The following is a 72,089-nucleotide window of genomic DNA, read 5'->3' on the forward strand; positions in this document are numbered from 1 at the left end:
CGAGCTATTCTGGTGTACTGGCTGAGAGCGTGAGGGATGCTGGGGTGTGTGTGGAGACTATTACATCCCTATTAATCTGAGTGTCCCTGTTTATAGTGTTCTGGGCGGAGGTCTAGGAAAATCCATTGTTGAAAAGTAGGTATTAGTCTATGTCATATTATATTATAACCCTGTTATTTTCTACCCCTCTCCTTTTTCCTATATTTAATGTGGTGGAAAAAGTTAAGCCTCTCTTCCCTGCTTTGGAACAATCAAAACAGGCATCTAGAAGCCCACCACTCATTCAAAGCAGGAAATAAGCCCACCACTCATTCCAAGCAGGAACTAATTTTGCTATCGTCATTACTTTTGTAAGGTCATATTCCTATTCTACCCTTCCCTCCAGAAGATAAATTCCACATAAGTTGTTCTCAAAGGTTTCAAAGACAGCAGCATTTGCAAAATACAAATGCATAAAAAAAGAATTAGAGCCAAAATAGTTTACCATATGTCTGAGTCCATTTGAGCTGCTATAACAAAAATACCATAAACTGGGTGACTTATAAACAACAAGCATTTATTTCTCACAGTTCTGGAGGCTTTGAAGTTCAAGATCATGGTGCAGGCAGATGTCAGGTGAGGACCTACTTCCCAGTTCATGGACCTCACCTTTTACCTGTGTCCTCACATAATGGAAGGAGCAAGCTAGCTCTTCTGGGGTTTCTCTTATATGGGCACTAATCCCAATCATGAGGGCTCTGGCCTCATGATCTAATCACCTCTCAAAGGCCTTACCTCCTAATACAGTCACCTTTGGGGTTAGGACTTCAACATATGGATCTTGAAGGCATAGAAATATTCAGACCATGGCACCATATTTTCTTTATTTTTACTATTCTGATCTCTATAACATACATAAACTTAATGTCATTTTATAAGCTATCTCTTGGAAATAGTATTAAAAATTAGAAAGATAACCAGCTTCCTAATTGGATCTTATGCAAAGAAGTAAGTCTCACCAGTTCCCTACCCCACTCTCATCCCCATAACCACCATTTACTTAGTGCATCTCCCAGTATAGCATCCCCAGAGTTCAGGAAGTATAATGCATGGGGTAAGGGAGAGATTCTTTGTAAGAATGAGTCAGAAATAATCTCTCAGTGTCCCAAGAGCACAGGATGGGCAAGCACCAGTAGTACAGGAGCTGGTTGGGAAAGACATTAAGAAACAAGACCTGCTTTTGCCAGATCCTCTCCCTGGGACCCAAAGTAACTACTGAGTGTCTCTGGCTATTGGTCCTAAAGATCATGTGAGGTAGAGACAGACTGAGGTACTGATATCCACACTTGAAATTCCATCACCAAGATTAAAAAGCAGAACCATAAGTGGTGAACAAATAATACCATTTTCTGCTCCTTTAGACTATGGGGTGACTATCAGTCTAATAGTAACACTGCCACACTTAGGGTATTACATCAAGTTCCACATTTTGATATATAGCTACTTTTCTAACTGATAAAATATAATCATTGGTAAGAAAATAGATAGCTGTTAAGGTAATTTTTTAAAGAAGGGCAATAGATTTAAGGAAAAATACAGTTTATTGTGAGAATAAATCAGAAACACACCTATTATCCCAACTAAAGCATGAACAAAAGTAAAAATCAGGGGAGATTTTATTGAAGACAAATATTGGAAATTTTAGAAATTTGATACATCAGATTTAATTTCCTCAATACTGGATGAAGAGACTACTTGGAATAATACTTTATTGCATAGCTTAGAATTTGTAAATTGAGTTTCTTTTTTGATGTGATTGACCCCCAAAGCTTTCAAATATAATTGGCCAATAATCAGCTTTATCATTTATACCTGTTTCCTATGCTCTATCAAAAAGCTGATAATCAATTAAAATTAAAACACAATCACAAATAAAAAGTCACATTGTGTTTGACTAGATTCCATGCTCCAAGCAGCAACTAATGGGTAATAATGATAACTCATCTTATGTGAGATTCAGTGAAAAAATAAAGGAATCATATATGCTTAAATGTATATCAATATTATTTTTATTCCCTTATTTTAAAATAATAATGTCTTAAAATTAACAAATGGATTTTTTTAAAATACCAGCTTAAGGGGATACCTTCAAGAGTGTGTACATTAAAGGTTTATTTAACTTAAAAAATATACAATTTTTATAACCCTAAAAATTTGTTCCTTTTGCTTTTGCCTCTCTCAAAGAAAACAAGCAATGCAAACACCAAACTTTTTAAATTCCTTTGAAAGTTTTACATTGAAATCAGAAATAACACAGAAGCAAAGAGAAGCTCAAATAAAAGCATTCTAATAAGAAAACCATAATGAATTTATACAATTTACTTTCTTTTCAACCAAATTTACTGATAAATATATGCACAGAAAATTTTCAACTTTTGAATTTTTTTGCAGGTGTCATTCTACATCTTCAATTACTTGGTTTTAGAAAATCTATATTTGTGAAATGAGCTGTTCTTCTAATTAGAAAATCACACTCAGGACAGGTGCACCTCATTTCAAGGACTGAACAGCCCTGTAGCTACTTAGCAGCAAGAACAAACCTATAACTGAAATCCTTCCTTTGAAATCTTAAAAATTCTCCTGATTCTAGGCATAGCATGTAAAACAAAGATCATCAGACCATAAATGGAAATCTGAGCTTCTAATAATCACAGAGTTTTATGGCTACAGATGAGGAAACGGAAGCACACTGTCTTGTCCAAAATGGCATCAATGTGAATCGGTCAGAAGAACATGAATTATCTTACCCCAACTAAAGCATGAATGGAAGCAAAAATCAGGGAGTTGGCAGAACAAGAATTCAAGTGTCCTGACTCCAAGCAAAATGCTTTCCTCTAAACCAATATCTCTTATAATGCTATTTCAAGGGAAGAAGAATATCAGGGTGGAGTGGGAGACACAGAGAGGCATCTGAATAAATTGGCATTTTACATGAGCTTATTTTAATGTGAGCTCCTGACTGATTTAAATCCCAGATTAACTTTTCTCTATATGGATGCTGTTATGCCGAAGTTTCTCAATCCAAAGACAATATTAAAAAGCTATACTTTAAAGAAACAAACAAGTTCTTACAAACAAAAAAAAGGAGTAATAACCTCAACCAAAGCAAATTATAGTCTTAAGAACTACAAACATATGTATAACTAATGTGCCTTCCCCAAGTAATTGCCTGCATATGTAAACGTGTACATCTAAATCCAAAAACCTGTGCAGCTGTAAAAGACTGGGTTTGTTTTTGCTGTTTGTTTACATGTTTTTCAGTTTCCTTGCTTTGTGTGCTATATACCTCATGGACATAGCATATCTGTGGGCAGAATCAGATCAATGGCCAGGTAAGCCACTGCTCTAAATCTAACAGAGGGACCAAGTGCTATTTCGAGTACAGTTGGGGAAAACAGTTGAAGCTATTCCCCGGATATCATCTCTCTGTTTAAAGTTATTCCCTAAATTAGTGTGTTTCTGATTCGAGCAGTTTTTTCTTTTTTTCTATCTGTATCTCTCCTACCCATTGAAAATATTTCCAGAGATTAATGGCACATAATTTCTATGCTATAGACAGAAACACCTAGTATTAGTACCGTTTCTTGTAGTTCTAGTAGGTCCTCAACATTTACTGACTGAAGGTGAGGATTTTGTTAAGCTATTATTTCAAGACCCTAAGGTGTGGCAGGAAATAACCCCTTCCAATAAATCACTGCCATTATCTATAAGGAGAGCCATTTACTAAGAAAAAAATACATTTTTAAAGGACATCAGATGTATTATATTGAGTTCAAGTTGTATCTTAAAGAATCTAACTTTAAAAAAGGAAAGTTATTTAAATCAATTTGTTACAAGCAAGAACAAAAATATCTACCACCCAATATAGTAAAATAAAGGAACCCTGAGTGACTCACTGTGACCAACAATTGGATCCCCCTGTATCATGGTTGCACTGTCTCTTCCCTCCCCCTCCTCCCTCTCCCTCTCCCATCTTTCTCTCATTATCCCCACACAAAGCTAATGTTACCCCTGACAAGTAAGTGATTAGGTAAGGGAAAAATTCAGACGGCTTCTCTGCAATATGAAAACAAACTATTGACTGGTTGTATTCAGTCAATAATTTGTCAATTCAGGGTTGCATAAACCGAAATGGCTTGAGAAAACTAATCTTATCAGAGATTAACTTCATAGTCAGTTCAACCAAAATGCTCTAAATATTTCAGTCTAATTATATCACACTGCGTCTCCTGGAATTTTACTTTATTATAAATGTACTATGCTACAAAGTGTCCTATTTACATTGTATAGAACGTGTCATGGAAAAATACAAAAGCAGCTCTTCCCAGATGTTTGTGACTAATAAAATAATATTGTATAGACTTTCATTTTATGAGTACCATCTATTGTTCAGATGTTATAACTAAATTAATTTCATTTCTCATTCCTACCTTTGGCAGACACTGTTCCTTGCCTACCCAATGGCAATTTCCCTCTTCTTCCTTGTTAAATGTACCCCGATTTTGTTTAGGTATCAAATAACTTTTTCCTTCATGGTTGAGAGCGGAACAGTGATTAGTTTAAGCCCACCAGGGTAACTCCATTCTCCTGGCTATGGTCAACATAGGCGTGTCTGAAGACTCAGCCACCGACCAATGAGTCTGATGTAAGATTCCAGGAAAAGTTTTATTTTTCCCTACAAAGGGAAATGTAACAGAAACTCACCCTCTCATGTGTTCAGGCAATGTTGAGTGAGATACAAGAATAAAGTCACTGAATTAACCAATCATGGAAGTTCCATCCAATTTACTTCTTATAAGATAATAAAATGCCCTTTATGTTTTAGCCATATTTTAAGATGAGTTTGTTACTTGCAGCCAAAATCATCCTAGCTAATATGCCACCCTTTAGAACAAGAAAAAAATAAGCATTTGTAGATTATTTCTTGCCTTATACAGGAATTGGCAGCATATAAATAATTTAATAAGGGGTACTGAGTGAATGTGAGAATATGTGTTAACGCTTTCACAAACAAAGAATACAGTCACTTAAAAATCTAGCCACATGTTGACTTATTTGAAACATACCTTCAAAAGTCTTGAAATAAAGCTATATTTAGCCCATAGTCTTTTTCAAAAGACCAGGCTATTTTTATATGTAAATTTCAGGATCCCCATTCCCTCAAACATTGTCTGCAAAATAACACAACAGGGTTAACAGGAATCTTCATATTTTTCTGAGCAAACAGTTGATTCTGTAGTGAGAATATTTTTGGCAATTTAAACTGAACTACATCTCAGATTTAAAATGCAGGAAAGTTTGAACCTCTCTAAGCAGGCTCACCATTTTCTCATCCATTTGGAATATAATGCACAGGTGTGCTTTGAAGTTTATAAACCGTGCCTCAGTACTTTTAAAATAATTTCTGGAAAATTTAAAAAGTGTGAATCAGCTCATGCTCAGGAAGACGGGCCATGTTCATCATGTTTACTATTATGACATATTAGATTATTTTCTTTCAGCACTCGAAAGGCACACGCTTTCCAAAAGGGAAATACAGTTCTTTATATTTGGTTCACATAATCCAGACCTGCAGTGTCACTGCCTGAAACAAATTACTGTTTATATTAGAAACTTAGTTTAATAAATTAGGTCTGGTCTATGAACTGTCAAAGTCCTTATAAGTCTGCAATTCATATATAACAGATGCCTTTTCCATGACTCTTAACTAGAAGTGGCCAACGTGATTGCTTCCTCCTTGCCATTACTACAGTCTGTAGGTTTAGTTATCTACTGCCCACAGAGAATTAAAAACAATTTGAGAGGGCATCTGGAATAAAGCACTCCAAGAGAGAAAAAAAAATCTTTCCATATACAATAACTTTCTGTTTAGGTCAGAGAATTATTCAATAATTGGCACTTGTTTAAATAGACCATTCAGGATCAGTTTGGTTTTCCAATCTCAGATTGAGTTACAGGACTCTTTTTTTTTTTTTTCCAAACTCACTTTTGCAAGCCCTAATTTCCAGCATATTTGTGGCACCATGGTGATTAACTGACTAGCTAATTTTTGTATAAGATACAAACACATTTTTCAAAAATGTTGTAAATAATTCACTAATTTTTCCACAGATTGTTGATAAATTATGAATTTTAGCTTACTTGCCCTAGTTTAGAAAATATACCGGTAAAACAGGGGAGCTAAAAGCAGTAATGTTAGTATATGAATTTATACAATTTAAATTTCATGAAAAACCTGAGTTCCTCCATCTTTCATGCTACTTCCCTCACAAGCATCCTTTTAAGAGTTGGATCAAGAAATCTGTGCCTGTCACTTATGGTAACTCCGCCTCTCATACTGGTTGACTCAATACAGGAACAGTTGTTGCATAAAAAGTTAATAATGATGCACATCTACAAAGATTAAATAATAAGGCCATGGAAACTTATATCAATTCACATCAACACATTAACTCAGACATATGGACACTTTTTAACTGCTTTTTTTTAAGCTTCACTTTGAAATGTTATGTTATAATGTGTTTCCTTTAGAGTCATTTGTTCAGCAAACCCTCAGTTCTGGAATATCTATGCAAAGGACTACTCAAGACTATTGTATCGGCTCAGATCTTAAGAACTAGACAGAGAAGGTACTCAGTGACATTTTAACATTTATGTCCAGTAATACATTGACATTTCAATTAAAAAAATTATTCTTGGTGTAAAATGAGACGACTTCCTTAGAAAACCACCACTGCCACCAAAAAAGTCTGTCAAGCAAAGTTTTTAAATCTCATAGGTTTAAAGGTAGCTACTGCAAATTGTTTTTAGTATGAAAATATTAGCCCATTAGTGTAATGAAAAGCAGGTAAACAATCATCAACGTCGTCTTTACCAGCAACACAGTGATTTGTGAGCATGTAATACTATTTTAAATTTCACTCTTGTTCTTCGATCTTTCAAATGATTATAGTTTTCCTGGAGTGAAAATAACTTAAACTTACTAGACTTTTTAATATCTTTACAGCCAAACTGCTACAATTCTCACTTTGCTAATCTGTAATTCTCACAGAAGAACTGGCAGCGTTACCCGGCCTTTCGCAGGGACCCTGAAGTGAAATCACTTAAAACTTCCTCTATTTTAATTTCAAATGATATACTCTGTATATAAACCACACAAATATGCTCCATCAAATACATAGACGTGTACCTGCGATGTTAACATTTCTTCCTGATGCCATCGGACCGTGGACAGTCGTGCATTGTGGAAGCACTGGTTTCTTGTAAAACAGGTAGAGAGCTTAGATTTCAATAGCTATTTACCTCTCTAAGGCCCAAGCATTTTAGGTAATTTGACAGAGATGTCACAGCTGGGTAGGGGCAGAGTTTGGATTTGAATTTGCACCCACTTAACTGTTTTTCAATCCCGGTTGCCCATTAGATCACCTGCAAAGGTTTGAAAAACTAACATTTTAGCCCGTCTCTACATTCTTAGTTGATCTGGGGTGAGCCCAAGTCTTGGGTGTTTTGTCACATCCCTTTGGTGTTTCTGGTATGGTTTAGAGTTAGAACCACTGGACCCCCTGCTCTTTGTATCACAATTTTATGTTTCAAAAGATCAGAATTATATTTCCAGATTTATCATCATCCTTTCACAGTCTCTTCTCTAAAAGCAGTTGACAAATGTATTTGAATATTCAGAGAATGAAGCTGAAATTTTATAAGTAAAAACTTCATTTCATAAAACCCAACTGTACAAGACCCTTGAGGAACTAGACTATGGCTACTGCACTCCAGTTTGAATAGACACAAACTAATCACAAGAAAATATTTATAGGTGTTTTTAAAAAGTAAAATCCAGGGAGAGAAAACATCTAAATAGAGGATAAACAAATATTTAGTGCAACTCAATATCTATTTTCTCCTAGAAATCTAAGAATATAATTTAAAATATTTTACTATAATAATGATATTAAACATCTTTTCCAAACTAATAGTGAATTCACAAAATGGATGGAAACCAAAATCTTTCATATATATTAGCCATAATAACAAGATACAATTTTTTGCCTAAAAAAAAATTGCACTTCTCTCCACCATCACGACCATACATATTTTTTTAAATTATTTAAAGTATCCTGTGTCAGTGAACATTTTAGGAAACTTGGCATTCTCATACTCTGCTGATGATAATGTAAATTGATACAACATTTGCCCCTTGGAGGCTGTGATGCTGAATGTTATGTGTTAACTTGACTGGGCCGTGGGACATCCAGATAGCTGGTTAGACATTAATTCTGGGTATGTTTGTGAGAGTATTTCCAGAAGAGAATAGCATTTGAATTGGCAAACTGAGTAAAGCAGATGATTCTCCCCAGTGTGGGTGGGTATCATCAATCCACTGAGGGTCTGAATAGAACAAAAAGACAGAGGGAGGTTGAATTCTCTCTCTCTCTCTTTCTCTCTCTCTTTCATTCCCTCTTTTTCTTTCTCTCTCCCAGAGCTGGAACATTTATCTTTTCCTGCCTTGGAGATCCTGGTTCACAGGCCTTCAGACTGATTGGATTTTCCAATCCTAGAACTACACCACCAGCTTCTCTGGGTCTTCAGCTTGCAGATGGCAGATCATGAGACTTCTCAGCCTCCATAACTGCATGAGCCAATACCTTATAATAAATCTCTTTATATATATGTATACCATATATATATATATGATATACACACACATATATATGTATATCTCCCAGATTTTGTCTTGGGATTAATGTTAGTTTATCACAATTTACTCAGCATTTAGAATGTTATCTATATTGCTCCCTGGAGACAAAGGCCTAAAGACTCATGAGAACAGGATACCCAACTAAGGGCTCACAGTGAGTTAACCAGGCTCTCAGACCCCGGTAGAGAAAAAGGAATATTGAGTGCCTACAATAAACTAAGTTGTGGACTCGACATTTTTCATCCATCACCTACTTTACTCCCTTCTGCAACCCTATGAGATACATATTATTTTCCCAAATTTCCATTTTACAGATGAAAACACTGAGGCTCAGAGCAGTTAATCAATTTACAGCTAGTGATCCAAACCTATGACTCCAAAATCTTTGCTCATTCCCAATATCTCTCTATCCTCCCTGCAGCAGTAGAAGACCCTTTGATGCCTGACATCAATGAATAACTAGAAATTTTTTATATTTTGGAGGCCAAATCGAGATTTGGATCAAAACATCATCATTTTGCAGTGGCACCTGGGAGCAAGTAAAGATTAAAAGGAACAGCTGTGTGCAGCCAAAAGCTTCCATCAGAGCAGCTGCAAGTGCTCACCTTACCAGCCTCCAAGTGTAAGGAAAGGAGCATGTCATCAAACCCTCTGGGCTCATGGGGGCAATGTCTTAGATGAGTGCAAATCATTCCTTCTCAAATCATTTGATCTATATCTGATACTTATGATATCTAATACATGAAAATTTACAAACCCAAGTGACATTAAAGGAAAACTTGCTGTTTCTACAATGCTAACTGAAACAAGGCTGATGTTTCTACACCGTCTTGGTTCCAGATTTTAACCTAAAGCCAAAAATATAAGCAAAGAAAAATAACAGTGCTTAGAATTTAACATCAGCTGGCAGGAAAGACCATTTTAATTAGCCTCCATTTGCAGCTCATGACATCTTTTATGTTTCTTAACATTTCTGATATAGGCCTGGAAATTTAGATGAAAACAGCCTCTCCAAAAATATGATTATTTCTGATTGCACATACTTAGTACACTCCAAATGTTTATTGTACTCAAAAATTAAATGCAGCTAAAAACAATACAAAGTGCAACGAGTCCATATTCTATTTTTAAACACAATTTTGATTGTATTTAATGGTATTTTCCACTTAGAATAGTCCAATAAAAAACACTGGAGTATCTAATAGTGATTCTACTAAATTATATAGAGTCAATGACTACTGATAAAAAGGATCAGTGTTTTACCCATGTGTCTAACAGTTTACTTTTCTATAACAATAGAACTCCCCTTAGGATTCTCTTTTAAGGATTCAAATTTCATTTTTCTTAAACCCAATACTTTACTGTCTCCCAGTAGTGCTGTGGGGCAAAGAAGTTTTTGGTAGCTCAGGCTCAATTGTCAGAGAAATGTGAAGAAAGTCTTCCTCAATGCTGAATGTCACAGGGTTAGAAGCTTCCAGCATAAGCATCCTTTCTAAAACACCCCTTTAAAGGAAAAATATTTTAATTTCTCTGAAATGCTAATATAGTGGAATAAATTGATCAATGTCCACAATGTCCCACCTAACACTGCAATGATTCCTGAGGGAACAGGACACAAGGCGAGTACATTCCAATAGGAAAAGCACATTGTGGTACCACAGTGAAACCTGAGAAGGAGCAGCCTCTTTTTTTTTTTTTTTTTGTGGTACGCGGACCTCTCACTGTTGTGGCCTCTCCCGTTGTGGAGCACAGGCTCTGGACGCGCAGGCTCAGCGGCCATGGCTCACGGGCCCAGCCGCTCCACGGCATGTGGGATCTTCCAGGACCAGGGCATGAACCCGTGTCCCCTGCATCGGCAGGCAGACTCTCAACCACTGCGCCACCAGGGAAGCCCAAGCAGCCTTTTTTTTAAATTGATGAGTAAGAGATTATAAACACACGTTCCTCACTTGATATTATAGCTTAAGACCAGACTGCAGGTGCTTCATTTAAATATTTTTCTTTTTCTTTCTCTTAACTTTCTATATTGGTAATTACTTTGTTGTTTTATTTAGCATTAATCCCCTACACCCATATTTCTTTGTAATGCTTTAAGCATTCTTCTTTCTTCAGCTTCTTTAGATTTCCAAGTCATCAACAGATTCAAGGGTATCTGAACACTCTTGAATGATACCGAGTATACTAACCTGAAATAGTCTTGGAATGACTCTGATGGTAGAACTTTAGAGTGCTTTTTGTATAAATGAGAATCGTTAATGATGTGATTTTCCTATTGCTAAAAAATAGGCAGCACTGTACCAATATTTTCTATTTTCACGTCACCAACATTTTTCAAAATTTTAATTGTAAGTCTGAACATGTTCACAATGGTAAAAAGTAAAATGAGTTCCTAACACAAACCTCAAATGAAAGTCTATAATCTTTGAAATAACTTATAGAAAGTGAATCATGCTACTTTATTCATTTTTAGCTTTCTTGGTGCTATAATTGTAAATACTTAAAAGACAGCTGGTAGAAACCAACTCCAAATGGGGAATTTATACTTTACATTTTAGTTAAATGAGTTATTTTAAACTTTGATCCCATGTTTTCTCGAACACCTAGGCACAGCTCTTGTTTGAGTTTTCACTGAATTCCCTTCTCAAACAACACTAACCAAATGATGAAATATTTTAATGAATTCAACCTCTAAGCAATTTCTAAATGGAGCATCTAACCAGGCTCTTTAGATTGTGTACTTATAATAAAATGGATAACTTACTTTTTGTTTAGCTGCCATTTTCTGTTTTTATTTTAAAACATTGCAAGTAAATAATTGGATGCTGTTTCTCTCCTGGTTATATCTTTGAATTCCCAAAATCTTTATCTTATTATATGCATAATCAAGCTCAACGTCATGTACCAGCCCCTCAAGTCTCTCATTCTACAAAGTGTAGGTTTGGAATAATTCTTGCATAAAAAAAAAAAAAGATTCAGAGAAAACTGTTATGGAAAATATTAATATACCATTAATTCTCACCATTGTTTGTATCTATTTGGAGCAGCATTTTCATAGTTTATTGCCCTGTTCACTAATATTCAACCACTATCATCTATCCTAAAAGAGAATTATAATTATGTATTTTTGGTTAATAAAAAAAGCTTTAAAAAGAATCATTATGCTGTGTCCCTGAAATTACAGGGAAATGGGTAATGTCCCAAGGAAAATAAGGACTCAAAGCCACAGATATACATGATGAATCTGTTTCATTTATTTACTTCAAGGCATGTCCTACCTTGGTCTAAAAGTGTTCATGGCAGCTTAAAATATTATATGGCAGAAGGTCTGGATTCACTGTGTTAAACCGCTATGACTGCAGGATAAAAGTTAGTGTTGGCAGAATTAAATGGACAAAGTACCTGCTTAATTCAAATCAATTCAAAAAATTTTTGAGCATTTTTATAAAAGGCACTGTTACCTCTAGAATATTAAAGTTTTCACAAAAGAAAAAAAGGTAAATGATCATTCCTGCTCATACTTACTTAGTCTGAAGTCCAACAAATACATGTTAAAAAGTAACTGTATGTTAGTCCTACCCTGGGGACTCTCAGACAAATCAGACAAGGTCTCAGTTTTAAGGAAATCACAGTGTAGGGGAAGGAGGTGGATGAGGGATCCCATTGCGGTTGTTCTGACATATTCTACTTGCTGTGATAAAAATAACTCAGAACAACCACAATGGGATCCCTCATCCATTGGTAAACAACAATAATGCAAGACTTCATAGGAGACATATAAAGAAAATAATCAAGTAATGAAAAATACTTGAGTAATGAAAAATAACTGAGGAAATAATGTCAGCTATGTACAAATACTCTTCCAAGTTTTACATGTTTTATATCAGTTTAACTCTCAGAGCAACTACAATTGACAGGTAAAGAACCTGAGGCACAGAGAGGTTCAGTAGCTTCGCCTAGGACAGTAAAGGACAGAATTAGGATATGAATGTAGGAATTCTGTCTCCAGGGATGGTGTATCTAACCATACTCCATCTCAAAACACAAGGAGATTGATGGAAGGAAAGACCATGATCGGAAGAGGTCATTGGTAATAGTTCTTGAAGGAGCTGGCATAGTTCATTCATTTAACAAGTATCTTTTGAGCATCAGTTGGGCACAAGACATTATGCTAGACCCCAGGGATACACTGGCAAATAAATAACAGAAATACATTGGATGGGCCAACTTGATGAATAGGTAGTATGTTAATAAAAAGAGATGAAGCAGGGTTGGGATTAGGAAGAAAAAGTCATCCCTCTGTGAAAGGCACTAAATTTGCAAATGCACTAAAATGGGAACAAGTGGCTGCTCCTGCGTTTAACTTCAGGAAATATGTGAATTAAATTTAAATTCCATTTTAAGCGAAAGGAGGAGTGGGAAGCAAAAGAAATCTTTGGACCTCGTGGTTGGCAGCCTCTTAATAGCCTTAAATAATACCCATCTCCTGATATTATGCAACCCTGATCTTGAGTGTGGTCGGGACTGTTTGACACACTTGTAATGAGTAGAATATGGTGGAACTGAAAGGTTGTCACTCCGGATATTAGGTTATAAAAAGGCTGTGTCTTCCATTTGGGGTTTTCTCCCTCCCTCCTGGACCACTCACAGTAGGGAAACCAGCTGCCACATCATGAGACAGCTTGTGGAGTGGTTCATGTAGTGAAGGACTAAAATCTGCCAACAACCAGGTAAGTGTAACTGATAGTGGATTCTGCCCCCTTGTCGCTGGCTGACCAAGTCTCAGATGAGACCCCAAACCCAGCTGACAGTTTGACCACAACGTCCTGTGAGAATTGAGTCAAAAGCTCCCAGTTAAACTGCACTCAGGTTCTTAATCCACAGAAACTGTGAGATAATAAATATTTGTTGTTTTAACCTGTTGTTTTGGTGTAGTTTTTTACTCATCCATAAATAACAAAGCATCTTTCCACAGCCTCTGCCTGTAATATTGCATTTTGAACCATCCATACACTGACTTTTGTTATAGAATCCTATTTCATAAACAATCCTTACCAAGATGGAAGGAAGGCAGTAAGGAAGGAAAGAAGGAAAAGTGGGAGAAGCGTAGGCAGGAAGGAAGGGGAGAAGGAAAGAGAGAGGGAGGGAGGGAACAAAAGATATGGTAACGGCAGCTCTGAGCATATCCTCTCAACCAGAGGGAAACTCTGAACTTAAATGTATGAGACTGTGTATGCAGAGTCTGCCTGGATATGAGCTGTACCTACATTTTGTGGGTCTGTATAGTGTTCATGATATTTACTTAGCTTCTATTTATTATTTTCTGTTTTGCCATGCTTGCACTTTGAATTGGGTGACAGCGTTGGTTGAATCAATTTGAAAGTATGGCCATTCCCTTAGTCGACATTTATTCATTTAAGACTGTTGCTTCTTAACTAATCATTTGATTAATATTATCTGTGGCCCAAAAGTTCAATTAAAGATACACCTCTTTTATAGACAATAAACAACATGTAACAATTGATGTAACCCAGCATGTATGGGTAGTTAAAGTGGGCATTATTTTTTATTTCCTTTCAAACTGCAGAGCAGGCTGAACAAAAGACAATAAACAAGTCACTTTGTATGGCTTTTGTGGGACTCGGAAAAAATTTTTGACTTAATGGAAACTGATGCTTTGTTGGAAGCCCTGCAAGAGAAGCAATAGAAGACTCACATGGTAAGTGCCCCAAACATATTTTCTCAAATGATACAGTCACATTTAACTCGAAAATTGGGTGGTAAAGGTCAGCTTGTAGTGTAGAATTAATAGGTGGTATCTCACTAAGACTCTTCACCTCCTTCCTTGAGAAAACTTTCAAGGTTTCTACAGATAAAGAAAAAGGACTCAAGGACCAGAGACACGTCAAATATGTAGGTGTCATATTTTGCTTACGCTAAAGACCTTGAAGCAATGGTGAAAGAATATAACAGAAGAGCAAAGAATCTGGATCATTATATAAAAGAAGCATATGCAAAATCACATCAAGTACATACATTCAAAAGGGAAAGCTGGCTGCAAAAAAAATTAGGTTTTGCAAAGAAGTGTTTGTTGAGGCCATATGGCGCACATTGTTACAACCCGGAAAGGTTCAGAAAGCAGAATAGACCCTTGTTAGAGTCTCTGGGAAGCTGAAAATGAAGAGTTTTCTACGGTTAAAGAACTACCTACTAGAAAGAGAGAGATGATACTAGCACACTCCTGGTCTGGGCAACTATAGCAAAAGCACACATATTTAACACTGAGAGAAAATAAAATTTGTGTAATACAATAGAAAACACTCTGGGTATGGTATAGCATGAAGAGACAAAAGAAAAACTGGTATAAGCAGAACAAGGTAGACAATTACTAGGAAGAAAAATATCTGGCCTTCTTTGGATATGTAACACATTAGAGGTATAGGATAAGCCAGGTGAATAGCCCTTTCCAGTAGGTTTGAAGAAACCAGTTAGGTCCCTTCCTGAACTCAGATCTAAGTCTTTATAACTTTACGTGGATGAGAATCAGCAAAGCACATAAAACATAGATGCAGACTCAACAATCGTCTTATATTCTAGGATAAGGCTGGATGACAGTTAGATTTCTTTTAACTACTCCTACCCTAGACTTGTACCATTACTGCTTCCCCCTTGGAATCAGAGGTATAATTTAAAAAGTTATCTCAGATGAGTCAAGTTATTTCTCCACCTGATTATTTTCTAATTGTCTCATATGGTTTTTAAAATTTTTTATTATTATTTTATTCTTTTATTGAAGTATAGTTGATTTACAATGATTCAGGTGTACAACAAGGTGATTCAGTTATAATATGTATGTCTATTCTTTTTCAGATTCTTTTCCATTATAGGTTATTACAAGATTTTGGATATAGTTCCCTGCGCTATACAGTAGATCCTTGTTGTTTATCTATTTTATATATAGTAGTGTGTTCTCATGTGATTTTTGATGAGCAGAGTTCTGTATCTTAAAAGTTTTTATTTTCCACAGTTCTACATATAAAAAATAAAGGTGTTCAATAAATATTTCTCAATTGTGGGGGTTTTTTTTCCCTGTAACTGTAGCCATGTTTCCTTCTATTTCCTGAGGGCTTCTACTGTAGCACATACCACAGTATGTTGGTGCTAAACTATTACACAGGAAGTGCTGTGGTATCCATGTTTCTGCTCTATGGAGGAATCCTTGTTTTCGCTCACATCCAAAATGGATTCACACTTCCCACCACTTGGAGCAGATCCTGATACCTTTTGTTGGTCCACCATAGCCAGAACATAAAGGCAGAGTACAGGAAACAGGGGACACACAGTATACAGGGGGTTGCTCTCTGCCAGGCAGTTCTTCGTTTCTCTAGTGAGCTCACTCTCTCCCCTATGACCACTGATGCTCTCATCACATTTCCTTCTGGGCCACTTCCAGCAAGTTCCAGACCTCTCAAACATCATGAGAAGATAGAAGTCATCAGCTGGGAACTCCTCCATCTTTCCAACTACAAATCTTCCTGTCTCTTCTTTCTCCCTGCACCTTACCCTCCTGCTCCCCTCTCTCCACTGCTTCCAGACCCTCATGATTGAGGATGTGTCCTTCCTCTTGCCAAAGTCCAGGGCCTCCACATTTGCTCTGGATCCCACCCTCTCATATCTTCTTACCTTTTCTAGAATTTTCCTCTTTCAGTTATTTCCTCTATCATCTGAATCTTCAAATTCTCCACCTCTGCAAAGTCATTCCTGAGCATCAAATTCATGCTGATAATTGCATTTTAACCAAACTCCCAATGACACCTTCAACTCTAGCTTCCACATCACTTCTGTTTCTTTTACAGCCAAGAATCTCAAAAAATAAAAATAAAAAAGTCTGTACAAGCTACCTCTTGACTGCCTTACTTCTCTTTTTTTTTTTTTTGAGGGCCAAGGATATTTATTTTTTTCTTTTAATATTAGTTCAAATGTGAATTTGCTCTACCTTATAGACACATTCAGCTATATTTTTCTAATTTTTTTGTTTTTGTGTTTGTATTTTTTTGAAGTTAATATAATGTTTTTATACAGCAGGTCCTTATTAATTATCTATTTTATACATATTAGTGTATACATGTCAATCCTAATCTCACAATTCATCCCACCAGCACCATGACCATCACCCCCTACTTTCCCCCCTTGGTGTCCATACGTTTGTTCTCCACATCTGTGTCTCTATTTCTGCCTTGCAAACTGGTTCATCTGTACCATTTTTCTAGAGTCCACATATATATGTTAATATATGATATTTATTTTTCTCTTTCTGACTTACTTCACTCTGTATGGCAGTCTCTAGGTCCATCCACGTCTCTGCAAATGACCCAATTTCGTTCCTTTTTATGGCTGAGTAATATCCTATTGTATATATATACCACATCTTCTTTATCCATTCATCTGTCAATGGGCATTTAGGTTGCTTCCATGACCTGGTTATTGTAAATAGTGCTGCAATGAACATTGGGGTGTATGTGTCTTTTTGAATTATGTTCAAAGTTACGTGCATGTTTTCTCTGGGTATATGCCCAGTATTGGGATTGTTGGGTCTATCTTTAGTTTTTTAAGGAACTTCCATACTGTTCTCCATAGTGGCTGTATCAATTTACATTCCCACCAACAGTGCAAGAGGGCTCCCTTTTCTCCACACCCTCTCCAGCATTTGTTGTTTGTAGATTTTCTGATGATGCCCATTCTAACTGGTGTGAGGTGATACCTCATTGTAATTTTGATTTGCATTTCTCTAATAATTAGTGATGTTGAGCAGCTTTTCATGTGTTTCTTGGCCATCTATATGTCTTCTCTGGAGAAATGTCTATTTAGGTCTTCTGCCCATTTTTGATTGGGTTGTTTGTTTTTTTAGTATTGAGCTGCATGAGCCATTTATATATTTTGGAGATTAGTCCTTTGTCCATTGATTCATTTGCAAATATTTTCTCCCATTCTGAGGGTTGTCTTTTTGTCTTGTTTATGGTTTCCTTTGCTGTTCAAAAGCTTTTAACTTTCATTAGGTCCCATTTGTTTATTTTTGTTTTTATTTCCATTACTCTAGGAGGTGGGTCAAAAAAAGATCTTGCTGTGATTTATGTCAAAGAGTGTTCTTCCTATGTTTTCCTCTAAGAGTTTTATACTGTCCAGTCTTCTGTTTAGGTCTTTAATCCATTTTGAGTTTATTTTTCTGTATGGTGTTAGGGAATGTTCTAATTTCATTCTTTTACATGGAGTTGTCCAGTTTTCCCAGCACCACTTATTGAAGAGACTGTCTTTTCTCCATTGTATATTCTTGCCTCCTTTGTCATAGATTAATTGACCATAGGTGTATGGCTTTATCTCTGGGCTTTCTATCCTATTCCATTGATCTATATTTCTGTTTTTTTTTTATTATTTTTTTTTTATTTTTTTTTTTTTTTTTTTTTTTTTTACTGTACGCGGGCCTCTCACTGCTGTGGCCTCTCCCGTTGCGGAGCACAGGCTCCGGACACACAGGCTCCGCGGCCATGGCTCGCGGGCCCAGCCGCTCCGCGGCATGTGGGATCTTCCGGGATCGGGGCATGAACCCGTGTCCCCTGCATCGGCAGGCGGACTCTCAACCACTGCGCCACCAGGGAAGCCCTATATTTCTGTTTTTGTGTCACTACCATATTGCCTTGATGACTGTAGCTTTGTAGTATAGTCTGAAGTCAGGGAGTCTGATTCCTCCAGCTCTGCTTTTTTCCCTCAAGATTGCTTTGGCTAGTCAAGGTCTTTTGTGTCACCATACAAATTTTAAGATTTTTTGTTCTAGTTCTGAAAAAAATGCCATTGGTAATTTGATAGGGATTGCATTGAATCTGTAGATTGCTTTGGGTAGTATAGTCATTTTCACAATATTGATTCTTCCAATCCAAAAACATGGTATATCTCACCATCTGTTTGTGTCAGCTTTGATATCTTTCATCAGTGTCTTATAATTTTCTGAGTACACATCTTTTACCTCCTTGGGTAGGTTTATTCCTAGGTATTTTTTGTTTTTTAATTTTTCATTGATAAAACTGTTTTTGATTATATAAAATACACAGTATGTTTTTAAAACAGACAACAAATAAAGAATAAAGCAGAAGGTAAAAATAACCTGAAACCCTACCCCCCTGAGTTGGCCACCATTAACATTTTGGAAACACCATTTCATGTTTCAGTTTACATGGCTGAGTATGCTCAGATGTATAATTTCACATACATGACATCATATTCCATTATGATCATCTTGTTTAAATGCAGTTTATTTTTCTTCTTTCCTCTCCCACTCCTCTAAAATGACAACACACCCCACTGTGGTAGGTGATGTTACCTGGTCTTAACCCTTCTTACAAGTCTTCATGTTCATGTAATTGTTTACAAAGATACATGTGCATATTATACAGGTGTTTTGAAACCTTCTCACCCCCACACAATAGTACATAGCAAAAATTTCTTCAAGTTAACTTATATACATACATCGAATTTACTTTCTAATGGTTGCATAGTATCTCATCATAAAAATGTAGCACAAGCTATTCAGCACCTCTCTAGTGATAGGCATTCACTTTATTTCCAGTTTGGGTGTTGGGGGCAGGGACAGCCTATTTGTTTCTTGCTGCCTCAAATACTGCTACTAAGTAATTACCTTTGTACATATATCCTTACACATTGGGTCTTTTATTCCTATGGAATAGATTTCTATGAGTGGTAATGCTGGTTTGGAGGTTCTATATGCATATTTTTATTTTTAAAGATGTCACCAGATTGATTTTCCAAATTGTTCTGATTTATCAGAAATGTGTTACAATGCCCTTTATTTTGAAGCCCCTCCTGAGTAGAGATTTAGATAGAAATACTTAAAATAGTATATTCCTGGCATAATTCTAAGCTTTCTAAATTCATTAGTTCATTAAATAGAGACTCTGTGAGGTTAAGGAATTTTCCCAAGAATACACAGTTTGTCAATGGAAAAACAGGGATTTAAACCCAGGCTATCTGGTTTCATAGCCCTTAATCTTGTGCTATTTTTGCTTTAATTTTTTACCTGTGTGATGGGTATAAAGTGATATGTTCTGTTCCTTTAATTTCACATTTTAGTGACTATTAAAGTGATAGAACTTCTTGTCAAATATTTATTTCTCATTTAGGTATGTTCTTTAATGAATTATTTATTCATGTTTGTATCAGGGATTAAATTGGGCTGCCTTTAACAGAAAGCCCAAATAACAGTAATGTAGCAAGGATTTATTTTTCCTTCATATAAAAATAAGTGCAGAGATGAACAGTCCAGCCCTGGTGCAGTGAATCTCTAAGACCATCAGGGACCTGAGCTGCTCTGAGTTCTCTCCTCATCCCTCCTTGGGAAACTAACTCATCCCCAGGCTCACAGGTGGCTGCAGAGTTCCAGTTAATCAGAGAAGAAAGTGAAGTGCAGTAGGCAAACGCACTTTTTCAGAAGCCCACATAGCAACCTATGCTTATGCCTCCTTGGCCAAGACCACATCACAAGGACACTCCAGCTTCAGGAGAAGGTGCAGCTCTTCAGCTGGATCCAGGACATCCTGAATGGGATCAGAGCTTTAGTAGTATTAGAATAATATTCTTTGTTCCTTTTTCTATTGAGTTGTCTTCTTATTATGAATTTGCAAGAACTCTTTTTCTACATAGATATTAATCTTTAACTTGCTATCACTCATTCAAGAATTATTTTGTGAGTTCCTTCTATGTGCCAGGCACTGCCCTATGCTAAGAACTAAGGATACACTGGGGAGCAAGACCAACAAAAAAATCCCTGGTGCTTTCATTCTAGTTGAGGTTACAGGACTCCCTGTAACCTAGTGAAGAAGTGGTAATAACTCTAATGAAGAAAAGTGAAGCAAGAAAGGAGTATTGGGATCACAGAGATGCAATTTTAAGTAGTGTGGTCAAAGTCAGCCAGTGGGAGGGTAACATTTGTGAAAAGATCTGAAAAAGATGAGGGAATATTTGAGTCATCAAAACATCTATAGGTATAAACTTCCAGGAAGTGGGTGTTGGAGAGCAAAGGACAGAGTTATAGATGATACATTCTAATAGTTGAAAAAGAGCATAATGCGTAGGGTAGTATAGCCACTAAAAAATCTGGCTTTTACTCTTGTTGATGTGGATAACCACTGGAGGGTTTTATGTGAAGTTATATGATCTGACCTAAGTTTTAAAAGGATTATTCTGACTGCCATGTTGAGAATAAGGGACACGCGAACAAAACGCGAGACCAGCTAGGAGGCTATTGAAGGAATACAGATGAGAGTGAAGGAATGTATATATGACAACTGGTTGTATATTGTACGTATTTTGAAGATGGACCAATCTAGGTTTACTGTTAGATTGGAGACGGGTTGTACTAGAAGACAGTCCAGATGACTAAGATTTTTGGCCTGAGCAACCAGAATGATAGAGTTCCTGGTAATTGCGTTAGGGAAGTCTGTGGGTGGAGCAGATGAGGGGCGGGGGCAGGGCTGAGAATTTGGAGTTCAGGGCAGTGGGCAGAGGAAGATTTATAAATGTCAGAGTTTTCAGTGTATAAATGTTTTTTAATGTCATGAGATTAGGTGAAATCAAGAAGACTGTGAATGTATCAATAGTTAGAGAACAAAAGAGATCGAAAGGACTGCTGGTAAAGTAGAAGGAAAAATGGAAGGATAAGGGTATCCTACCTATGAGAGGAAAGCCATGTATATTGGCTCAATTATCATCCATATGCTAACTACAGCCAACCTTACGTCTCCAGCAAAGGTATCTTTCTTCCAGTGGTCGAGATGCTTTCCCACATCTCCAACCCAACATGATGAGACGTTTATAATATTTTTATTTACCCCCCTTTCCAAGCTCCTCTACTCCTAGGTTTTCCTAATGTTGTTTAGTACTGATGATTCTAGGCTATAATTAAGCTTCTTCTTGCAGTATTATCACTTTTATTCCATGAAATTTTATCTATCCTTTAAGGTATACATTCTTAGGCACGCTTTAAAGTACATGTTCTTCACAATGCACACATTTCCTATCTTTATCTCAGGATCTCTGTTTTTACTTACAGGCTATCTGACTAGGGTGCTTTCCCAACTATCTTTCTGAGTTGAGTACTCGGATAATCTTTTATCTGAGTAATTCATATCTGCATATGTCTGTATTTCACTCTGATAAATCAATGATGTGCTTGATTTAGAACTTTAGGATTTCACTACTGATGCCCTCTGTGTTGTTACGTGTGATTATAGAAGAACAGGAATAGACACGTTTTAATAAATCTATCATTCTTTATCCTAAGGATAGGGAAGAGTGTCCTCATGGTAGGGATCCCAGCAAAGATATTAAAATTCTCTAAGATTGAAGGAAATGAAAGCTTTGAGATCCCAAAACCCTTACACCAGGAGGTGCAAAGTTATTGACCACTGTTATTTGCACTCAGGCATACACATGCAAACACTGAAGTCTGTAGCAACTCTGCACATGGCCTTGGTTTCACTAATGGATAGACTGGCATACCCTTCTCAGAGCTAGAGTTGGCAAACCAATTAAATGTATAAATCATAATCCAATCTATTATCCATCTGGCATTCATATAGTGCAGTGGTCTCTATATATTTATGAGCATGATCCTGTACAAACACACACACACACTACAATACACACACGCGTGTGCGTGCATGTGGCTGAAAATTTTTTTTGCAAATAATACCTTTACTATAGAAAATGCTTCTCATATACTATATTTTACTTCTTTCTTTTAATTGCTAAATTTATTATTTTATGCCCTCATGATTGCAACCCACAATTTGAAAAACACCGCTTTAAATACTTTTTAGTATGTTGAGGCAGAATAAAATAATAACAGGTAATTTTTTTAGAATGTATGATGCACAAGGAACTATGCTAAGCACTTTACATGCAGTATCTCATCTAATCCTTAAAATAACATTAAGAGTTCAGCATTATTATTTCCTCCAGGATATAGAGGAGAGCATAAGTATTAGAACAGTCAGTCAGTTTGCCAAAGGTCACATGATATAGCCATATAATTGTACATGCAATGCTGATAACTGCTATGTTCTTTTATCTCCGACTTCATCCTCTGAAACACGGAACCAATATATCTTCAAAGATTACAATTTCAAGATGAGGAACTGCTAAGGCTCTTCCCTTCCCATGCATCCACCATCACCACAGTCCTTCCAGCAATTACAACTCTTAGGAGGAGATGCATGGTCTCTTGTGCTCTGATTCTCTTTTTGCGGTGCCTGTTCTAATTTTCCTCACTCACTAGTGTCCTTTGTTTCTCATATTTTCTGCTACCTCACGATAAGCCTGAATTATTCTTTCTTCATGACCTTTCTGATTAAATTCCTACTGCTAATTGGCTAATTCAGTATTCCTGGTTCAAATTCTTGAGAGAAGTAATCTTATTGGCTCACTTTATTTTCTCACACAAAGCACTGGCATAGGTTTTTGCTAATTCTTGCGGCCACGCATATGTGTTCCTACCCTGTATTTACAACTGTGGCACTTACCACATATGTAATTTCCTATCTACCTTTATCTGTCCCTTATAAGATTGTAAACTCCTTGAGAGTAAGAGGTGTATGTCTTGTTCACCATTGTACCACCTAATCTTGGTGTATAGGAAGACATATTAATAAGTCTAGGAAGACATTTAAATAAGTCAAAAGGAGTGAACTTGCCAATCAAGTAGCAATGGGAGAATCAGAAGGAATGAAGTCATAGAACAAGAAATCAGAAAGAGAAAAGGAGTAATAGGGGAGCTGTGTAGATATGTTCAGCCCTTAATAAAAAGAAAATATCAGGAGGAAAGAATAAAAGTTAATATCCTACAAGTAGCCCTAACCAACAAGACCTTACACATGACATCACCCTTCCTTGGGAAGAATGAAAGATAGTGCCAAAGGGGTTTTGCCTAAGCAGTAGTATGGAAGAGAAGAATGGAGAACTGTATTTGCCCCAAGCTCAAGCTGCTAAAAACATGTATAAGATGAATTCAATATGTTGAAAATACTCAGAAAAGCAGCATTGGTCAATTTTACCAGCACTTTTGTGTTAATTAAGCAATTTTCTGAGTCAGATGTTCATACCCAAGTTGTCTGGTTTGAATCACAAAAGTGTAGGAAGCCAAGGCATGTTAGGCTCTGGGGGAGACAAAGGGTCAGAAGGTAAATCATGTCCCAGACTATGAATGAGCCAGAATTGGCTGTCACAGACCAACTTCAGGTCTTAAATCAACCAACAACTTCCAAGGCATAAAGAAACTTAAGGGGACAAAAATGAGGCCCTGGCTGCTTTGTATCTTGCTTATGCATCCTTTCAAAGCCAAGCAAATGGGAGGCCTGCTATGTAAAAAGTTCATGATAATAAAAGGAAACACATATTGCTGTTGCTATGTATTCTGACCAGTTTGAAAAACTCAAATTAATTTCATGGAACTGAGTTTCAGATGATATTGAATGTAGCCTAATGTAATTCACTATATATGTTTTTAAAATAACATAGCCAGATAATAGAATGTTCCATTGCAATAATATTAGATTAAATCTGTTTTCCTCAGATGAATCACCTAGATGTGCATAAAGTAAATATGAAAAGTGGAATTTAGGAAACATTTTAACTATACTTGTATTGCTAAAAATAAGTTGACTTTCCTTTTCCTTCCTAATTTTTTGTCTCCTAATTTCTTATGGGTTTGCTTAGAGAATAATTCCGGTATCTGAACATTCCAAAAAGCTTTACCCAAGAGGTTTCTTAATTAGCTGTCAGTTCCTTGTTTGTTCTGCCTGTTGTCACATTTGCTTAAAAGGCAAATTCTGCCTTTTGATGGCTGTGCATGTGTTTCCTGGGAGAGACTGGCCCTGTGTTTGCTTCATCGCTATATTCCAGCCACTGTGACTGTGCTTCTGTTGACCGACTCCATGGATTTACATAAACTCTTCTTATTTTTCCTCCCTCATCTCTCTTTTTTTTTTCTTTAAACATCTTTATTGGAGTATAATTGCTTTACACTCCCTCATCTCTCTTTTAGGAGCTTTTAAGTATTAGGAAACCCACATTTCTTCTGTTGAAGCCCATCAGATTTTTATTAGTTTCCATCACATCACATGTTTCAAACACAAAAAAATTTCAGTGTTCACTGGATCCTCCTTTAATTCTTTTGGAGATCATGTCAGAAATGATGGCTTATAAACAGATTCTCTAGATCAATGAATACAACAGTGGGGTTTCTATGAGGAACTTTTTTCTGATTTAATAAACTATCCTGACTATGTACTTTGACCTAGATAATGGAAAGGCATGTTTACTACTTATAAGTAGTAAATCCTAATATGTCACAAGGCATAGTTATATAGTTTTTATCTTCTTAAATTGTGACTTTTATTCCAAACCATTTAGTTGTCCACCACAAGTTATATCTCATCATATATATACTTGGAATGTGAAGCTAGAGGCTTCAGAACTGACATTATTTTTAATAAGTAGATTATTCTATGCCATCATTTTGAATTAAAATTTATCATTAAATATTTCACATGTAAAAAGAAATTAACTGATGGTAGGCCATTTATTGTACCACAATGATCGACATGGCAAAGAACTGCTGAGGATTCTGTGTTGAAAGCTAAATTCAAGCCATGGGCTTCAGGTAAAGACTGGAGAGAGCACTAAGGCAAAATATGTTGATGAATAGAGGTGGACGTTTGGACAATAAGGTGAAAGCACTGAAACTACTCTAAATTAAGAGTATGAAGAAATATCTCATCATGAAAATAAAGAGCAGGGTGGAGGAAGATCAATGGATGACCAACTCAATCATCATTTTGAAATACCCATTGATTTGAGAATAGCTATTAGGACTTGGGAGTCCAAAGAAAAAAATATTTTACATCACCACATAAAATGTAATATGGAAAACATTTCAAATGGCCAAAAACATGTTAGACATGCATTGCTAATTAGAGTTGCACACAACGATGTACAAATTTCTAGGTAGTTGTCAAAATGACAACAGTAACTGAATTAGGTAGAATTAGTCTGAAAAGACCCCATAAAAGAGTGGAGATTAAGAATGAGTTTTCAATGAAAAGTTAGAAAAAGTCAAAGAGAAGAGTGAGGAGGACCATGGAAATGGATCAGGTGTCATATGTAAAGATTTAGGAGGCAGGAGTTTGTGATCATGTTTGGGATGCTGCATATATGTGTTTGGCTGAAAAATATGAATTATCTCTTAGAGGCTTGGTATTCACAACAATGAGAATTAGGAGATTTGAGTGGAAACTATATCCCCATAGAGTTGTGTAGTTTGGAATCTCAGAATCAAGAGCATCAGTTGTGTAGTTTGGAATCAACCTGGTGCAAATGATCATGCAATGAAGATATGTTGAATGGAAAGACACATGCATGAATGGATGCAGGCAAGAAAACAATGGTGGACACTCCAGCTACCATGCTGGGTATTTTCACCTACATGACCTGATTTTATCTTTCAACTCTAAAATTTAGAGTTGTTTTCTAAATTAGAGTTATTATGCCATTTTTGTTGCTGAGGAAATTAAATGATAGTTCCAAAACCAAGGAAAACTTGGAAAATTAGGAAAACAAAGCTTTGAGTGCAAGGCTAATTCCTTGTTCTTTTTTACATTATAACTTTCACATAGTTTTAAATCAGAAATGAAGAAAATGGTTTCTGGTGGTAAATAAAGCAAGCTCAGTAGGTGGACCACTCTCTCTCTTCTGAAGCACTGATTCTAGAAGCTGACTGGGGCTCCCTACTCACTGTTCTATTTTAGTCTCTCTCATCTATAGTTTGACTTGCCTTTTCTCTACTGACTGTGACCACCACTGGCCTTCTGCTTGTATATTTACTCTGGGGTGGCCATTGTCTTGTGGTCACTGACCCAACTCCTATGCAAATATTATAGAGAGCCTTTTAGGCATCTTCTTTGGAGGTGGTCAGCCAGCAGGGCCAACTCTCTCATGTGTTATTTATCAAAGCTAAATTATATGGCTAGCAAAAAACAGCACACAGACAAATTACAGAGAGATGCTTATATCTTTACACCAATACACACAATGTACTCTTTTCCTTCTGCAAAAAACAGGTATTTATTCACATCATATAATGCTGTAAAATATAAAAAAGAATCTGGAATTTATAAGCTAATTGACTGGAAATAATTATAGCCAGTGAAGCAATGAAGTCTATTTGTTTATGTTTTTCCATATGTAACCTGACCTATATGTTTAAAAATTTAAACTTATTTTTAACATTTACTTGTAATTATGGCATTATTTATGTTTCTGTCAACTGATTTTCAGTGTGCTGTACTTTTATTTTCATTAAGATTATTGACAATCCAATTCTTACATGAAGACAAAGTCACAGAGTGCGTGCATTTATTGTTTCCAGTTTGCTCATCTCTGACATTAACATAACTAGTACTTTTTTTTTTTTTTTTTGTGGTATGTGGGCCTCTCACTGTTGTGGCCTCTCCTGTTGTGGAGCACAGGCTCCGGATGCGCAGGCTCAGCGGCCATGGCTCACAGGCCCAGCCACTCCGCGGCATGTGGGATCTTCCCGGACCGGGGCACGAACCCGCATCCCCTGCATCGGCAGGCGGACTTTCAACCACTGCACCACCAGGGAAGCCCAACTAGTACTTTTTAAATTATCTTTATTCTATGTTCATTGCATAACACATGAATCTCTCATGATCCAATATACACCAAACAGAGATTGGTCAGCTTATACAGATTTGATAAATTCAGTCATGCCCATTTTCTTATAATATGGCCAAAAGCAACAGACACTAATAGAAGATTCATAGGCAAACACCATTTCCAAGGATGTCCTTGCTTATTGCCACTGAACAGGTCCAGTACAAAGAGTGGGAATAAAAATACTAAACTTTTATGCACACTCTGACCACTAAGAATGGGTCTATACACCAGAAATTATTTCTTCACTTTGTTCTGAGAAATGAACCAGCAAATAAATGTCTTGGAGCATCATTCTCAGAGGCACAAAGAACTCTCCCTCCACCTTGACAACTCCCCTTTAAGAGCTTCCATCTTTATCTATTGATGCAGCTCAACTCCTCTGTATGTTACCGTCCACAGACAATTACTGTTGTGCCATGGACTGTGCTAAACCTCAGGAATACAAAAATGAATTTCACACACTTCCTGCTCTCAAAGACTACATCTTTGAGGAACAGAAAGACAATAGACATTTTGGGGGTTTTGGGGTTTTTTTTAATTTTATTGTGGTAAGGACACTTAACATGAAATCTACCATTTTCTCAAATTTTTAAGTGTACAATACAGTATTGTTAACCATAGGTACAATGTTGTACAGTAGATCTCTAGAATTTATTCATCTTGCACAACAGAAATTTGTACACTGATTAATATCTCTTCATTTCCAAATCCACCAGGCCCTGACAACCACCATTCTACTCTCTCTTCTTTGAGTTTGACTATTTTAAATACCTCATATATGTGGCATTATGCAGTATTCATATTTCTGTGACTGACTTATTCAACTTAGCATAATGCCCTCAAAGTTCATCCATGTTGTCATATATTACAGGGTTTCCTTCTTTTTAAAATAATATTCCATATTCCACTGTATGTATATAACACAGTTTCTTTATCCATTCTTCTGTTGATGGACATTTAGGTTGTTTCCACATTTGGCTATCATCAGTAGCGCTGCAATGAACATGGAAGTGCTAATATCACTTTAAGATTCTGATTTCATTTCTTTTGGATAAATAAGCAGAAGTTGGACTGCTGAATCGTATAGTAGTTCTATTTTTAATTTTTTGAGGAACCTCCATACTGTTTTCCTTAGGAGCTACATCATTGCATTTCAAACAATGTATAAGGGTTCCAATTTCTCCACATCCTCGCCAACTCTTGCTGTCTATGTATATATAAAGACAGCAAGTCTTTATATATAATAACAGTACTAAAAAGCATGAAGTGATATCTCATTGTAGTTTTTATTTGTGTTTCTCTGGTGATTAGTGACATTGAGCATATTTTCATATACCTGCTGGCCACTTGCATGTCTTCTTTGGAAAAATGTCTATTCAAGCCCTTAGCCCATTTTTTTTCACCAAGTTATTTGTTTTTTTCTATGGAGTTGTAAGTGTTCCTTATATATTTTGGAAGGTAACCCTTTATCCGACATATGGCTTGCAAATATTTTCTCCCATTCTATCAGTTGCCTTTTTATTCAGTTGAGAGTTTCCTTTGATATGCAAAAGGTTTTTAGCTTGATGTATTCCCATTTGTCTATTTTCTCTTCTGTTGCCTGTGCTTTGGTATAGCTAGAGACATTGCACTTCCTGATTTCAAAACATATTACAAAGTTACAGTAATTAGAACAGTTTGGTACTGTCATAAAGACAAACATACTATATACCGATGGGACAAAATAGAGAGCCCAAAAATAAATCCACACATATTCAGTCAACTGATCCTCAACAAGGGAGCCAAGAATATACAATGAGGAGAGGATAATCTCTTCAAGAAATGGAGTTGGGGCTTCCCTGGTGGTGCAGTGGTTGAGAATCTGCCTGCCAGTGCAGGGGACACGGGTTCGAGCCCTGGTCTGGGAAGATCCCACATGCCACGGAGCGACTGGGCCCGTGAGCCACAACTACTGAGACTGTGTGTCTGGGGCCTGTGCTCTGCACCAAGAGAGGCCGCCGACAGTGAGGTATGTGCACCACGATGAGGAGTGGCCCCTGCTCGCCACAACTAGAGAAAGCCCTCACACAGAAATGAAGACCCGACACAGCCAAAAATAAATAAATAAATTTATTTAAAAAAAAAAAAAGAAATGGAGTTGGGAAAACAGGATATCCACATGCAAAAGAATGAAATTGCACACTTATCTTACACAATACTCAGGAAAATCAACTTAACGTGGATTAAACGTAAGGCCTGAAACTGGAAAACTCCTACAGGAAAACAAGGGAAAATTTCATAATATTGGTCTTGGCAGTGATTTCATGAGCAATTAGTAATTTTAATTTAATGTGTTGTGTGATACAAGGGAGTTATGCAGAGTCATGTGGTGCCAGATACACCCCTTTCTCCACGTATACTGTTCTGCACCCACTAATTTACATGGTGGCTGATGAGCTTCTGAGTACATAAAGCAACCTGAACCATATTTACAGTTGGGAGTTTATACTTATCTGACTTTCTAAAGGGAAGTCAAAATCCTGAACAGGGATAATAGCATCCCTGAGAGAGAATGTATCATATGGACAAGTGCCTGGAAGGTTGACCAGATTCCACTGGTGAGTGTGAGTGTCAGAGGGGAGGGATGGCTGCAGGTCCACTGTAGCTGGTACTAGAACCCATCCAGGCTCAGCAAATTTGATGGCATACGTGACCTTGGGAAGGGGAGAATCCTGTCATCAAGTGAAAGAACTCCATAAGTCTGGTAGCAAATCAGGACCCAATCAAACCTCTTGTGGGCATCTCTCACTGAAAGTAACCCCAGAAGGAGAAGAAATTGGCGGAGATTGCTAAGTTCTCTCAGGTCCCTGTGGCATAGGGAAGGTACTTTTAATGGCAGTGGTATCTCAGCATGGTCAAGGCTAATTCTTCAGGACACCAGAGATAAGCCTAAATCAGTAAACCAGATCCTGAAGTTTTATACCCTGTGGAAAGGATTGCCTAAAGGTTTTTGAAAAACTGTAATAAGGTCAATGGTTTACTCACATTTATGTTTTAGAACTATCACTCTGGTGGTTTTGGAAATGGGCTGGAATGAATTAAGGCATGAACACCCTGGCCTGACCTAAACCAACTGGGTAGCACAACACTGCCCTTTACTGCCTTGACCACAGTTAAGCCAAAAAGACACAAGCAGATACCAGAGAAGAAAAAAAAAATGTCCATTTACCAGGGGTAACCCAGCCAGGAAATACATGGAACACTTAGAGGCCACAATGAAAATCAAACCATCACATATAAAAATTTTTAATGTCGTATTTTGGGGTAGAGTTAAGAAAGACAATAGAATGGTTCAGATATTGTGTTACAAATAAGAGAGATTGCAATAACCACACATATCTGGAATTTCCTTTGAAAGATAAAAATTTCATGTTACATTTTAACCTTCACGTCTCTCCACTGGAAGGGAACGATTATAGTAAATGGATTACTCAAGAAATGAATTAAACACTCTTAGGCAATAGTTTCTCAATAAACATCCAGGTCAGTAATGCACTGTTTGGACCATAAGATAACCATGAGGTATCCCAACGCTCCACGAAGACCTTCTGATGACCCAAGGCCTTCATGTTGTGAACATCCCATATCCATTTAACTTCTGTAAATTTTCCCATAAGGTGGTCCTTTCAAATGCATACCATGGGTTGGAAATCAATGGAACATACTTTTGGAACTAAGTTTTGTGACTCATCCCTTTCCACAGCCTACAACTACTTTACCTTGGTGCTTATGATGATGAAATAAGCACATATTACCAAATACTCAGAAGGTCTTACCGAGGCATAGTTAAAATGAATTAAAGAGCTACTCTTATGAAGTTTAAATGCCACCCACAAATTCTGTGAGAATATCGCTGAGAGAAAAGAAAAAGGTCAAAAGGGAAAAAAAAAAGATTTATAGATTTTAGCATCATTCCAACTTCTTTGAAACAAACAACTTCCATTTCCATCTGGAAAAATCTTATTCAGTTTTCAATTACCCATTCAGATAAAATATTCCAGTAATCTGATATTTCTGTAAAATATGTGCATCAGGAGAGGCATTCACAATATTAATTCTATTGATATCAAAATAAAAATTGCACCCTCAATCCTTCAAGAATTTCATAGGGTCTGGTTCTATTTCTTTGCCCAACAGTCACAAAAACATTCCATGACCTGCCTTGCATCTGTTGTTCTAAAATAACTTCACAATAATGTATGATTTCTATTCTTATTTTGTTGAAACCACTGGCATTTGCCCAACCCGTAAACAAAAACAGCATTCTAGAAACCGCCAGACATCAAGTATGCAATTTTCTTCCCTAATACTTGGTCTAAAAGAAAGAGTACACTTGCACATTTACTGTAACCATTGTGCATGCACTCATATTCTGCCACCATCTAGTTAAATTCATTTTTAATGAGTCACATCATGGAGCACTGTATATTTTTGTTGCTAAATTTATTAACATATACTTATGGGAATATAGTTTTTCTTGTGGTGTTTGTGTTTGGACTAATTTTTGCTAATTTTCTTTTGTTTTTCCAAGGAATATTTTTGTCTCTCTAAACCTCAAGAATTGTCTTTGATGTGGTTATCAAAAAAGAACTCAGAAGTTTTGGATTTCTTAGGCATATATTCCTAATATGTATTATCCATACATATTGAAATTTTCTTTGGAAGACAGACATGGCATGCAAATTTTACCTTCAAAATTTCCCTCACTGGGTTCAGTCTCAGGTATTATAAATGGAAGACAGTAATTACAATGAATGTATGATGGCAATAAATTTCACTCTTACATTCAAGATCTATGGACTATAAGAGCAAAACAGAGTGATCCATGTTGTCAGTGAAACTAAAAACACAGTATGGAAAGCAATCACATAAGACAATGGAAATGAACATGGGCTTCGGAGTTTTACAGAAAATGTTGTAACCTCTCAGAATCTGTTTCTTCTACTAGAAAATAGGAATAATATTACCTACTTCAAAAAGCTGTTAAGGGCTTCCCTGGTGGCGCAGTGGTTGAGAGTCCGCCTGCCGATGCAGGGGACACGGGTTTGTGCCCCGATCCCGGAAGATCCCACATGCCGCGGAGCGGCTGGGCCCGCGAGCCATGGCCGCGGAGGCTGTGTGTCTGGAGCCTGTGCTCCGCAACGGGAGAGGCCACAGCAGTGAGAGGCCCGCGTACAGCAAAAAAAAAAAAAAAAAAAAAAAAAAAAAAAAGCTGTTAAAAGGCTTAGATAAAACATGCTTGAAGATTCTATATCTTTGATACATAGAATCAATTAAAATTAAATAAAACAGTAAGTTAATAATTTTATGTCATTTTATTCTACATAGCCATGGGTACTTTATGAGTAAATCTATGTGTGTTAATATCATGCTATAGGTATGCATATTTGTATAAAGCCAGCTATACTAACATACACAAAAAGTCCACAACAGAGCAGAATTATGTGAAGACCTGAGTTAGATAAAGTGTAGAAAGACCTTATTTACCTATTAAGGCCAGTTATATACATGTATCATTGCTAAATAGGAAGTAGGAAATTTATTCAATGTCAAGAAAAGCCATTTAGCTGCTGATGATTCACATTTTGCCTTGAGTCGTCTGGTAGGAAACTGGCATATCACTTGTTGGCAAATCTGAACGGTATTAAATTGAACAGGTAAAAAATAGACTTGTGAATTAACCAAATTAAATTTGCAATACATGTTTCCGACTGGCATGGACCAAGGAACGCTGATGTAATTTACAGAAAGTGCAAGGATTCGCAGCACAGGCATCCTTTCCAAAATCAAACCTCTAGGGCATTTCAGAATGCCCTACTCCCACCCCTTGATAACAGAGTGCATAACTATCAGATGCATGGCCTTGAGCCCTCAGTCTCCTCATACCACAACCAAAAGTCATTGGTCCTTACTCTGTCAAAGCACGGTAAGGTGAGGCAGAGTTCCATGGCCCCATGGTCATCTTACCTGGTAAACCATACATGTATATTTATGTTCACTTGCTTTGATAAACACTCTCTGCACTTCTAGTTCAACTCAACTTACAAAGTCACTTTGGTTCTGACTCACTTCCCTACTTTGACCTCGATTTTCCAACTCTTTCCTGGATCCAGACAATCTCTTGACTCTCTGATTCACTATTTTCAGCCTTCACTGATTTGGGTTTTAGCTTGAATCTCTAATTCTGTTTTGCCTTCCCCCACCTCCATTTCCTTTCATTCCTCTGATGATGTAAAAATCATCTATAGTGTATTCATTCCAGGTATACACACTTTAGAGAGACAGTGGAGGCAAGGATTTATTCCAACATTATAATCACGGAACGGGAGAAGGGAATCCCTATTATGCTTCTAGGAATGAAATTATGCCATTCATCCAAGGGAATATGAGCTCTCAAAGAGGAACTGCTCATGCTGTGTGAACATTTTCAGAGGGATATTTTTTACTTTTGTGTGTTCAACATAACAACCAAAATACAATTTTATGGGAGGTAGGAAGAACCTGGAATTGCCTCTCTTAGATGTTGACTTTTTTAGTTTTTCCACAAATCCAAGTAAAATCAAAATATAACTAATTTAGAATACTAAACTAACTCCAAAGGCTTGACTGGATCCTTCAGCAAAATTAGACCTCCTGGGCACAGTCCCAAGAGACAAGCTGATGTCCTGATGTTTCAAAAACAGTAACAAAGAAAAATGAGGTTTCCAACCACCAGTCTTTTTTCCATTTTAAACACACAAGTCTTGGAATACTGATTTTAACCATGGCAAAACCATCCTCAGCCCACAGTCTGGATATCACTGGAAGATACAGGCTCTGTCAGACTAGTACCTTTCCATGTCTGGGATGAATGGTGGTTTTATTTCCAGAGTGTTCCACATTTCTATGTTATACTTCTCCAACCACCACCCCTCACAAAATGTTCATAGCTATGAGCCTTCGAATCTCACTCACTGTAGTTTTCCTAAATGGAGACCAGATGAGCTACCCATTCTAAAGCCAGCCACCAGCTTTGATAACCACTGCTATTCTGCCTTCTTCCCTCCTCTTCAGAAAATGCCAAAAAGTCGATGTCAGACCTGTGGTATTCAGCAAACACTTAATTGTCTCCTAATGAGGACAATTTTTTTTCTCTCTCTCTCTCTTTCCTGACCCATGAAAAACTTCAGGCACTGTTTTTCATCTGTTTTCTTCTCCCATGTAAATCCCAATGTTTCTATCATGTTAGATAAGGCTATGTACTTCATGAGCTTTTTATCTCATCCCTTATGGGGCCGGCTTCCAACCAAACCCAGATTAGATCCATGATAGAGTTACTGTTCTTTCACAAAATGAGCTTCAGAGGAAGAAGAAAGGAGATGATATTCTTCCTAAATGTCAAAAAAAAAATCATGTTGGAATCAGAATATATACCATGAGTCATAGATAGCCTGCTTCAATAATTGTCCTCTAATACCTAGAAAACCGAAAGCAGTCTTCAGAAAAAACTATGAATGGAAATGAAATGAAGATCAACAACACTTCTAACACAATGGATGCTTGCTACAGTACAGGAAGCCACAAATTTCTTGGACACTCCCAAATACCTTCCAAGTCATATGCTCTGCTGGAAAAACTGCAGTCAGGGCAAGAAGAAATAATTCTTTATGGATAAGCTCAAGCTCAACCTAAGAAATGCAACATAAGTATCATGAAGAAGGAGGAACCAAGAAACACATCAGTCATAAGAGGCAAAGAATGGTATATATGAGCACAAGAAAATGGTAGAATAAGGCAGAGCAGCAGAGCTGAGAATAGCAACACAAAGGCTTCTGGATATAAATGAATCTGAAAGGCACAGAACGTATGAATGCTTATTCTTGCATGGGGAAAGATCACTTCATTTCCTTAGTCAAACTTTCAACAAACACTCACTGAATACCACGTTTTGGGTCTGTAAGACAGACAAAGCTCGTAGCACCAAACAGAGATAACTTTGATTTTAGCATCACTATTACATGCCTTACACAGTGTGTTAATTTCACAATTTATTTACATGTTCCTAAATGATTCTTCACAACTAGACAGGGCTCATGAGAAGAGAAATCTCCATTTTTATGGGCAAGTTTCCAACATAGTCCATACCATACATATAACTTATAAATGCAGGAAGCAGAGATTGTGTTATCATTAGTCATATATATCTATAATGGTTGGGTCGTTATCCCCCTCTAAAAAGGATACATATCTGTGCATGTCTTCTCCCAGCCAGTAAATTCTCTTATTACTGAATATGAGAAATAGAGAGGGCTGCGTATTTGATATCAGACTACAAGACCAGACAAAGAAAATGTATGTGGGATAGCATCTATTTATATTTAATTGTAACGTTATTAAAATTTTTATTTCCAATAAAGTATCTTTTTGATTTTGTTAAAGTTGATGATTCACAGGATGTCTGCAATGACATTTCCGATCAACTTATTGTTTCCATTTCCATCACTCTTTGGTTCCCAAATGTGTAGAATGTGATTGGATGGATGGATGGATCATTAGTTGTGATTACTTATATATTTTTCCCCTTAACATTTATTCCTCTAAAATACCAAACTATCCACTGTTTTCTGAAACATATTTTCTGATACCTTTTAAGAACTTTGATTTCTTAATTATTTTCTTCTCTTTCATTCATGTTCTTATTTCTTCCACTCCTCCCCAGTGCTTCCCGTACAGTCAGGATTCCTCAGCTCCTAAGTAATGGCACATGGAGCCTCTATTGCACCTCTCCCTATCAAAGAGGACCTGGATCTTAATACTCCCCATGCTACATGAATCTCCATTCTATCAACTCCTCTTAAATCTTATTAATAAGAATTAAAACTCCTCTTCTTCCAGAAGCTACCCCTGCCAAAGTCTCATTGATTTTCCACTGCCAAATGATCAAGCAATAATAATCACTTAATATTCAAAGAATTCTTGATGACTCCCATTCTTAGAGAGCCAAGGCAGGAAGCTCCTTTATGCTGCATGTCATCCAGTTGCTTAATAGGAGCCGAGCAATGTCAGTGGCAAGACACAGTGGGGTAAGAAAATAGAAAATTTGTGTATGTAACAGTATTTCCAAAAAAGTTAAAGACTCAATGGCAATAGAATTTCGTCTGAAAAGGTCAGGTAGCCTGGTGGTTAGGAATGTGGGCCCTGGCAACCATCTGCCAGGGTTTCTCATCTCGGCTCTGCCACTCACAAACTATGTGACCTTAACCAAGCCACTTACTATCTCTGTGCCCTAATTTCCTGTCAGTCTTCTTTTTAATTTTTATTTTGAGTATGAAATAGTACAGATATCTTCAAATGTTTAGTAGTTTACACATCTTCAGATTAACTCCACAACCAAAAACTTCTTCCTCTAAGTATCCCCAAGATAGTATATTTTTTATTCAAGAGTAAGTTTTATCTCAGATTATGAATACCCCTTTACTTTGAAACCTTAGTTTTCTTAAACAATAGATGCTGAGAATTGTATTTGTCTTCTTTGACATAAAAAAATATATTACCTTATTCCAGAAGCCCCATCACCTTGTGTAAGAGGAAAATCTTCCTTTCTATGTTCACAAGGTCTGTTTTCAGAAGAATCTAAATCCTCACATTTTTTCAATGTTTCTTATCGGACTGTTCTATTCTGTTCTGGTCCTCTCTCTTCTACTGTCCTTTATTCAAAGATTCCTTTATCCTCTGTATCCAATTCACCCAGATTAATCCAATTTCACCTACATTTTCAGCTCTACAATTTTTCTCATTAATTTGACTGGTATTTGTTGTGTATCTACTGTGTTGCAATTTTAAGCACAACAGATAAAGCAGAGAACAAACAACTTTCTTAAACTCACACAGCTTGAATTTTAGCTGGGAAAAGCAGGCTACAAATAAGTAAATACACAATGTATAAGAGGTAATAAGTTTTAAAAGAAAATTAAGCAGACTAAGAGGACACTATCTCTAGGTAGGACTATCTACATAACTTGGTTAGAGAAGGCCTCTCTGATGAGATGACATTTGAGCAGACACCTGGTTAAGGTAAGGGAGTAAAAGACGTGAAAATCTGATTTATTGTTCTAGGTGGCAGCCCAGGCATCAGCATCTTCAAAATCAGGAAACCTACTTCTATGAGCTTCAGTTTTCTTCTCTGCAAGATGACAATGATGACAATGTCATAATTTTAGGGTTGATATAAAGATTAGAGATGTCTACATAAGATTAGAAAAGGACCTGGTGCAATAAATGATAGTTATTATTCTCTCACATAGCTATGTAACTTTGTGACTGTAAAAATAGAGTATATACACAGATTACTTTCTGAAAACTGCCTGAAAAGCATTTCAGAGTTTATAGCAAATTATATCAAGCTGATAGTACAGAAGGCAGTATAATGCATTGAAGAGAATATGAAGTTGAGAAACAGACAAATCTCTGAACCCAAGCACCCTTACATACGAGATGTATGTATGAGATCTTGGGAAAGTTATGCAATATCTCCAAATCTCAGTTTCTTAGTCTGTATAATGGAATTATACAGACTGTATAATGGAATAAGAATTAAACAAGTTGATCTATGAAAAATCACAATCCTTGACCTACACAAATGTTGGTTTCTTTCTCCATAGCTTCTCTTTCAATTACTCGGTAAACTAGCACCATTTGGTCATATAATTTGATGCACAGAATTAAACATGTCACCTTTTGCAGGTGAAATATTTTAAAATGTAATCCGATGTGGTCACAAAAAGCTTGAGGTCATTGAGGCATGAGGGGAAGGCAAGGAGGAGCAAGAAAGATAAGGGCCTGTAACCAAATACTTCTACCAAATTCCTCCAAATTCTGAAGAATGGGAAATCTTACAGAATTTTTCTGTTCGACAAAATTTGTCCAAGTCAGGAGTGCTTTATCATTTTACCAAAAATGGGGAAGTCTTTCCTCACAGGGATTGACTTTCCTAAGCCCCAGTAATTCCAAGCCCCGCCAAAAAAATGTCCCCACCAAACACGAGATCCTAAAGTCACTAACAGATTATTGCATCAGATATTTATTAAAGGTAAAAAGACCAAGGTGTTCAAAGTCAATTAAAGAGAATAACCGAAGATACCAACACAAGAAAAAGTGGTATCACTTTGAGGAACTTATTTAAATCAGAAAGCTAGCTTTAAAACAGAAAAGAGAGAACACAATAAAATCCTGGATGAGTTCCAAATTTGGACATAGGTCCTTTCACAGATGATGTAGGAAAATGTGTTCATTCATCCATTCAGCAAATATGACTGAGAGCCCACCACACATCAGATCTCTTTCTAGGCAATGGGGACGCCATGTGGACATAACACTTTGAAAACTCCTGCCCCTGGAATGCACATCCTAATGAGAGAACAACAACTGATAAACAAGTGAAATATCTGGCAGGCAGATGGTGTTAAGTTCTATGGAAAAGAATAAGGAAGACAGAAAGTAGGGATATGAAATTCAGGGTCCAGTATTTAAATAAGGAAGTCAGGGAAATTCTCCCCACTGTGAAGGTGACTTTGGGGAAAAATCTTATGGGTGTGAGGTGGGGAATCATGAAGACCCCTGGGGGAGGAGCATTCCAGACAAAGAAAATTACAAGTGAAGAGCTTCTGAGGCAGGGAATTACTTGGATTATTAAGCAAGTGCAAGGAGGGGTGTGTGGCTAGTGAGAAGTGAACCAGGGAGAAGAGTAAGGGATGAGACCAAGAGATTATCTCAGGGACCAGATCCAATGCAGCTAGTGGGCCATTACCAAGACTGTGACTTTTACCATGAGATGAGGACCACTGACAGGTTTTGAGAAAAGGACTGAAATGAGCTGACATTGAACTGCTATTGTATTGATATCAGGTGCATTGAAATGGACAGAAACAGGGAGACAATAATCAAGATGGATGATGGCAGTGGCCTGAACTACTATTGTATAAACCAAGCTTTTTTTTTTTTTTTTTTGGCCATGCCATGTGGCCTGCAGGATCCTTAGTTCCCCGACCAGGGACGGAACCTGTGCGCTTGCATTGGGAGCGCAGAGTCTTAACTACTGGACCCCCAGGGAAGTCCCTAAACCAAGCTTTTGTTCTGAGAAAATTCCCTCTTCGAAGATGGAAAGACTGTGAAGAAGTGGTATGTGTTCATTTTTTGGTTTGTTTGCTTTTTGGAGGGTTGGAATGGAGATCAGTTTGAGAAGCCTGTTAGACATCCAAGGAAAGCCAGCAAGGAAAGCGGGTGGATACACATGTCGGAGTTCAGGGGAGTGGTCCTGGCTGGAAATACAAATTAAGGATTTTTTCCAGAGCATAGATGGGATTTAAAGGCTCAGAGAAGATGAGATAAGCCTAGAGAGAGAGTGAAGATAGAGAACAGAGAAGCCTTGAGGACTGAGCCCCTCCAGAAGATGAGAGGCAGCTAGTGCAGAAGCGGAGAGGGAGCAGCTGTTGGTGTGCTGGAAGTGATACCGATCAGGAACCTGTGGGGCTCCTGGGCACAAAAACTTTCCTGTGCCCTCCATTTCTTTGATTAGGAAATAGGCTTCATTCAACCTCCATGACCTCCCCTGAGTTCCAACGGACAAGTTCAAACAGTTGTTAATTAGGGAAGGGAGGGGATGAGGAACAGTCAAGAGAAACAACAGTGCAGCCTTGAGGCAAGGTCCTGGTTCTCCATCAGGGTATACACACAACAATATCTTTGAGCTGTTTTGCAGATACTGAAATCCCCACCAGGTGGGAGAAGTTAATGGTTAACACTGTATGGTGCCCACAAGCATGTAGACCCCAGACAGTTTGGAACCAGAAGGTTGGTGATGCTGACTGCCACTTACCTCACCACCAACCAATCAGAAGAATGTCCATGAGCTGATCACGCCCTCTCTGAACCATTACTATGAAACTTCTCACTACTCCCTCCAAGTTGGGACACAGAGTTTTGAGAGCACTAACCTGCTGTGTCCCCCTTTGCCTGGCAAAGCAATAAAGCTACTCTTTTCTACTTCACCCAAAACTCTGTCTCTGAGATTTAACTTGGTGTCAGGGTGCAGAGGCCGGATTTGGCTTCAGAAGGACAACCAGAGAGTCTATATTGTAGAAGCTCCATGAAAGAAATATTTTAAAAAGATGGGAGTGATACAGTGTGCGGAAAAAATTGTTGCCTCTATGTGTTTTAAGAACTGAGGACCAACCATTAGGTATTATAACATAACGGTCACTGGTGACCTTAAGAAGATATTATCCATGGTTCAGGGGGAGGGGAGAAAAGAAGAGACAAGGAGCTGGTGATATCAAGCAAAACAGCTCTCTGGGGGACTTTGCTCTAAAAGGGAACTGAGAACTGGGGAGATCACAGGTTGTAGAAGACAGGGATTTTTGTTTGTTTGTTTGTTTGAGGAGGAGAGATTACTACATAAAGGGGGAAAGTTTGATGATGAGAAGGAGAGAAAGGATGCAACTGCTAAAGTGGCATCCAGAGTCAGGGGGAGCAAGGGAATCTGTGACTCAAGTGGAGGGGTTGGTCCCAGATAGAAGCAGGGAGTGTGCAGTCACTGCTGTAACCCTCAGCTGGAAGACAGGGCAGCTGGCCCCGAGGCAAGTAAGAGGTTGAATGTGGAACGAAAATTTCCAACATGTCAGGCTAGTTAATGCTACTGGCCTCTCTGAGAGGTAAGTATGAAAAGCTATAAAAAGCCAAAGCAGCTGCCCCAGCAGCTGATGTGAACCTAGAAGGTGTAGACGTGTGAGAGGCCAATGTGATTCTGTACGGGAAGGGGTCTTAGAATTGCCACACAAGTAGAGTCTGTTTGAGATTGAATAAGTGAAGGGAAGTGAAAGTGGAGAGAAGAGAGAGGAGAAAAGGCCACACGCAATCTTAAATTCAATATTTCACTCCCATTAAAGATAAGCTGTTTATAAGCTTCAGTGTAGGGCACATAATTCTAAGTAAAAACTCTGTGGTTCCTCTTCCCAAACATAAATCATGATCACTCTCCACTCTGCTCTCTGGGAGTCCTCAAGGCAAAGGGACAAGACTTGAGGTACAGTAATAAAAGTCTGAGTATTATAAAAATCCATCCTGAGCTCCAAGAAGAAAAGAATAACACGAAGAGAGCTCTAAAAAGTACTTATTTACCCAGGCGTTGTGCAGTATTATACATTTTATTAACTTCCTCAGGAATCAAAATGCACACCTTGATACCTATGTGAGATTTTTTTTACTCAATTATGGCTATATGTGCTTTAAAGATGAACTATGAAGTATTTTTCGACTAAATGCCTTGATAAAATAATGAATATTAAATAGGTCTCAGAGCCACAAAAAGGACTTATCACAGGATTGTCTTTGTGGTAGCTGAGGAGTGCCCCCTACAGTCTGATGAGCACAACACAAACGGATGACAAGGAAAGAACAGAGCTGCAGTGTTTGAAGATTCTCAAAAGGCGTCAGTGAAAGGAAGGTAAGAAACCTCGGCTAAGAAAACGTGACTTTAAAGCCTAAGAAATATGTGGACACTATGAGTTCCTATCTTTACATATTTGTGAACAGCAAGAAATGAAAAACTTTTGCATGGATTTTTCTTTACTTGACTCTCAGCACCTATTGCATACAACTAAAGAAAATACAATGTATTAGTAAAGTCTGTTTTTGTTCTTTGGTTCTTTTACATCAACATCTGAATATACATGAAAATAATAGTGAAAAGAACATTATATTCTGCTATGCAAACGAAAACTGTATCTGGGATCAGAATCAATTTGCGTCTGATGTTAGTAACATAAAAAGAAAATGTAACATATTTATTAAAATGAAATTCTGGTTTGAGGTTTTATTCCTTTTTGTAAAGACTTCACCGAGAAGTATTTACTCTCTGTGAACATCATCCATTAAAATGCTAATGATTTTCAAAATAAAAATCACAAGAAGACATGAAAGACTTATCAACATATTTTAAAATACTACATAATGTATATATAAATATGGTGTCAAATGTGTTACATTAATATTCAATATTATACACTGTATAATGTATGTTACAATATTATTTGAGAGGCATAAAGTTTATGGTATGTCAACAAATTGAAGGGAATAAATTTCATATATAATAATATATCCAGTTTAATTTTCCATTTGTAAGAAAAGGAGAAACAAAGTATGTACCAAAAACCTTTGAAATTTTTTACTGGAAATATTTTGAATACTAATATTGGTATAATTTAAATATACCAGCATATTTGGTGTTTGTAACTATTAAATTAAACCCAGAATTATATAAATGCTTAGCAATGGACAGAGCAGTATTTATCGAAGTTAAGAGCCTTTCACATGCTCTTTGAATAAATGCAGATCTTTGGAAAACTGCATTTAACATCATAAAATGTTCATTTAGACTCAATTTCACATACATTTATGAGATATACATAAATGTACACGATTAAATTGATAAATTTAAGCATTTTCATTAAGAATGTTTTTCACATTCAGAAAGAGGCAATTAGGGTCATATGGTTTAAATACTTTTTTTCCTTATGAAATCTAATAAGCTATAATGCAATATTTATATATCACTGCTTTCTCTAAAATTATTAATAAATTGAGAAATGATGAAGTAATAAATTATACCTTTTTCCTGTAGGAAAAGCTAGTATACTAAAGAAAAACTGCTTGATACGTTAATCTTCCTAAGTATTCGGGTTATTAACCTAATAATCAGAATTGTCTCTTCCTTCCCACCTCCTAAAAATATGTATATGATGCACTCAGAGGTTAAAACACAGCCCTTGTGGAAATCCCTGCTAAAAAATATTAGTGTATAGAGTCCACAAATGTACATTCAAATTAATGAATCTGGCTGTTTTCATATTTAAGTAACCTTTTGAATTCACTCACCCATATTATAGAATCTTTGCCAAAATGCAGTTTAAAATTAAAATTATACTTTTAGTAATATGAAATAATTGAAACATTTCAACACTGTAATGATTCTTTAATTTTTAAATTAAAAAATGGAAAAAATGAAAGAAGGGAGGGAGGAAGGAGGGAGGGAAGGAAGGAAGGAAGGAAGGGAGGAAGGAAGGTAGGAAGGAGAAGGATGGAGGGAAAGTAATCCACTGATTTAATTAAATGAATTAACATTTGTAAAATTAATAATTTCCAAAAACAGCATTAGTCCAGAAAGAAAATTTAATATCCCTAGGTAACAGAAATAAAAAACTAAAATGCACCCAAGTCTTAAATATTATATACTGTTGAATACATAGACTTGACTTGTGGAAATGTACCAAAGACCAATTAAGACAATTTTAAATAAACTTTTATTCAAATTGAAAACACAACTGTAGGTTGTATATACTCCTTTGGTGTTTAGAAGATATCATAAATTCAGTCACTTCCTCATGCCCCAGAAAATTCAGCCCATTTTTTAGAAAGGCTATTGTTTTCATATTATTCCTACCATGAAAAATGCTACCTTTTTTGGCTAATACAAAGAAACCACAATTAACAGTGAAACCATAAATACTTTCTGTGTTAACCACAAATGGCCTTTCCCATAGAGAAATGGCTTACATGTGTTCTAAATGTGTTTGGTTTCATTTTGTATGGAAGGAGCTGTGGGTATGTTTTTATCTAAGAAAAGAACATGGCATGAACATGCACAGCTTTCTAAAATGAGAAACACTCATTGAATTTAATCGGAGTTTTGTCTGGGCCGGAAATTTGGAATTAAGTTCCATGAGTGATGATTTTGGATTCTCTGGACAGGACTTTAGGGTCTACTTGCCAAACTTTCTTGGACTCTCAGTGCAACACAAGGCAGGAGGGACCTTTGCCTGTGTCATATTACTGCATCTTGTGTAACGATCGGCTGATTTCAGGAGCTCACAGCCTTCACACATTTCCACTCCATCAATTCAATTTGGGTCTGTCCCATACACAACCGTTGACTGCTCTGGGTCAGTCTTCTGTGTGTGCCTGTCTGAGTGTAGTTGTACCTAATTTCTTGAGTATCTACTCATTATGCTCAGCATCAAAACCTATAGAAATCTGCATATGTGGATGTGAAGAATCATTTCTCTATTTGAATATAACACATGCTAGGTCATTTTTTAAAATGTCACTCACACTCTGAAAATACATAGGAAAAAGGAAGGCCTTCTCAGAACGTGACCTTTTGCTCACTTCCGTAACTAAGGCTCCTTGCAAAGAGCCTAAATGGAAATTAAACCAAATTTTGTGCTGTAGATTTTCACTGGTCATATATAACATAAAATAAGAAAATCTACTGTAAATCAGGAATTGTTCAGAATACTCTCTACTCAATTGAATTTATACCCACAAAATAACCATCTGAGTAAAAGATTTTCCCCATATAAATTATCTTCAGAAAACTTTTTATAGAAATGTGTCCTACTATAAAATGCATCTACTACTCTAATTGTATAAAGTGTATCTTAATAATCTACAGGACTATTCTAAAGAATAAAAAGGTAACCTTCTTATCAATTACAAGCTTAAAACAATAAACTGAACATTTGGAGTGTTTTTAAACCAGTTTTAAAAAGAATAAAGTCTGTTCAGAAAGTTGTTTACCATCATGCAGACAAAGCTATTGACTGAGCTATCATTTTATTGCTTTTATAATTTGTGAATTTGTGATTAATTTGAATATGTTTATTTTAAAAAGGTAGATGATCTGTGATTCAAAAGTAGAATTCTTTGGTTGGTTGATTCATTTTCATGAGGATGAGGTTTGGAGAGGGTGTGGCAGTAAGTTGTTGCCCTGTTGGGGGCCCCATCCCCAAAGGAAGGGGTAATGAAATTATCTACAACTGTAAGTCTTTATTTATTGGAATAACTATCTCCTCTTTATTTTGAGCCACATAATATACTATAATAAAACTTGGAAAGTCTTTTATTCTGTTTCCACCCAGTTATCTTTTTCAAAAGTGGGCTCAAAAATATAAAGTCAAAAAGTCACTAAAAGATACAAAAACCTGTATTAGTCTTTGGTATATTGAGAACTAGGTTGCTCTGTTTATAACCATGGCAGCTACTACTCGATTTAAAATTTTGTCAGATGTATACCATTAAAAGGGTATGTGTGATGAGACACATTATGATTTTAATTGTGGTTAAAAACTTCAGACAAAGCACATAAAAATAAAATATTAACCTAGTGAGAAAAACTGTAAACAGTTTTGGTTAATCCTAAAGTGTTTCTTAAAAAGAAATTGTAAAGCAATAAAAAAAAATTCCTAGAAATAATTTTAGTATAAAATGATATTAATAGGACAACTTTTAAAGTTTCTAATGAAAGATATAACTAATTTGTTTTATTATATTATGTCTCACATCACCATTTAAGTCAACATTGCTTTTATAAAGATGGCAGATAGTGGGAAACAAAGAAAATAAAACAAAAGTTGATTTTAAATATTTAAATATTCTCCCCCCCCAAAAAAAAATTTCATCTTGCAAAAGAGAACAATTATTTTCTGCTCAATATATTTCCATCCTGGATACATTTCCATTTGCAATACTAGCAAAAGAAAGCAAATACAATTGCACCACCTATAATCAAAACTTTTTACTGTCACAAGAATGTTAAAACAATAGTATTTTACAAACACTATCAGTCTTAGAAGTGAAGTCTTAAAATTATACTCTCATCTTTTACATTCACCTTATTTATGAAATGACTGTAAGAAGTTTCCTTTCAAGCTGATTCTTAAAATTCACCCAAGGGTTGCTATTCATTTTCCAAATACAAAATTTTCAGGAGGAACACATTAAGTGCTTTGTCCACCCCTATCGGTTGTTTCTTAAAGCCAGACCCATGAACTACATCAATTTATCTCTAAGACTTGTTGAAAATACAGATCAGACGGCCTGAGGCCAGGCCTGGGAATATGCATTTAACCCTTCCTCCAAGGCTTCTGACGCACACAGAAATCAGAAACGCCGTAGAATGGCAACTCCGGGAGCACAAGGCCTTATTAACCTTAACCTTCTGTCCTCTGCACTTGGCCCAGCAGCCGGCACAGAGCTGAACTGAACAGAGTGCGGTGGAAATGCATAACTGAGCCGCTGCCTAAATGAATGTCTGAGACACGCAGGGGCGCTTCTCAGCTCCGGGCTGCACAAGGCGTGTCCCCCTTCCTTAAATTCCTGCAGCGCACACCATGCACCCAGACCTCCGAACTTGTAGGAAGCCAACGCCTTGCTTTGTATGTTTCCAAACTGAACTGCCATCCCAACTAGATAATAAATTCCTGAAGGATAAGGTTTGAATTTAGAGTTTTGTTTTCTGGGTTTGTTTGGTTTTGGTTTTGCCCATTAAACATTCACTATATAAATATTTATTGAGCACTTAATGCTAAATACCGTGTCTAGAATTGGACACACAGCAAAGAATAAAACAGGTGTATTCCCGGACCTCTGGGAACTTGGTAACTCCTGGAAAAGTGTTCAGGAGGGATGACCTCACTACCTAGGGAGCAATTTGCACATTTTAGTGAGTGTTTTTGTCTCCTAGGATAGTTGTGTCAGAGAATTTACAAATTACACACATATTTTATTATATACCTTCCTTTGGTATTTCTTATGTATTATAATTACATCATTACAGATATTCTAAAATGATGTGTGTAGTTGGGAAAGTATTACCTATGAATTTCATTTAAGAGTACTAAATTAGGCATCACAAAATATATATTACCAAAAGGGGGCATTGGGTCTAATATGATTGAAAATCACTGCCCTGGTGAATATTCTAACATTGTTAACTTGAAGATTCCCTTAGCATAAGCAAAGTTATATTTACAAAGTATTTGATTAATAAAAAAACATATAACAATGGAATAAGTAATATAATTTTACCAACAACCTCCTAATTCTACTGTAAACTTCCCTTTAGTTGATAAAAGTTTTCACACAGTTTTCAGACACATACATTAGTGGTCTGTGGTTAAATACTATGTCTACATGATAGGAAGTAACCAAAAAATTTAAAGGTATATCATCTATATTAAGATGGCTGATTAGCACCTACTCTATTACCCTGATTTAGCAAAATAATAGAATTCACTAGAGTTTAACAGGGTAGTAGAATTCACTAGAATGCTAAATCACAGGTACACTAACCAAGTTTACCTTCTTTATAAGAATTATGACTCTGCAAAATCTTTAAACGATTGTCCTGTTCTGACTTAATTGGTGATGAAATGTGCCTCATATAGCTCTTGTGTTTGCAAATTCAGGTACAGCAGGAGAAATCAGTCTTTAACATCAGGAGATACTCTATCAGTAAATGAAGAGGCAAAAATGACACCAAATAATAATGAAGTGATGACCCAGTATCGTTCCAACAAGGTTTTTATCACCATGCTGTGTGAAGACTATCACTACAGAAGGAATGGCCCTTCTCACCTAAGCCATCCCCCTCCAACCAAACCTTTTCATGAGCAGTAACCACCAGAATGCCTATAATTTGGCTTGCTAGAATGACTACAGATTTATAGAAAAGAGTATAAAATAAACACAAATAATTTAAAATTCATTAAGTAGGAAATGCCTCCTTGGACTTAAACTAGATTGTAAATTTTACCAAAAATGTCAGAAAATATTTGTAAGTCTTATTTTTTCCTTTCTGCAAGAAAAGTGACATCCATATCACTTACCTCAGCACATGAACAGTTCTACATCACTGAAAACTTTTAAGAAATAGTAAATAGCTTTTACTAAACTAAGAGATCTTGTGTAAAATAAATTGTATAAAATGTGGGATTTTTAAAAACTATTATCACAAGGGTTTTGATTTCCTGGGCCACAACTAATTTAATATATGCTTTAATTAAACTATCCCTTTATATGTAGTCAGTAAAAAACTGAGGGCTTCCCTGGTGGCGCAGTGGTTGAGAGTCTGCCTGCCGATGCAGAGGACACGGGTTCGTGCCCCGGTCTGGGAAGATCCCACATGCCGCGGAGCCGCTGGGCCCATGAGCCATGGCCGCTGAGCCTGTGCGTTGGAGCCTGTGCTCTGCAACAGGAGAGGCCACAACAGTGAGCGGCTCATGCACCGCAAAAAAAAAAAAAAAAGAAGAAAAAAAAAATGAAATAATGGATACAACATATTAAGACACAGGCCTAGAACAGTGTGACATTTTAGGCCACAAACGTCCATGTGTTAAATTCAGGGTTATTCCCTTTGAAAGTGTGATGTGGAAAACAAGGTAAAAGTCCTATATTATGCACAACGGTATCTAAGCTATGTCACTGTATATCATACATAGATGCTCAGAATTCTGCAATACTGGATTGATTTTCAATTATTTTAATACCTCTACCTACTGCTATTATTTTTGGTCTGAGCTCCTATATACAACAGAGCAACCATGGAGACTGTGGAATACTTCAGAGCAATTTATTCCTTGTCAGAGTGGTACAGGGAACTGGAAAATCTGGGAAGTTTATTAACCACAATGAGTCCCATTTCAGCTCAGTCCACCATTCTGTCTGCTTCAGCCTTAGATTTCCAATCTCTTCCTCGCCTTCCTTCCCTTGGGAGGATAATGGGAGAAAGAGAGTTTATGTATTTCCATGTGAGTTTCCCAAAAAGAGAAAAAAATAAGAACAAAGGGGAAAAATGAGAGTCATAATCATCAGCCCCATTTCACTCTCAGCTTAGGTGGCCTTGACCCCAGAAGCAGGATCCCACTGCTTTATCCCCCTGGGAACCAGGAACAAAAGATGACCCATCAAGAAAGAGTAGATTCACAGGTCTTTGTATCCATACCAACCACAGAACCCAGGGGAAGGGCAAGAGTGTGCACAGGGCCATGACCGAGGCTGAACTTTGTGTTAGGGTGAGCTACTTCGCAAAGGGGTACTCATTCCTTAAAAACACGTGTCTTTCTGAAGGTCCAGAGGGAAAATGTAAAAGGGCAGCCACCTTGTCCAGGTTTGAGCAAAAACATCGTTTTCACTGTCAGCCAGAAATAGCCACTGAGGCTTCAAGCCCTGCATCCTCTCTGTCTTTAAGTTCACCTCCTGCCGCTTTCTTCCTCACTGTCTGTAATGGACATCTTACAGTTCTTAACTCTGGTTTCCTTCATACGTCAGCGTAAATCATTTCCTCAGGGAAGCATTCCCAACTCACCACACTGAATTGGCTCCCCTGTCATAAACCCTGCACTTGTTCTTTAATAACTGCTGGTACACCTGTGTTTATTCAAAGTTTAACTTTTCTGAGAGACTGCAAGTTCACGAAAGCAGGGACCACATCCACGTGAATCACCACTATATTTCCAATGCCTATTTCTTGCACAGAATGGGTGTTTATTAAACTATCAGTTGAAAGAGTGAATTTTAGTACCAGCTGATGACAAATATTCTCTGCCACGGTACCCTGTAATAAACTCGGCAAACAATGAGCGGTAGTGCCACGGACGATATGGATTAACTATAACATTACTCTAAAGACCAAAGTTCTTAACATCAAACCCTACAAATGCTCCACGTTCATCTCTCACTGTATTTCTCTTGCTATCTACTATTTAATGACACCATTCTTTCAGTTCTTTGCATGCATTGTGGATTCCTTTACCACTGCAGGTGTTTTAAGGGGCTATTTCCTTTGTTCAAAACGTAATCCCCACACCCATCTTGTGTCTGTCCCTCACAGTCCTTCTCTTGGTTGAATTTTGCATTTACTTCTCCAAGCTTTCAATTTTCCACCAGATTGTGTGCTCCATGAAACTGGGACAACATGTCCCTGTGGTCTCTGTTGTATCTGAATGCTTAGCACAACATAGGCACCTGGTAAATTCTGTTGCATGAGGGAATGAATGAACAAATGAATATATTCTACAGTGGCTAAATCATCCAACTGAAACTACCAACTCCTTATTAGTATTTATTGCAATATCGCCTTTGGGACTGGGAACTGTAAATTCTTCCGTTTCTTATCAAGATGAAAGAAAGCCAATGTGCCACCTATTTCATAATTGACCCCCTTTATCAAGTCAGAATTTTCCACAGATACACATGGGGTTTACCAATTCCTGATTTCTCCAAGAGTATGCCTCGCCTAGGGGAATGGTTTGTCTTTGCTTCCATGGCTTTGGCATTATAACCTTGAATTGTGGTCTGTCACGCTCAGTGGTCCTTGCTATTGGTTCTTAGCAGATATAAGCTAAATGACTATGCCTTTAAAAATGGGTCCTCAGGACTAGCTAAAGGTGGTTTTGTTTAAGAGCTGTGTCAGGCCAATGCATTCAAAAATATCCAAATACTCACGTTTTATGGGAGGCCCACTCTCTCTCTATCACACACCCAGCCTCACTGTTACCCATTGCAGGGTAGATGATTGGAATTGGTATTTTGATTTCTTGCCTCAAAACGGTAATGCCTGACATCACCTCTCATCAGAAATATCTAAAATTGATTTCTTAAAATGGAATGAAAGTGACTTTATGGATTACACAATGGGAGGCTAGACAGTGAAGTACACTCAGAACAAATAGATAAAAATTTACTTTGCTTAATCTCAGGAGCCCTCTGGGTGTGGGCCACTTGACAGTATGAGGCTCATTTGCTAGCAGTTCTCTGTTTTTGCTGTTTGAAACCACAGGTCATCTTAAAGTAAATGTCATCAGTTGGTCTATCCAGTAGCCGTTTTGCTGATCTGGGCTTGGTTGTGACAGAATATGTGGGAAGTTGACTTTGGTCACCAAACCCAAGCTATTCAAAACTACTGATGTGCAGATGCAGGTTTACTTATAGGCATATGTCAGAGGCACACTGCATGCTCTGGCTCCAAACAGAGGGGTTTCAGAGCTGTTGGCTCCCTAGCTTGCAATTTAAACCCTGGAACAAAAGTATTCTTCTGGGTCATGTGGGTGCAGTGTTTGCAAGCTTTAAGTTGTTTAAGCTGAGTTGCCCCACAAGGCAATTACTGGCACCATTTCACTATCTTTCTGCTCTTTTGATGTGGTATACATTTTGTTTGAGGCATTTGCCTAATTTAGGAGGTACAGGGATTCTGTTAGGATTACCTCCGAGTCCTCCTAGGTTTGGGGAATGGGCAGTCTCTGTGTAAACCACAGATGCCACTGCATAAACTGAAACACTAGAAAACAAAATTGTACATCTAGAATAATGGAACCAGCATCTACGAAGGAAAGTTGACGTCTGCAGATTATAGGACCTTACCCCTCCTTAAGTTATTACACTTTGCACCACTTCTCTGGTGAGACTTACAAATAAAAGTTTCAAATAACAACAACAACAAAACAAAGAAGACACTCTGCTTTTAGATTCACATGTGAAAGGTATATCAGCAACTCTGTGCCCTTATTGTCCAGACTTTGCAAAGATATTGTGGCCCAGGGAAAAAGGTTTTCAAAGTGTTAGCACACAACTCTTCACTTGGAAAAGAGTAAGGCAGGAGGATCTCAGAGCTGCATGAATAGAAGTAGAACAAGACCTGGAGAATGAGCTAACATGTCCGTAGCAACAGGTCAGTACCTGCTACTTCCCTTGCTTTTAAATTACATCGGGGTTGGGCCTTGGTGAAAATCTGAAGTCCTGTGGGCACTGGAGAAGGGACGCTTTTAAGCTTCATGACCAAGGAGGCTTCAAGGTAGAAGTGGACCATATTGATGCTCAAAAGTAGAGTTGCATTCAAAGATCAATGAGAGCCATTCCTTACATATGAATAAAGACAATTATGTTTTGGTTTTTTTCTCTTTTCAATGAAACTTCATTTTTGAAAAGCAAAGTGTGGACAGACAGCCTTTTAAAACAAGTTATAAGAAATGAACCCGTTTTCTCGATCTATTTCAAAAGAATTCATTTTGCTTCATTGGATTTGTCCTAACATAAAAATTCAAGTCATTAATCTAACTGTTTATATCCTAGTGATGAGCATCAAAATGAATACATTAAACAATTGTGCTTATTTAAATTTGGGGCATGCATATTATTATTAATGTGCACTATTAATAATAATGGTCCCAAACATGCTAACTTAGGTTTTCTTTGCAAAGTGATTTAATCATTCTCACATTCTCAGTACCAGTGATATCATTCATTAATATCATTTTTTTAAAAATTCATAACTTTTCAAAAAAGCCTTTGCCTCAAAATATCTAGTTGCTACTAATATGAATTCAGGAAGCATGGAGTTAAAGGAGTTGGCTTTTTTTCTTAAATCTGAACAATTGGAATCAGCAGTTTGCATTATTTTAAAAGTGAATGCTTAGAATCAGCAATTTTCTTGTTTTTTTTTTTTAAGATCTTGAAGGGTTTTTTTATTTAAAGTGGAAAACTACATTAAGAGCAAGGCAGCCAACAAAGAAGCAGCCATAAAGCCTAAGTATTCCTAGAGTTATAAAATATGTCCATTGTGCCAATTCCACTGCTAACAATGAAGTTTTAAGCATTAATATGCCTTCATTGCAGTTTTAATACCTTAATATTGATTCTATAGCTCTTTTGGGTAATTTTGCTTTCTCTGGTACTTGAAAGGTGATGATGTCAGCGTTCTTCGCACTGATTCATATGCAGGTTGATGAAGCTGAGTTATTTATTGAGTTCCATTATATTTTCTATAAACATTAGTTCTCAATAAACAGAGACATTTAGCCGAGGGTTTATTTATTAAATAGGTACTGTACAGATGGTTTTGCCACACATGATGTGCTGCAGAGGATATTACTCAGGAATAATCAGCTGTGTTATAGCTTGGCTAAATTAATAAGATGATAATGATGAAATTGATGCTTTTGAGCTAGGCTTGGTAAATGGTTTTTGCATAAACAAACTGATAAATTTGAGAAGCAATTACTTGCTTGTCAAAGATAAAAACACAACAGGGCCCATTTATAGTTAGGTCCTATTTATTTTTAAAGATTCTACCAGATTTTATGTTTAATATGCTGCAATTAAAAAATAATACTTAAATGAAGAAGAATAAAAAAAAAAGCCTAACTTTCTGAGTTCTCCTTCAAATCTGAAGAAGCAACGTTGCTTGATTAGACAGCAAGCAAACTTTTTTGTTGCATCTGAAGGGAAAATATATCTGACAAACAGCAGGGTAACATTCCACATAAATTTTTTAGTCATATAGGCATGTTTCAGAAACAGTTGATTGACACTATTACTATTCATCCCGCTACTCCAATTCATCCCCTTCCCCAGACACACAAACACACACTTAATAAGGGGCCCTACAAAAACTTTTTTATCTGGTTCCCAAATAGCAAAGATGTTTAACCTAGCATACAGTGTTCTATAAATGGTACAGAATTCATCCATTATCTTCAACCAAAGTCTGTTTCATTGTTACTTGGAGCCTGAACATGAAAAATGCATGCCTATTGATAAAATTTACAGATACAATTTTATTACATAATGCTAGCTTTTTGCACGTAAAAGTCAGAACTGGCTTCCAAGATCAAGGAGACATTAGCTTCCCTCCCCAGCTTTAACCGAATTTTAAAAGATTCTTATTAAATCACACACTCAGGGGCCACCTATTAGCCCTGAACATGCTGTATATATTCCATTAGTATCAATATGAGCTTTACATTAAATATATTGTTTATAGTTCTGTGTGTGTGTATGTGCATGTATTTTTAGCTATACAAGAAGAACAATAGCCTACAGATAATCTTTATATATTCTGCAGTATCTTATCAAAAGCTATTTCACACTAAATGACAGTTTTCATTTTTCTTCTCCTTTAAAGAGCTTATGATTACCAAAGATAAGTTGTAGCATATTTTTACTACTTGGGTATATTTAATGGTATCTGCAATGAACTATTTGTCATATAGAAAGAGAATTACATGCAAAAAAAGTAAATATCTTAATTCTAAATATTGAGATTCAAAACTTTTGTAATTATATTTATTTTTAAAAAGTAACAGGGAGGAGAGCAGCACTATTCAAAAGTATAACATGAAATCATCAACTGTGAGATGGAGTCAGATATCTGTCCCATTAAAATAGTCACCTTCTTTGTCTTTTTAAAAGAGTACTTTGATGTCCTTCATTTAAAAATATGTTAACTTAAAATAAGTTAATGCTGTGACTGTTAAATGCAAGCCATGGTGTTAGAATGGGTATTGTGTATTTTATTGTTTGTGTGAAATAAATGAGTTAGAGCAAAATGCTATGTATGTGCATGGTAGAAATTCTGTCCCTCTGGGCAGCTCAAAAAACAAGATTATTTGCTGTCTCAACTATTGCCAATAAGAACAAAAATATAATGATCACAAATAAATAAGAATAGGCAAAACTGTTTTAAAATACATAGCAGATTTCTATCACAGAAATTCATAATATATTGGTTTGATATCAGACTGCCTAATGCTTTGTTATAAAACTTCGGTTGTGATTTTCTCCTCCTAGTTAATTGGAAACAACTGCTCCCCAGGACTAATTACAACTCCATCTAAAACAAAGGCGAGCACAAATATGTCTTAAGGGAACATGAAAACTTTGAAGGTAAGGCCCATACACTGAATTAAGGGATGAAATTTAAAACCATTCTCTGAGCTTTGCTTTCTAGAGACTGTTGCAATAAGCATTAAGGAAATAAATCCAATGAGTTTTTCAGTGATGATATCAAGAGGCATGAAAGCATAACATATTGAGATTCCTTAGTGAATCCCACATTGATCAGCTTACAAATCAATTATTGTGAATAGAAATTCTGTGTTGCATCTGCAATATCATATGCTTTACTGAAAATAATTTTTGGTAAGTGCTTAGCAGAAACTTCTGCGCTTGAAACTGATTTGAATTATCCAACACAGCACTAATACACATGTGGACTCGGCACTAAGCTATAATCTTGGTAGGAATCTTGCCGTACATGTACCATTTAGCTCACAATTCAAGATATTTTAAATTACCTATAAAATTAAAGGATGAATGAGAGCAATGGAACATCTGAGTTTCTTGTTCTGCTATTAAAGATTGCAATATGAATTGATTTCCCTTGGTTTCAAATGTATATGGTCCTATATCACAAACCTGAGCATCTGGACTTCCCCTCACCTTTGGTAAATACCCTGCAATGGGGATTCCTAATAAAACACAGCACAGTCCTACAACTAATACAAGTGTTATTTGGGTCTAATCCTAAAAGGATTTGTAAAGGTTTGCTATTTATTTCATTGATAGTCTAATGTTCAAAAAAAAAAGTGTAATGTTGAACTAAGGAAATATATCTCTGCAAATTACAACATGAAATTTGTCATATTTGTGAAGTTGTTTCTAGGCATTATTCAGGTGACAAAAATCTCTAGGGAACTAGTCAAGTCAAAATTGATATACAGAGAAAGAGAAAGCATTCTACTACTCAGAAATCTTAAATAATTTTAGAACTTTAAAATTTTATTCAGTCTATGTACATTTTTTTGTCAGTCTATGTATATTTTTGTCAACATATACTAATTTATCATCACCATTTGCTACATTTAATAGTCCTATTTTAAACATTAGTAATTTATTCAAATAAATAATCAAAACAAGAATCAAATTAAGCTCTTTTTTAGACAAGTTTTGACAGCTATTTTGGGGTTTATAATTTTAAAATAGTACTTTTTTGAATTTTCATGATAAATTATATTTTGAAAAAAAGCAAAACACTTGGAAACATTTACCCAGTTCTAGTACATATAAGTAAAACAGTTCTAATGCTATATTTATTTGCAATATCAAAATATAGTCATGGTTTTCATATTTCTGAAATTCTCTCCTTTGTCTTAATTTTATTGGTTAGGATAATCAAAACCACGTTCATTAAATTATTAATTCACATGAAATAAAGAACACTGGATTTAGCGGTAATGAGACTATGAACTCTAACAGAGAACACAGAAATTCCCCTTATAAATACACATTGAAGCAGGCTCCTCGGTTAGGAAGCTAAATTATGCCGATTACAAAGCAATTGTGTAAAATGGTTTGCATGGATTGGAACACTAAGCAACCATTTAAAATGCAAGTGGGAGAGTTTCAAAGGCACCAAGTAGAACAGAATTATAAATTCCTGCCACTTTGCCTCTTAAAAATCTGTCTCCTTCATATTTACTCCTCACTTCTCTTCTAGATGTCAATATATATCTCCTACAGGCTGAGAATGCATTCATTCAGTCATTCATTCACTGTTTCTTTATTTTATGCATTTACTGAGTAGCTAATATGTGCCTTGCAGAGTATCCAGTGCTGGGGATGGTAAAATGAATCAAGTAAGGGTCCTTCCTATTCTCTAGAAGCTCAGAACAGTGGGGAAGATGGACAGCAGAGTGTAAGAGAAATGTATCCCATTGCAATTGAGTTAAATACACCATGGAAGAAAAACTCATTGACAGGTAGTCACAGAACCAATATGCTCAGTGCTTTTATGTACATGAAAACGGTGGTATCATAAATCCAGGGAGAAAAACGGGAACATGAAGAAGTCTAAGGTTGAATTGATAAAAGAAAGTAGTGGACACCCAAGCAGATGTTCTTTCATCTGAGAACATTCCCTGGGATCAGGAAGGAGAAAGTGGGACCAACAGTCCAGTTCTAAATTGCAAGGGGATATGGGAGTGGAAAGGGAAATAAGACAGTGATGATGGACACATGGCTAAAATTCCTTTTGGTATTGAAAACCTGTAGATATTCCAGGAGTAGGTATTATTTTTCTGCTTATATCCCCAAAGACTTCTTTATCTTAGGCAGGGGAGTTTTCCATCATCCGTTGTTGGAAAGGAAATTCTTGAAGGGTGGGGCAACAATGATTTCTCCCCTCCCCCAACTGATTCCTCTGCTTCTCTGCTGAGACTCCCAGCAAGGCTGCCAACTAGCGCCAATTGTCATGATGTTTGAGATGTAGACACCTGTCTTCTAATACCTGGACTGAGACCACCAATTCATTTCACACAGGCCATCAAACAGACATCAACTAGTAATGGCCTATATTTACTACCAACCTGGGCTCCAGCCAAGGCCTTCTCCAAGGAACTGCTTTAGCATTCTTGATGACAAATAGCAAGTTCAACGGATGTTCACCCCCTTCCAATAAACGGCCCAGTGGTTGTAACAATAAACACCACTAAACAACCATGGTTCTCTCTCATTTTCTATGTTATGTCCATATTTAAACTTGGTAAAGTCAGCATCTCCTAAGCAAGTATTTTTAATACCTATTGAAGTGGAATGCAGATTAAGACTCATGTACAATTTTTTAAATATGGAAATTAAATTTACATATTCATGTCCCACCATAAGATGAGGAGGTAAAGAGGGCCTGCTGTATGTTAAATTCCAAGAGGCGAAATAAACAGTATCAACATCAGGGATGCATGAATTCCATGTAAAGTATTTTATAACCATCTGCATATTGTAGTTTTCTAAAATAATCTTTAAAGTAACTTTAGAGTACTTAAGTAGAAGTAGATTCTTTGATTCCCATATATAATTCAGACCTTAAAGGGGATTTGTGTTTCTTTCTCAAAAGTTAATCCAGTTTGTCAAAAATACAAAAGAAAAAGTGGTTTAGAGCAAATGAACGTATTCTAAGAAATTAAGAGATAAAGTCCTAAAGTACAGGTTATAGCTTCAGCAATAAGAAATAGGGTTGAAGAAGCAAGTTAGGGTCAACTAAAGGATTTGTTGGGTTGGGGGTGTTTTAGGAATATCAATCTAATGGTATAAAATATTCATGATGGAGAAAGATTGGAGGCAGCAAGGGCAGTTAGGAGATAGTGACAGTTGTCCAAGTCAAAGTTAGGAGGTGTTTTAGAGAGTTTGTTGGTTGAATAGGAGAATTAAGAAAGAGATTGCAGATTTAGGAACAATTTAGATATGATTTGTTTGGCAGAGAAGGCAAAGGAGGAAAGAGGATAAAGTTGACCCTAAGATGTGCCTGGATGCCCTCAAGATGATGAGCTAGGAAGAAAAAAGTTAACAACAATGACAGCAAAAGCATCGGACGTATAGATGCCAAGTAGAAGGTAAGCTCAGTGGGAATAACAGGCATGCCAAAGTGCTGGAGAGACAGGCAAGCACAGCTATATTTCTACCTGCTTTGAGAGTCGTGACAATGAAGATGATGTAATAATGAACATAATAATGAAAGACATAATAATGAAGCACAGGAGGTAGATGGAAATGTGAGACTGCAGAGCTAGAAGAGACAGACAGAGATCCTTAGAAACACAACCCAGTTCCTGCCCTCAGAAGCACATTATCTAACCATGAAAAGAATTATGCATCTTCACGACAGCACCAAAAAGTAAGAGTTAACAAGAGGGATATGTTAGTAACACAAAACATTTAAATATATATTCATTTATTCTCTATAATGTAATATCTCTAACTAATTTTACTATCCTAGAATTTTTGGAATTCTGACTCATGAAAGCTAAAGCCTCTCAGATATCACTATGGAGCACTGACTCTCAAACAAAAATAGTTTTGTTCCCCAGGGAACATTAGGCAATATCTAGGGATGCTTCTGGTTGTCACAACTGAGAGGCGATACTGGCATCTAGTGAGTAGAGGCCAGGGATGCTTAACAAAGCATGCTACAATGCACAGGACAGCCGCCCACAACAAAGAATTATGTGGTCCCAAATATTAATGCTGGCAAGGTTGAAAACCCCTGTGATAAAGTTACTTCAGCACTTTGCTTAATATTATCTAAGACACTTGACAAGGACAGTTCACCAATGAGAAGAGCTAATATATTCACCTGACTTTTATTTCAGTGTTTAAGACAGTCATTCAAGATACAAAGAGGACACTAGAATTTTCTAGGGTAATTTCTATCATAAAGTAATATCCATGGCAATTTGGATAAGTACATAGTTTTAAGCACGCATTTAAAATTTCAGGTATTTAAAATGTCCAACATTTTCTGTTGTAATTGTGTTTCCTAAGTTTCTATTTTCCAAAATTTCATTAACCAGTTCATTCTTCACAGTTCCAAGCTATTAAAATGTTAAGATAACTTAGTAGCTGCAGACATTTACCTCAACTGACTTCATTGCTAACTTTTCTCTTTATTATCATATAACCTCTCCAGCACTTAACTTCCGGAATGCCCTGACTACTTGTTTTGTTATTTATGCCCATGGGTCTCTGGGAACACTTAGCCTGTTTTTATGAGATTTCTTTTGGTGATGCTGCTATCATTGTGTAAGAGTGTCTTCAACTCAACCCTGTCACAATGAAGCCGGTCACAGAATGACTTCACATCTGTGATTTATAGCTTACAAAACACATCCATGACATCATCTCCCTCTTCAGGACAGCCCCGTGATGCCTCCTTGTGCCTCACAGCACGTGTCGGGAAGAGAAACACAAATGATGCATAGAATGGGAACCGTTCATTGACTAGCGCTGGGTGCCCAGCGTTGTACTAAGAACTTTGCTGCTTTGTACCATTTTACCTTAAAACAATCCAACCCTATTTTCTTGTTTTCAGATAAGAAAGCTTAACCAAGTCTGAGAGACTTGAAGTGACTTGCCCAAGATTACTTGGAGACAAGCCAGGAAATGAGAGGTATCTGATCCCATAGCCCTTTGGATCTAAACCACTTTGCTTTTTTCCTTCTCTAGAATGTGCCCAGCTGTGGATGGTGTACAATCAGATTGCCAGCCCATGCACACAGAGAACAAGGAATCTGATACAGGACAGCAAAAGTTGAAAGACCTCATCCCTCTGACCCTTCTGATTCTTCTCCTCACCCAATTGCCTGAGAATTGGACCCCTGACACATGGCACTAATTTGCTATAGCATGTTTGTTCCACAAAGTTTGGTTGTTAATTTCAGACTTTCATTACAGGTCTCCTCTTGCCCTCACTGTATCTTAATCTCTGTACCATTTTACTAAAAATGATTCAAAACAAAAGCAGTTAAAGCTCATTATAGGTAAAGAAAAATTTTTTTAAGTTCACCAACTTTATGCTATCCACACAACAGAAAATGAAAGCATTTTCTTGGTGTCTGTTTCCAAATAAAATCTCTTTCATATCACATGTACTGCTTTTGAGAATCTACAATGACATACAATCACATATGCCAGCATCCCATCCTACAGAAAATATCCGTTCAAAGGAATAAGGTCTGGGCTTTGTCATGGCATGGGAAGCTTAGTAGATGATGACTAATAATATTGATAGAAATAACAATGCTCTAATAAACTTTTATTACCTTTCTTCTGGTTAAGAATATCGCTTACACACACATGAACATGTGTGTGCATGTGTGTGTATGGTGTATGTCTACTTTTTATAGAGCTTCTAAATAAAATTGGAGAGTATCCAATCCAGTAAGCTCTAATGTCAATCTTTATTTTACAAGCTCCAAAACGTATATCACAAGAAATTGTCATTCATTATGACATTTCACATGTACTGCATTGTTTTAATAGAAAAATCTAGAGTTTCATTATGTTAATGTTGAGCAATGAAAATAAAACATCATAAAAAGATAAGCACTTTTTGGTGATTGGCTATAGCAATTTTCTGTCAGCTTCAAGCACAATAAAAGCACATTGAATGGGAATGGAACAAATGTTAGGAACCCAGAAGAACAAAAACTGTTTTACTGGATCCCTAGAAATCTAGTATTAATAAGTGTCAACCCCAATAAAATACAACTTACCCAATAAATTATGTAATAATGTAATTGTTCAGAGAAGAATATATAGAGTCTTCCTATATACAAATGCTGAAAGCAATCTATCCAAATAACATTTTCTCATTCGAAGTGATAGAGTGACTTGTTTAAAATTTAATAACTGATTTAGATCAAATTCAAAATAGAGGACTATTACAGAGCACATGCAACACAGAAGCTCATCAGTAACTTTGTTGATTTTTTTCTTTTGTAGGTAACACAAATATAGACTTGATACACTAACAGGGGAACCATCTAGCACATGATCATCCTGCAGACAAAGAAAAAAATAGCCACATATACAATGGTGTTGTGAATAAGCTTACATTTCTTCTGTATCCAGACACATATTTATTGGGCAATTAACTGAAAATGTAGATTGGTATAAGAGGGAAGTGTAGATTTAGCTTAATATAAAATATCTTAATCTTAGAAGGTAACCTATTTCTTCTAATATGTCAAAACTTATATATTTAGAAGACTATTCATATTTTTTCCTATTTTTTATTTAAAGCTTATTTATTACAGCAATTCTATTTGAAATGAAGCAAATATTTGTCATGTAGTGTGGTGTGCTAACCAAGATATAATAATTATAATAATTATATATAAAAATATATGTAAATATTTACTGGGTTATAAGTAATACATTTATATCAAAATGCCCCAGAGTAGACCACTATATGAAGATAGATAAACAGCATCCCCCTATAATGTTCTAAAGTTCAAAATATACATCGATTCATTTAAAAATTACAGAAAAGAAAGGACATGCAGACTAGATATGAGTCGACAATTTATTTTTTCAACAGACTATCCAGGTAATAAAATTTATAGAGCATTTTCTAGGAGATGATTAAAAGATGTTTTAATCTACCTTTCCTGAGTCAAGTGAATATACTATTATTGAATATCTTACCCTTTAATAAAAAATATCTTGAAATACTGGTAAATTTCATTAAATTTTGTCTATTTTATGTCAAAGAGTTTAGATTTTGCCCAAACCCTGACTTTTGAAACTGTGATTTTCCTTTACTATTCCACTTCTTTTATATCCCCAGAACAGAGACTGTCCAGTAACAGCAAAATCTGAAATGATTGCCCAGACTGGCTTTATAACACGTCTTTTTATATATCTGGTTTTTGTTCTGTTTTGCCTTTTGTTAATCACTGATGAGTATTTTGCTGAAGACTTACATGTATAAACCTCCACTTCTAGTTAGGGTTTATAGGCAATAGGGGTCTGTATTATATTCTACATGTTTTACAACACACTGAATTGCAAGATAGCTATTTTTTCTCAATCTTCTGAGAGTATCTTCAATGCCTGAGTATTCCTGATTGGTTCTCTTACATTCATTTTATAGAAATGGGTACTTTCCACTCTCCAAGAGGGCAAGTGTCATCTAATGTATGACATATGACCTCTTCTCAAGGGTTCATATGATCTGCAGGAAAAAAAAAAAAAAAAGAGTGTACACCTTGCAAGAGTGCTAGAGTTTCTTTTGGGTTTTGGGACCCCTGGACCTTTTTAGTCCCAATACCCCTGCTTCTCTGAGGACAGAGGCAGTTCTGTGGCCACTATGCTGACATTGCCCACACCCTTGGCTGCACATCCTGCTTGAGTCCGTGCAGGTCTCTCTTTGTTCTGTTGTCTGTACAGACAACAGTCACCCGACTGTGTAGAAAAAGTGCTAGACTGGAGCTGTGAGCACATAAGTAAAATATTGTTGAATAGTGCCTAAGGAAATAGAAGACATTATTTTAAATTATCTCGATCATAAAATCCAAGTGAAGATTTGGCAATATAGCAGCAAAAAAAATCTCAAAACCAGTTATTCCTTTTAAATAAAAACAAAAATGAGAAACAGTAACTATTAGAAATCCCACCTGGTGCTTTTCCTGTGTTAATGATGCTTCTTAAATTGCATGTGGGTAAATGGTAATTTTGTCTCACACCATTAAAAACTAATGGAACCCTTGATGATAAGAAATGCCATAGCTAGCTTGTTGGAAAACGTTTAATTAATAAAGTAATAAAATTATTGTAAACTAGTGCAGTTTCAGGGAGAATTCATTGGGATATAAAACAGATAAAACATCCTAGATAGTTTGTATAGGAAATAAACATTACTATATAAAATACCATATAAAGTTAAAGGGGTTTGTGTCACATAGAATTAAAATTAGCTATTATACTAATAAAAAAAGATCATTTTTTCAGGGAAAAAGTGTTAGAGAACGTAGCCTATAAAAAGCTGTTTTTAATCATCCAAGAAAGTATCTAAATTACAAAAAAGGGAAGGTTATTGTATTTTTCCATAAGTTGGAACTCAGAATTTAGGCATAATTATATGTATAATAAACTTAAAAATGATCAAACAACTGGTTAAAATGAAAACATGAAGTCATTCTCCTGTCTTTTAATTCTTTAGATTTAGGTTAATTCTTTAGATTATCTCCTACACTTTTTCCAGTATGCTTAACATTTTTGTCAGACCTTGAAACTTGCTCGAGAATCCCAAATGAGGAAGATTCTAAAGTGTCTTTTTTTATTCATTTAGGTGTAAGTCACTAAATAATGAAAATTATAATGGTCAGCCCAGTCTTTCGCTGACTCTGTAGTATAGCATTAATCCTTTTTAAATTCTTTAATCCTCTTTAGGATTTATATTACACTAAGACAAATATTACTGTTTATAAGGGACACAAATTTAATGTCCTCACAAACATTAGGAAAATTGGGGAATCTTCAGTCAAGAAAAAAAATCTCAATAAACAAAAGGACTTTACAGCTTAAATTGCCCATTTCACAGTGATAGTGAAAGTTTCCTTAGTAATGGTTGTGGTCTCTAGTTTCTCAGTACTTGTAGAAATAATACTGATTTTTAAATCTTTCCTAATTCAAGTTTTCATGTATTCATTCACGCAAGCTCGGATGCATGCATTCCTTCATTAATACCAAAAATATAACAGCAATTTCTGTGTTCCAAGTGTGGCTAGAGGGAAGGCACAGCAGTAAACAAGACAGAGGTCACTACCCTCATGCAATCTATACTTTAGTCCTTACTTTCATTTTATTGTGAAATTAGATGAGTTTCTCCATTTTTAGAGACCATCTCACAATCCTTCCAATTGCCTATGTTACATTTTTTGTTAATAAACTAATTATTTTTTTAATTTTTCACTTGACCTTTTATCCCTAGTTTTTTTTTTAATTAAAACTTACTCTACTTATAATCTTGAGGAAGAAGAGGCCTCTTTTAGCAGATCTCCAAATCAAAAATTGTAAGGAAAAATTTGACTTCAATATATGAGGAACTTTTCATAATCAATAAATAAATGATAACATAACAGAAAAATTAGAAAAAAAACTTTAATAATTTGTAAAAGAGAATACGGAAAAGAACAATAAACATAAGATAAACAGCATCATTAAAAATAAAAGATAGGGCTTCCCTGGTGGCAAAGTGTTTGAGGGTCCGCCTGCTGATGTGGGTTCCTGCCCCGGTCCGGGAGGATCCCACATGCCACAGAGTGGCTGGGCCCATGAGCCACAGCCGCTGGGCCTGCGCATCCGGAGCCTGTGCTCCGCAACGGGAGAGGCCGCGGCAGTGAGAGGCCCGCGTACCGCAAAAAAATAAAAAACAAAAAAAAATAAAAGATACCCAAATTAGAGTAGCTATGAGGTTTTTTTTGGTATCTCACAGAGAAAGAAAAACAAAAGTTGATTATACCAAGATAGATAATAGCATGTGGATTAAAGTACTCTCATCCTTAACTGGCAGTACAGCTTAAGGTGTTAACTTGAAAATACTTATGAAAATTAAAAATATATGTAAGCTTTGACTCAATAGTTCCATTCAGAAATTTATCAAAATGAAAGAATGGAAAAAATACATAAATAAATAAATGTATACAAGAATATCCAAAGCAACATTGTTAGTTGAAAATTTAGAGGAAAAAATTAATAAGGGACTGGGTGAATAAGTTATACATATATAAAATTGAAACATATTTAAAGACGATCTATATATCTGCATGGAAAGATATCCATAACATTGGTAATTGAGAAAGGTGGTTTATGGAAAACCATACATAATTTGATACCATTAAAAAATACATGTGGGTATATAGCTGGAAGATACAACCTAAACTTTAACCATTGTTTCTAGTGATGGAATTATGGTAGATTATAAGGCACTCTTGATTTTCTATTTTATACATTTCTTTTTTGTTTCTCTATTGTTTGCAATGAGCATTTATTAAGTTTCTAAACAAAAAAATAAATATTTTCCCCTCTAAAAAATTTAAAAGTCATTCTACTCTCAAAAGTGCAAAGATTAAATATCACTGTCTGGTTCCATTTTCAGAATGTCAAGGTCAATTGGTTAAATTCCAAAAAGTGAAACCTCATATTTCTAGGATCAAATATCATACCTGGGAAAGAAAGGAAATGTCTTACATTTATATCAACACATCTTCACATACTTTTCTGTAACAGGGGGAAAAGTATCCTTGAGAATTCAAAATATTGTTTCTTCAGACAGAACAAAAAGAAAGTTCATTTCAGAATTGCATTAGCATTGCATATTGTTCATCATTAGTCATAGAATATAGATGGAGGCCTGGCATTTTTTTAATTTAGGCACCCAGCAGGGCTAAAGATACCACTGAATAACTTAAAGTCATTTGGGAATGTTGTATATAGTGTATTTAAGAAACTTCAGCCTACTGGATACTGTCATTCAGAAATTCTTGAATGCCTCCATGTGCATAAACCAGCTGTTCAGATTACCACAGGGCAAATCCCAGCACCATTAGTTCCAGGAATTCATGCTAGAAATTACTGAGAAGGTACCGTGACCATTCACAAGACCCCTCTCATCTCCTTGTTACACCAAATTGAAGCACATCATCAAGCACAGGTGATGCTGTCTTCTTAATGTCTCTCTCATCTTCCCTCATAACCATCCACACCTATAATCTCAGCTCAAAGCAGAATTTCTCACGTAGCTTTCTGGCTTCTTGGCCCCAGCCTTCCGTCCTTCTAATCCATTCTCCTGACTGGTATTTCTAAAAGACTGATTGGTTTACATGACTATCTTGCATAAAACCCTTCTGTGAATTCCCAGCACTCTCCTAAAATCCAAATCCCTAAAAGCAAGGCCTTTGAAGATGTGGACTCTGCCCACCCCCAGCCTTATTACTTACCAGCCGTTCCACATGCACCCTTAACTCCAGATGTATTTCATGTTTGCTCTTCCTAGGATGCATTAGGCTTTTTCTTGCTTGCTCATGCCTCCATGCCTTTCCATATATTGTTCTTCTTGCCTGGCAGCCTTCCTTTCCTTCTCTGCCTGTCTCACTTGGCTTACTTACACATCCTCCAAGCTCAGGTGTCACTTTCTCCAGAAAGCATTCTTTGAACTGCTTCACCAAGATTCAGGCTAAGTGTAGGATTCCTCTGGAATCCTACAGCCCATTATTCATGATGAAGGTAACCTGCCCTTATCATATGATATTCTAATAATATGTTCACTCCTCTATTTCTCTTATAAGCCTGAGACTCCCTGAAGACAGGAATGTGTGGCATAATTCTTGGAACATAGTAAACCCTCAAGAAATTTTTGCAGACTGATAGAATGAATGAGTGAATGATTGAGGAATGTATTATCCCGCATCCAGGAAACCTACACGTAGCCAAATATTTTCACTGATAATGCAGAAATGAAAACCATTACTAACTTTCACTACCCATTAAATAAACCAAACTCCTGTGTGCTGTGGTTGGCCAAAGTCATTTTAAAAAGTGAAATCAGGGACTTCCCTGGTGGCGCAGTGGTTAAGAATCCGCCTGCCAATGTAGGGGACACAGGTTCGAGCCCTATTCCGAGAAGATCCCACATGCCACGGAGCCACTAAGCCTGTACACCACAACTACTGAGCCTGAGCTCTAGAGCCTGCGAGCCACAACTACTGAGCCCGCGTGCCACAACTACTGAAGCCCTCATGCCTAGAGCCCGTGCTTCACAACAAGAGAAGCCACCACAATGAGAAGTTCGCTCACTGCAAGGAAGAGTAGCCCCCGCTCGTGGCAACCAGAGAAAGCCTGCACAGCAACGAAGACCCAACACAGCCAAAAATAAATTAAATAATAAATAAATTTTAAAACGCTGTGAATCCAGAACACAATGGTTAAAAACAAATTATATTTAAAAAAAAGTGAAATCAAGTAAATATATTCTTTGAGATTTGCTGGTAGCGTTTGGCACCAAAACACCAGCAGTGTCCGGGTTAAACTCCAATTACATTAAGTAGTTTTGTTGTCTATCCTGATGTTCAGCTCTAAGTCCACATGTTGTTTAAGATAATGGTGCTTCTAGTGACAGCCATATAAAAATATGTCCTAAAATAGGTTACTAGGCTTGAGGGAATCTCTTTCCTTGCAAAATGTCTGGATCTGTGTACGATCTGAATAGTAACAGCAGCTCTTTGGTGTGATGAAGTTAGTCAACACACCATATAGCTGTGGATTTGAAGGAAATGATGACAACAGGCAGATGGACAGACGAGCCTGGCCAAAAAATGTAAGAGTGGAGGAAACTCTTAAAGGCAAAGATCAATCAAGAGGCAGAGGAAGATAAGAGATGACGTAAAGAGCAGCTGCAGGATGGTAGAGACGGCTCTGCGCTAGGAGATTGTCTGTCTTGGTTCCAATCTGTAAAGTGGACACACCTCTTCTAAACTGGCAGCATCAAATGTGTGAGTGTGTGTGCGTGTTTGTGAAGATAAAGTAAGATAATTCTTTAACAGCCATTTAAACATTGTAAGGTACAATATAAATATAGGAAAATATTATCACCAAATTATAATTTTCAAAGAGGTATGATTAGAAAAGATTGCTGATCACCTACAGAATTTTCCATTTACACCTTCACCTAAAAACATGCTAAAGGCTTTTCCATGCCAAAAAAAAAATTTTTTTTGACCTCTATCCTTTCCCGGCATCTAGCTATTTTTTGACTACCTTCTTTTTCATTTACTTCAGAACCAAGTTCCTCAAGTGAATACTATAAAGTTACTTCTTATTTCCCACTGTATTGAGGCTTTGGATCTCAATACTCTGGCAGCCACCAGAGGATGCCTTTCAATCTTCCCCATCTTCATTCCTCTGTGACTTTTGCTGTTTGTTTACCACCTCCCTTTTCTTGACACCTTGTTTTCCTCCTACATCGTGGACCATTCCTTCTCAGTCTCCCTCATGAGCTCTCTTCTTCTGCTTGTCCCTTAAGATTAGTGCCCTACCCCAACCGCACACCACACACACACAACACACAAAATACACAACACACACACACCACACACGCACACACAAACACACACACACGAGTCACCTGTGAAAAAAGACTTCTTGTCTCACTTTTCCTACTATTCTTGGGCAGATTATCTAAAGTATTTGAACATACTAAGGGGAGAGTTACACTTCCTATAAAAATGTGTGTATGGATTAATAATAATAATGATGAGAGAAGTATAAAAACTGAAACTTTCTAAGAAGGTTTCAGCAAAAGAACTGTTGGGGAGGGAAAGGTGCAAAGGTGCTAAATTCCTATCTTGCATATCAAGAAATTAGTAGATAACGTTTAGAGTTGAAAAATGAGGAGTCTGTAGTATAAATTATTGAAGTATGGAGGTAAACACCACGGGGGGAAAAGTCAGCTAGAAGAGTTGAAAATGTTTCTCTGAGGAGTGAGAACTGCAGGAAGTCAGAAGTGTTTTGGGCAAAGGACTTCTGTTTTTCATAATACCTCTTATGATACCATTTGGCTCTTTAAACTTCATGCACATTTATATAAAAGGTGATAGGGATAACATTGCAAACCACCAGTTTCCTTATTTATAAAATCAGTATTTTGATGTAAAATTTGCCTAAATGAAAAAAGATAACTGGCACCATTCCAAAGCAGACCTCCAAGAATGGAGTAATAAAACAGAAAAAAAAAATGCTCAAATGGCAGTTGAAGGAGGAGAGGAAGCGATAACTGCCGTCTGGAAAAACAAAGAATTAACCACACACCTCTTTTCTACTAAACAAAAAACTGTATTGTAATAAACAATTCCTAAGTCTTCATAATACCTCTGTTATAAGCAGCCCCTGTACTTGCCAATAGGAATCTCCCAGGTAAAATTCCTTCTGTCAATTCTTGTTTCTGATATTAAGTCTGTTCTAAGTCTACTAGATTCTTTTTTTAACTTTATTTTTTAATTGAAGTATAGTTGATTTACAGTGCTGTGCCAATCTCTGCTATACAGCAAGGTGACTCAGTTCTACGTATGCAGTATGTCTTATTAGATTCTTAATTTAGATTAGATTATTATTAGATTCTTAATTTAGATGGTGGAGTAATATCATAGCCTTGTCTATTAGGTCACTTATTCTGGCAGATAACACATCCACTATATATCTCTTAACTCTACACACTTTAAGAAACTCCAAACAAAATTTTTAATAATTTACCAAGGGTTTCATATTTATATGATATATATCTTTTGTGTAAAATATATTATAAAAGAAGTAAACACAGAACTTTCTTCAGACTCGTATCTATTCCATGTTGTAGGATATATATTTTGAAGCCCCAGTGTGGCATCTTGTAAAAGCCTTTGGGGCTTTACAAGTGTTATTGGATTCCAGTCCCAATAATTGGTCTAATGTATCTTGTTTACAGACATTTCTGATTAAAAAACATAGAAGAACAAGACAGGAGGTGGGTAACAAGGAAGGTGCATTCAATAGCAATCTCAAACTAAAAGGTAGTCATAATCCATAAACTATTGACCCAATAGACAGAAATTTCCCTTTGTTTTAAATCAATTAACATTCATACATGAGCCATTAAAAAGCCATCATGCTTATAAGTCATTACAGTGTATACCTATCACATTGATTACCATGTGGTCAGTTATTAATTAATGACATCATCACTCTCAAACCTCTTAAAGGCTTTAGTTCCTTAAAGAAACACATCACCCACCAGATCCAAGTACTTGACACCTGACACACTCTACAGCCTCCAGCAGAAAAGTATATACTTTCACAGATCCTCTGTCTGTCCTTCTAATGCATCAGTCAGCCCATACTGCATGGTGTGTCCTCCAAAATATCCCATCTTATTTTATAAGTAAGCCATATAAATCTCCAACAACACAATAGTTTTAACATTATTTATATGAGTGGCAGCAGCGTATTAACTTCTCAGTGCATACCCAACATGAAAAGTACTGTCATTTGCAATGTATGTACAATGACTGCCATCTAAAGCTAAAACACCTCTTTCATCCTGAACTCCCTCTGACTCTATTCCTAAAGTATCTAACAAAGCAGGACCTAAAACTATATGAAAACACAAATACGACAAGATCTATAATATCAAATGTGCTTTCTTTAATGCAATACAAACCAAAATAATATTTTAAAGCATTTTTTTCTTTTTTACTATCATTTTTAAGAAGGTTGTCTCTTTAGCAGGCAAGAATGTTTTTAAAAATTTGAGAATAAAATTTTTAGTTCAACTCTCTGCATAGATTCAAGAGAACTAACATAAGACCCTAAATCGTACTGTGAAACAGAATCACTGCAGTTTACTTAAATACCACAGTCTGTTAAAGGATAACACACTGACACAATGATAAAAGTCTTATTAAGTGTACAATAGGGTTATAAAGTAAAAGCTACCCCAGGGAATCTGAAATCTATTAAAGAATGTTAACATCATCTTTCTTTCTAAATCAAATTAACCTCTGAAGAAGATAGATACACCACAAAATAACTAATTATTATTCAACCTATCTCGCATTACTCCTAATCATGGATAAGCTAGTTATTTGGTGTTCTCCACAAAACTGTTTAAATAATACAAAAATTTAATTAACATTTCTTCTTTTTACAATTGTGTATTGTGGTTTAAAAAAGCTTCCCAATAGAGTTTCATTAAATAAGCACGAGAATGAGACCAAACCACCTGAATTAAAATTCTACATTTTTCCACTGTCTTCTCCCCTGGGATCTTAGCAGATTATTCATTGTCCTCATTCAGAGTCACTGCAGAAAGAAGGTTGGACAAGTTTGAAGTAATGCAGGGACACATTAAGTGTGCAGTATTATCTCCTCATCTTACATTGTTACGGGCTCACTGCTCAGCCAGGAAGATGGAATAGAAAGCACCCTTGTAAGATGATATTATTATTATTTTCATCATCATCATTACCATTATTTTGTCACAAATGAGCTCTCTCTCATTAGGTTAGAGACCATCCTGAAATAATGATTACAGCATGAGAAGACAGGGCAAGAAGTAGGTTAAATAAGGCCCCGTTGTCTGGGGCTTACAATAGAATTCAGGTGTATTTGCTTTTATGGAAGATACTGGTTCACGGAATAGTTTTTTGCGTAATTTTTTTTAACCACAACCAAGATATGCTTATTTCTTCCATAAAGGAAAACATCTTTTTTTAATAAAATTGGCAGTGAGGTTATGTGTAAGGCAAATTGTGACTGAGCCAATAATCTGTCATTCGTACCATCCAGAATGTTCACATGAAGATATAAACAGAAAAAGAAGCCACTTCGTATGTAAAGAAAAAGGAAGAAGACGCTTCCTCAAGATCTCAGAAGCTCAGATTCACACTTGCCGGAGGGAAAAGTGAGGTGAGCAACAGAGAAGGTACGAAGGGAGAGAGGAAATACTAACAGCAAGGACAGACCCCACAAACGATTTCACAGCAGAGACCTTATTCTAAAGTCT

This window comes from Mesoplodon densirostris, chromosome 8, assembly GCF_025265405.1.
Source record: "Mesoplodon densirostris isolate mMesDen1 chromosome 8, mMesDen1 primary haplotype, whole genome shotgun sequence".
NCBI lineage: Eukaryota > Metazoa > Chordata > Mammalia > Artiodactyla > Ziphiidae > Mesoplodon > Mesoplodon densirostris.